Source organism: Esox lucius, chromosome 13, assembly GCF_011004845.1.
Source record: "Esox lucius isolate fEsoLuc1 chromosome 13, fEsoLuc1.pri, whole genome shotgun sequence".
NCBI classification, from domain to species: domain Eukaryota; kingdom Metazoa; phylum Chordata; class Actinopteri; order Esociformes; family Esocidae; genus Esox; species Esox lucius.
Window position 1 is genome coordinate 6,934,807 of NC_047581.1, and position 64,007 is coordinate 6,998,813.

Consider the following 64,007-nt stretch of genomic DNA (forward strand, 5'->3'; position numbering starts at 1 on the left):
CATACTTTAGTTAACCAATTATGTTAAAAAGTCATTTACGTTCTGAAATAAACCTTGCATTACACAGGACAGGACCTGTGAGATATTATTTACTATGTCAAAAAATAATTACATAGGTTGTGGTACAGATGCTTTTCAGTTAGGCCTAATTCATATCATTTAAAAAATATATATACATGCTATATTTGCCTATATGTTTTACAATTCTGGAACTATAGAATAACTTAATGATAGAACCCCAAAAAGGAACCCAGCTAACAAAACTATGTTCCAGGACGTGACTTCAAAGTTATTTTAGTCTCCACAAAGTCACGGTTTCGTACTTGTGAAACGTTGCCTGTACGTACCTATGGTGTCAGCTGACGAAAGTTACGTCCCAAGTCTGTCCAGGACGTAGAAATGTGGGGGCCTCCGAAAGGCCTAATAACGTTATTTAGTAACGTTATAAAAGTTGCCTGAACGTGCACATGATTACGTTCCCCATTGGTACTGTAAGTAACGTAATTAGGATTATTAAAAATGATGTTGCCAATTACGTTCCTCGACTTGACCTCAACGTCCCAGCTAATAAAATGACGTTCCAGGACGGGACCTCAACGTAATTTTTTTCTACACTAAGTCATGGTTACATACCTGTGGTGTCAGCTTATGAAAGTTACGTCCCAAATCTATTCAGGACGTACCTGTGGTGTCAGCTTATGAAAGTTATGTCCCAAATCTATTCAGGACGTAGAAATGTGGGGGCCTCTGAAAGGCCTAATTACGTTTTTTAGTAACGTTATGAAAGTTGTCTGAACGTGCACATGATTACGTCCCCTATTGGTACTGTAAGTAACGTTATGAGGATGACGTTTTCAGGAAGTACAAGAAACATAACTGAGACATTTGTAACATTCCTTTAAGATTTTACAAAGGTACTGAATGTCACAGCCCATTCAGGATTAGAAAAGTTACTGGTACTTCTGGTGCAATATATCCACATATATACAACAAATCAAAACTGTATAAAGGCCCTGTCTTCAGAACATTATTATTACCTGAAGATTTTTTAAGTTAATGAAACAAAAGCATCAAACATCTCAAACTCAGTCTTTATATTACAAGCCACATCTGTCTTTACATGTATCTTTACATGTTAAAATATACTTTAATTGTAGACCTAAAACAAATCTTAGAAATAAGGAGAGAAAAATGCTAAATGCTTAACATAATAAAGGGTAGTACTGCGATAATGGAAATTCTATTCCTAATCTTTTTCTCTTTTGTTGTCACAATCATCGGAGAATACAAAATATTTTGAACCAAGCACGTTATAACAAATGTCTAGAAATGGTATGAGAAAGGATGTTAAACTATAGTTAATGATTTGGAGTCCTCTGCATGTATGGTTTGTACACAATGTATTGGAACCTCCCCTGACCTCAGTGAATAAAGACTGAATCATTGAACTTGTTGGTAATGCTTGAGCAATTTATTTAAACAATACCTGAAGTATCCTACCACACTAAAGTTGGTACTGCTAAAAAAAGTCACATTTATTCAGGTGCTGGTTCTTCATCTGTGCCCTCCTTCTCAACATCTTGTCCAATCTGCTCCTGGAAACCAGAAAAAACACAAACATTTAGGGGGGGGAGTTGAGTTGTACACCGGCTTGATTATTGCGTATTGCAGTCTTCCACACTGATTCTGAATGTCTTCTGTAACTACAGAGCATGCGGCAGAACTTAACATGAAAGACCTGTTCCCCAACAATAAACGCTTCTTCATTTAGTGTCTTGGTGATAGCCTCCAGCAAGTGAATCACATGCATTTGTGTCACGCTATTGTAAGCATGAGAAATGCAATTCTTAAAAAAGACAATAATATAGGTTTCTGACCACTGCTTTAGAACATATCTTTTGATACAAGCACACAATGAGCCATTAAAAAATAATTATTGTAATTTTCAGTCATACCTTTCTCTTACTCTTCAGCCGAGCAGGTGCATGCTTGAGGGTGTCTGCAATCTTTTCATCTACCTCTAGGTAGGTGGCCTTTGGGTAGGCTTTCAGGGCAGCACCTATATTGTTCAAAATGATAATCTTATTTAAAAAGCCATGAATTGACCAACTTACATTCAATGTTACATAGTTATATGGAAATTATGGATGCAATGGTACAGTGGGCCAACTGTTCGGTGTGTATCACGGTTTGTGGGTCATGGTTTATCTAGGTCTGAATGACACGTTAGTAGTGGAAACACTTCTAACATGTAGACAACAGTGGCAAAGCAACGCTTGCAGACTACTCAAAAATAGTAAATATTAAAAAAAAGAAAGTTTATACTGCCTTGAAAATTATATGGAGTGAATTGAATCTTGGTTTGGGTGGGGATCCCGGGAAAAGAAAAGGATGAAAACCTCTAGACTAGGCAACTATTTTGAAGAACAAACAAGGTTGAGGCTAAACATCACTCAAGGTTGAGGTTCCCTCACTCTAGGAACGCCTCTATACCTTTGGCAGTGTTTCGTTGATATTCCCAAAAAACTATTCCCAAAAAACTGCCCACAACTCCTCCGTTCCAATTTTCTTCAATATTCTCCTGAATAAAATAAATTCATAAACCATTGAAAAATATAATTCCATCACATTCTCTCATAACTGTAACTGTTAACTGGTAAAACGTGCCATTCAGTATTTAAAATACTTCGTACTCAAATCCTATGAAATACCAAAATTGGCTAACTGCAAAACGTAGAACGAATAGTGTACTGCACCTCTAGTATAGCTAGCTACAATAGACTATGGGTTTGCCCCTTCGCTCGTAAATACATATTTTTTACCTGAGAGCTTGCGTTTACTGTAAATTATTTCAGGTTAAACCGCACATTTGTTTCTTGCCTGAACCTTTTGCAAATAATTAGAAACGTGAATAATTAATACAAATTACCTGACTGTGTAACACAGCTAGTTAGCTAGCTAGCTCTTCAAAAGTGTCGTACATATGTTCGCCCGCTCCAAATCTGATTTTGTTTGTGTTACTGTCGACTTTGTGTTACTGTCGCCCCCACCTCATTTCATATAGTATAAAGAGCACCATTGATTCTGACGACATGGGAAAAGAGCAAGCGATTTTTTTTTTAACAAGGGCAAATTGGTAAAACCTGTACAACTTACTTTTCATATAATCTTTCAGAACCGTTGATTGTGTTTGACTGTCTCGTTCAGACCATAGACTGTATAAATAATGGACGACGCCCTTTCGCTCTTTTCCATTGGTGAAAAATGAAGCCACCAGTGTCCTGATACGGCGCTGACATCTTGGACTTGCGTCTGCGCAGATAGCGATCTTGGGACCAGTTCTGCGCAGTAGTTATGCGCAGTAGCGAGAAGGAAGTAAAGCCGTAAAGCCGCGAAATCAACGGCCCCACCCCTGTGCCCCGCCCTCACTCTCCCTCGCAGAATGCGCATACCGTAATCAATCGCAAGTCCAAGTACAGTACAACCTTTGCTTGTTAAACCTAGACGATATATTATTGCCTAACTTACATCATGTTTAACCTTAATTTAGAATAGGCCTAATACAAAAATAATTGGTAACTTCTAGCTAACGATCACCTGCTAGCTATTAACATGGCTATTAACGAGGCTTGTTGTCTTTTAGCTAACGTTAGCTAGCCCATTACATTTATTTACTAATTAAATAGCCTATAAATTTAACTTACTTGAGCTTTGGGTCAAGACCGAAAGGACAAGATCCCAGATACAGGCGGCCGAAATGAGCTTTCTCCGCAGGGTGGCCGGGCGATCCCTTAGAGAAGGGTGAGAAGCTCGGTCACCCGGGAGGAGCTCAGAGTAGAGCCGCTGCTCCTCCACATCGAGAGGGGTCATCTGAGGTGGCTTGGGCATCTTTTTCGGATGCCTCCGGAACGCCTTCCTGGGAAGGTGTTCCGGTCCCGTCCCACCGGGAGGAGACCCCGGGGAAGACCTAGGACACGCTGGAGGGACTATGTTTCCCGGCTGGCCTGGGAACGCCTCGGTGTCCCCCCGGAAGAGCTAGAGGAAGTGTCTGGGGAGAGGGAAGTCTGGGCATCCCTGCTTAGACTGCTGCCCCCGCGGCCCAGCCCCGGATAAGCGGAAGAAGATGGTGATGGAAATTTAACTTACCGAAAAAAATTCAAAGATCGATTGGAAATGCCAGATCGGTTAGCACAATGTACTGCAGAACAACCCATTATGTCCGTGTGATATTATATAAATTATATAAATTTAGAGATTAAATGTAAAGTTCCAATCTCCTCAGTCCTCCGAAGATTCAGTGGCTCCTCGGCTCAGATAGCTGTCAATCACAGCTGTGAATCACGACGTCACACCACCGTTTTTAGAGCATTAAATAACTAACTAAAAACAAACTTATTTTAAAAACAAACTCTTGAATTTACATTAGCGTGATACAAACTACAGTAAATGACAGAAACCAGCTTCGGAAAAAATATATTTGAAGGGTAATTTAATTGTTTAGTTGGTCTCGCGTCCCTTTGAATAACATGGGGAGGGCGGGGTTTATGACCTATACTGGGACCACTCACCAGGGGGCGATCGAGACGTTTTGGCTTCACTTTTCAGGGCTTGTGCGCCACGCTTGGTTCAGACAGTGGATTTTTGAGAAGGGTCCAACTGCAGCTTGCAGCAGTCGCTCACGCCAGGCCCCCTGCTCACGCCGCGCCCGCTCACGCCGCACCCCCGCTGGCACGCAACTTCCGACTTTCAGACATGTACGGTTTGTTTACAAGACGCAGATGGACCATATTGCCATATTGAGTCATGGCGGCAACAACTCCCGGGAAGCACCTGGTAAGTTACTGATAATAGCAATATGGAGTTATTTAGCCCGTTACGGTTTGTTTAAAATTAATATTAGGCTACTACCGATAGCTATTGATTTCAGGTTGACGATTGCTTATAGTTAAAAGGGTGTTTTAAAAGTATGCTAACGTTAGCTAAAATTACCTATGTGTATGCACATGTATGCTAGCGTAGTGTGTGTGTGTGTGTGTGTTAGTTTGAGTGAGGTACTTCGCATGATATTTTTGGCTTTGGCAACCGTTTTGGCATACCATCTTTAGGTTTCGTAACATGACAACAATCAGCCCTGTTCTGGGGCTTGTTCAGTATTGAAATCCTATAGAATTCATAGTACTCCAAAAATGCAGGTACAGATTGTCCAGATTTGGCCAATAACAAAATTCACAACCAACAGGTCTGCAACAGGGTACTATGATTTGTATTTGGATTCCATAAGCATGAAAGTAAAGTCTCTTTCAAAGGCTGTTTTAAAGTTTAGCCTCGTTCAATGGCTATATAAGTTTATTTTGTTTAAGCCCTGTGGGTGGCTATTGTAACTCTTCTATTTCAATAGCATACAGTGGTATTTTGAATATAAGGGAATCGAGTAATATGAATTGTCTTCAGTTTTCTGATACTATTACAAGTATAAGGTGTGTAATTTGTATTTCTGATTGATTTTGACAGTGACTTAGCTCATCACATTGCACTGGGCCAGTGGACAACTAAATTTAGCAAAGACATTGAGGTGCATCTATCCAACAACTTATGTACCTGGATGCACATATCTATATTTCTGATTTGACCCAAAAACTTTTATATTGCTTATTTAACACTTTGCCCAATTGTTGCAGGGTTTCCCTCATCAAACTACTGTAAATTCTTGTGGCATCTTAATGTTGATGGTAAATTGCTTTGTAGTCTCTGATTAAAGGTTTTTGGTTTTTTTTTTATTATCTGAAAATGATATAACCTCACAGATCTTTGCCTTTTACACTTTACAGTGTGCACTCAGCCTGAGCACAGAGGCTCCATTTTGGTTCATTGAGGTCAGTATTGTTCTTCTCACATAGGAGCAAGTATAAGAGGAACTTAAATCCACCCTAACATGACATTGACTTTGGTTAATTGTTTACAATTTCCAGAAGTCTAACTAAGCATGATCTATAAAGTACTTTGCACTACAGTATTAACCACACATCAAAGAACTGTTTGTGGGACTATTTAACATGGCTCTATAACTTTTTGTACTCTGCTGTAATTGACATGCCAATGGTTTGCAGACAAATAGTGATTTGTGACTGAACATGAACATTACTCAACTTAAATATTCTATTTCTTTTAGAGGGACATGGCACGCATCTGAAAATGGTGGTGCATTAGTCTAATGGAACGGTTCCAGATTGACGGGTAAGACAACTCTAAATGTTACTTCCTACAATACATTGCTTCCACATTAGTTTACTTTTTTTATTATTTTACTAATATCTTACTCAAAAGCCATGGACAGAGGTTTGCATACTGGACTAATGAGGCCAGAGCATTGCTCCAAGGTTCACTGCAGCCGATATACAGGGTCCCAAAGGTCAGCATGAGGTGAACATGAGGTGAGCATGATGATGGCCGAGGACACCCAGTGGCCTTATCCTGTCTTGATTAATTCAATAAAAAAAACGTAAGGTTGTTTTATATATATAAAACAACCTTGTGTTTTTTTTATAACATAATTTTCTTTTTTTTATATAATATCATTTTCCTCAAAAGGTTTCGATTAGAAAAGGATGACAGGTGCATCATATTGGAGGTAATGTTTACTTGCTGCTTACACTGTTTACTGGCTATATTAGCCAATAAACATGGCACAACACCTCCCTTTATCCTTGCACTATTGGACTATTGGACTACCACCATGACACACACTATAGAGCACCTTATGCTTATACATCCCTTAGTACAGTCATATCAATATCAGGGCAATGCGTTATGATAGATGTTCTCACCAATAATTGTGAATTTTCATATTTCTGCTATGCTATGATTGTTGCCATTTGTACAGGCAATAGTGTAGTCAGTCAGTGTGTTGTCTTTACTATGCTTGATTTTGCCTGACCTGTATTTTACAGTTACCAACGTGTGTGCTTTCTGAAATCCTAAATGAAGTGGTACTACAGGAAGGAGATAAGGCATACTTAAGATTGGCTCTTGTGTGTACCACCTTCAGGGACACTGTGTCCACTGACTCCTTCAGGAGACGGGCACATTTTCAGTGGCTTGACAGTAAGTGTTTAAATAAAGTGTGCTGTGGTATACAATTCTTGAGTACCTCACATGTGTTTTCACTAACCTTATGGAAATGTTCACTTTTGATTGATAATTTGTTTTTCACAGGTGTCGCTACATGGAGCAGGTTTTCTGAGTCCTCAAGAAAATAATTCTACACCATGTACACCGTGGACACCTGTAGTGAATGTGGAATGCTTTTCAAAAACTGCACACCTGGTAAACATCTTAACACTGGATGGATTTGAATCTGTCATTACACTCAGTATTGATGTCATAACTACGCTTAGACCACATCCTGAGTCTAGTGGTCACTGGTCAGTATAATCATCATTCTGTTTTTTCTTTTTCTTTTACAGGATATGTTGGAACAGGACAAAGGGGTGTACTTGAAGCAGTTTACTCAGAAGACCCACATCCAGGTTACGGCGATCACTTTTGCCGCCAAATGCAATAGGTAAAAATAAGGTGTTTGTGTGTAACAAAGGGGTGTGGGGGAAAAAATAATTGAATATGTATTTGCTTCATTTATTTACTTATTTTCTCTTTCAGTGAGAACGGACACGTATACTAACTGTTGGCAGACAACCCTGAGCCAGCTGGGTGTTTTTCAAGCTGCAGGCCACGGTGACAATTTGTGGCTGGAAACTTGGGATTGGATTTTGAATTCTCCAGTGTTATTACAGACTGTTAATTAATTGTTATTGACAAAAAACAGATGTCATATGTTTAAACAACCTTTGGGTGAACTTTTTGTATAATTTTAAAAATGTTAAAACTAACATCTATTGAGAGTCTACTTTATGCTTTTTTGGTTTTAATAACGTCCTGTTCAATGTGTAATAAAATTCAAATCCTCTGAATATTGAGTCCATTTCTGAACACTGGGGAGATCGTGTGTACAACTGGTGATCCGGTTTATTGAATGCATTGCACCAATATGATTTCTACCCAGAGCTGTACATTTATCATTTGTTAATATAATAATACAGACAGTCTGACTTTTCCATACCCACAGGATTAAAGGGCCTACATCTACGTACAGATACTGATCAGCATAAAGTCCTTAGGAATCACATGTAAACTGCAGTGGAGGATTTTTCTTTCAGTGCTTTGACCCAGAGAGAGCCTTCTAGTCCTCTTGTGACCAGCCCACTATGTGACAGTACTGTCACATAGTACATAACTTACATCCACATCCACTTATTAAGATTTATTATTTATTGTCATGTGTTTTTGCTTACTTCTAAATAGTTTTGTTGTTTGCAGTTCAATACAACATTAACAATTATAAATACATTTTGTACAGCCAAAAAAAGAAGGGGGCTTTTATTTTGAAGGCAAAGAAAACAAAGAGGCGCGGTGTGAGCGGGGGCGCGGCTTGAGCGGGGGGTGCGGCGTGAGCGGGGGGCGCGGCGTGAGCGACTGGTGCAAGCTGCAGTTAGACCCTATTGGGATTTTTCAAAAGACCTTCTTCGGCGGGAACCTTTCCATCGTGCAACACTGCGCAGAATCGTTCGAGCCACGCCCACTTCTCGATCTTTCTGGATAAACTCAGGCTGCGATCCGCCAACAAATTACAAGAAGGAGAAGAAGACACGAGGTTACTCATGTGCGTTATATGGCTGCTGTTGTCCTGTTCTTACACGAAACATGGCTGATCCAAGAGAAACGATGATTGAAAAAGGTGAGAATATTGTGGAGGGTACTACAAATACGGCAACAAAATCTAAGGATTTCGCCTGGGAGGATTCGGATGTGATAATGTCGTCGGACTCCGAAGGGGGCGATATCGACTCCGAAGGGAGCGATTTCGACTTCGAAGATTTCGACTCCGGTGAAGAAGATTTATTTTTCGAAGGATTGGATCCACGAATAGATCGGTTAGTAAATTGTTTCCCCACATTATACTGAGGTAATGTATTATAGGTTATGTAGGGTGGTTTGAGGTGAAACTCCCCCGGTTGTTCACCAAACGACGACATATTTACTAAAAAAAATCTACAAATGTTTTTGAATCGTCTCAAATGAGCAGTTAATTCCACAAAAACGAACAAGAATATTCTGAAATGTAACTAAAGTTGTTTGGAATGTGCAATATCACGGTTAAAATCGTTTTTGTTAACTTAGATAAATACTGATATCTAGACTGAATTCCTTTCAATTGCACACTGTACGTAACATACCAAAATACGGAAATATTCTTAATTGGGGGAGTGAAATAAGGCCACTGGGTAGGGTCACCAGACGTGCCGGTTTTCCCGGGATTGTTCTGGTTTCGATAACATATCTGTGAAACACAAAAATGTCCCGTTTCCCCCCACAATTAATAATAATACGGTAAAGTTTCCACATCAGTGTCGGAGCCAAACGACTGCGTAGAACTGCATAGACTTGTTGCTCTGTGCCATTGTCTTCAGTAAGCAGCTCCTCTCTGAACGGTTCATCATGCGTTTTACAAAGGTTGTGCAAAATGCAGTATGCCAACACAATCGCTTGAGGAGAGACAAATCATGGTAATTCCATTTCAAAAGGCATTGCCATTGCATTTGTAGAACACTCCATTTAAAAGATAGGCATATGCAAAAATAAATGTCATTCTGCCTAATTATTTTCTCTCTATATATATTTTTCTCTATAGTCAGAAAATTCTGATTTCCCTTAATGGGGGTGTTTTTCTCCAAGTCAACCTATTTATTTTTGTATCATTTGGCTGTTTTATATACTTTTAGTTGTAAACCCAAATAATAACGTAGTAGTTATTCTCTATTTTATATTGGTTCACTGTTTGCTGTTCTAAGTTTAAGACTTGTATCTTTAAGAGGCCACCAAATACCCGCTGGCTGTAGTTTTTGTGTTTCACACTTTGGTCTGTGTGTGTGCTTCACATTTCTGGGTCACTGTGCAGACAGTTTATTCTTTTTATAAATATATAAATATCTATATTATAAAATCTCTTTATCAACTGTAATAATGTGCATCTTACAACAACAATATGTCCCTTTATTTTATTTACCACAGAGAGGAATATGTGGAAGATGAGGAAGATTTGGAGGATGATGTTTGGGAGACACCCCTCCCCAGCAAGCGCTCCTGCCCACCATTCTCTGTCATTTCCTCTGGAGGTGTGGGGACTGGGAAATCTAAGTCTCTACATAAAAGTGGGACAGGCAGTGGAACCAGACCAACTGAGAACAGATGGCATACAATCCTTGAGGAGGATGATGGGGAACCACAGCCCCTCAGGTTTAGACCAAAACGACCGAATGGCCCACAACTGGTTAATGATGCAACATACAGCCCACTACAACTATTCCAGCTTTTCTTCACCACACCTATGCTGGGGACACTTGTTGCTAACACAAACAAGTATGGTGACCAGAGGCAGCAGGAGGGGAGGAAGATGCACTGGAAACATGTCACCATGGGTGAAATGCTGATCTATGTTTCCCTAGTGATTTACATGGGACTGGTCAAGGTTTCCAGACAAGTAGACTACTGGAGCAAGTCCCCACTCTTTAGTTTTGAGTTTCCTGTTTCCGTCATGACAGAGAACCGATTTCTGGCCATCAACCGTACTCTTCACATGAGTGACCCGCAGCTGGATCGAGAGAATGATCAGAAGAAGGGGACTCCAGGGTATGATTGCCTGGCGAGAATCAAACCCATGTATCTTGACATTGTGGAGGCATGCAAGATGTATTTCCAGCCTGCTCAAAATATTTCTATTGATGAGCGAATGGTTGCCTCAAAGGCTCGAATTGGCATTAAACAATGTATGAAAAATAAACCGACGAAATGGGGCTACAAACTTTTTGTGTTAGCCGATTCAGCCACTGCTTACACATGGAACTTTTTTGTGTATGAAGGCAAGGCAATCACACCTTCTGGGAAGGGCCTAAGTTATGACTCTGTCATGCAGCTGATGGACTTCAAATTGCTTGGAACTGGGTATAAGCTCTTTGTTGACAATTCTTACACAAGTCCCATGCTTTTTGTAGATCTATTGAAAGAAAAAATAGGGGCTTGTGGCACCATTCGATCGAACGCAATCGGTTTCCCCAAGACCAAGGTAAACGACATGCCGAAGACAGCGAAGAGGGGGACCTTACGTTGGATCCGGGACGACAAGTTGCTTTTCGTCAAATGGAAGGACACTAGAGAAATAACGATGCTCACCACGCTACACAAGGCATTCAATAATGACTGTGCTTCAAAAAGGGTCAAACATGCCACTGGGGCAGTAATTTGTAAGGATGTCCCCATTCCTGTTTGTGTGAAGGACTACAATGCTAACATGGGGGGTGTTGACATATCGGATGCTCTGATAGGTTACTACCAGGTCCTACACAAGTGCATGAGGTGGTACAATACTTTCTTTTACCACTTTCTGGACATTGCTATTGTCAATTCTTTTATTCTGCATAAAGAAATGGCCAAATTGAAGGGTCAAACCCCTCTCTCCCAGTTGGACTTCCGAAAGAAGCTGGTGTTGGAAATAGCTGAATTGGGTGCCCATATGAACGGTACGACCATCTCAAAACCCCCCCCTCGAGGTAAACGCCATTATCCTGTACACTTGCCGAAAGACAAAAGGATGAACTGCAAGTATTGCACAACAGTCAGGCAGAAACCAAAGATTAAATGCCGGATGTTCTGTCCGAAATGCAAGTTCGCTTTTTGTTTCCTTGGAGAAAGGGAGTGCTTCAAGGAGTACCACGACATGCACAACCTATGGGGAGAGTGAAAGATACTCTTACACACTGGATGTAAATTGAACACTAATACCATGTTTTTAACAATCAGTAATTGAGTTGTAGCTTGTCCATGAACGATTATTATTCAGAACTCCTGTCTATATTCTGATTATTTCCTCATCATCACCCAGGTGTCTTCTTTCTAATGCTACCAGAATTTAGCATGTCCTGGCAACATAATTGCACATAGCAGTTACATTTTGGTATGTATGTTTAGGCAGAATTCTACTAATATGTACTTTCACATTCACTTTACGAATTTGGTTAGTGACACTTTCTTATTAAATGAAAACCCATGTGTCACTCCAAGAGCATCCAGTTGCAGCCCTGCAGATTGGGCTGAATTAGTCATACCTCTGCTTCATCATTTCCCAACTCACTCCTTATTGAGCGTGATTTTCAGCTCCAAAACGTAAACGAGAACACCATACATCCGCAAGTTTTACGACACAAACATGGCAAACACTATTGCATTAAATGAGTAGTTAAACGTTTTATTTTTCATTCAGTATAATAGCACACTATGTTTGAATATCTCAAATCAACCGTAATTGCTAATATTTCTCAATGAAATTGCGATTCAATATTTATTTTATCGTGCAGCCCCACTTACACAATTAAAGACAGTACATGTAAAACCTACATCTAAATTATAACAATATCATTTAGAATATATTAGCATAGCTATTACTAGTATTACTCAAATCACTAACAAACGATACCAATTTTTAGTTGTACATCGACTATGATCATATTATTTGCATAGATTTGCCAAATTTTCCCAAGCATTCAAGCTCAACACCAAATCAAACTCTAAAATGTTTTAATGTGCATTAACAAGAGATTTTCTCAATGAGACAACTTGTATAACTATAGTCCATTATCCTGCCATAAAATTGACATTCTGGGCACTGTCCAGGAAATCAGGGGTCTGTAAAATATACCTGGAGAACCCCCCTCGCATCTTGTTACTGGAGTATCCCACAGAGTCTCCACTCTCTGCAAATTAAAGTCTCCAATGGGACACTTTTTCCCTTACAGCCCGGGGCATCTTGTTGAGGTTCACTACACCTAAATCAAGAACAGAGGGAAATTGATTAGAATGAGCATGCTTATATTTACAATACTACCCAACACAACATAATACATGAAACAGGTGAAACACTACCAGCAGACAGACTACTGTCATATTTCAATCAACTGTGATCTAACATTATAATGCTGTAGCTCTTCCACCCTGAACACAAGTTTGATAAGGGAATATTTCTACATTTAAATTGTAAGAAAACATACTTTACAGTATAGTCATATGTGTTGATTGGTACCTGGAAACTTTGTTTTCTAACAGAAAATACTCTCCAGCCAGCCAAAGTGGGCCAGAGTTGTCCATGAAGACACTTTAAATAGGTTAATATATTCTAAAAACACATGACACTGACAGTTTAATTCACAAACATCCTGATTTTCTTTTCAGAATAAGGCCATTAATAGTTCACTAGGAACAATCCCATGATTAATAGTATTGTGTATATGGAGTAATTCTTGGATAATCAATGCTGTCCGGTTGTTTTAGGTGTGAAATCGCTTCTGCAATAATTTTGCTCAAAGCTAACCTAAACCTGTAACTACCTACATAATTACGTTATAAACAAGGTGTAGCTACATTACTATAGCTAGCTACTGTATATAGCTACTGTACAGTAGCAATCTTTGTGGCCAGGTTTACAAGTAGGGTTACCACCTTGAATGTGGAAAAATAAGGGACACCATTGCCAGCGGCCACAAGCCTGGGGGACACAAAAGTCGGGGGGTCTGGTGGTCCTCCCAGATGAGATTTTGAGTGTCAGAAATGTCATTTCCTGCATTTGCTGAATTTCTATGTACCAATTGTGGTTTTTATGAATCAATTTCAGTCTTCTGCTACTCTCAACATGAATGTAATGGAAATGGTCAATAAGAGACAAGAACAATTATATTAGGAATAAAAACATCAGATCATGGCCATGGGCAGGAAGTTTGATCTTTCTAAATAAACTAATTGGTATATTTGGAAGAAACAAGAACCCATCCTCCGGGAAGGATGAGTTAGCCTCGTTTTGTTTGTTGCTGCTCCTATGCTCTGGAATAGTCTCCCATCCCACATTAAGTCCCAGTCCACCATTGACAATTTTTTTATCAAATTTAAAGACCCACCTTTTTTTTCTCTTGCTTTGAGTTCAGTCTGAGGCTGTCCCTTGGTTTTTGTCAAGTCCACTCTTTACTTATGTAACGACCACTTACTGTGTTTTAATCTGTTGTTGGTTTTATTCAATTTCTCTTAACTTCTTATTGTATTACTTTGATCTGGATTGTATCATTTTAGTTGTCTTAAATGTTTTCCATTTTAGTCCTGTCCTCTATGTATAGTATGTACTGTATTATTGCATTACATTGTCTTGTTGCATTTTATGTATTATTTCTTCAATCATGTATACAGACCTGGGCATTGCCTCCCAGCAAGAATGTTTTGCACCCCAAAAATAGTTTGGGGAAGATGCTTCCTAATACTGTACTTCACTAATAACTGTTGGGAATGTAGACTAGTTCTCTTGCCTTCATCTGCAAATGCAATCGAAGATGTGCTTTACATCATTAAGCTACAAAGAATGTGTAACTACTGTAGTTAATAAAAGCTTTTGAATTTGATTGACAGCTGTATATTTTGCTAGTACAGTGGGGAGAACAAGTATTTGATACACTGCCGATTTTGCAGGTTTTCCCATTTACAAAGCAAGTAGAAGTCTGTAATTTTTTCATAGGTACTCTTCAATTGTGAGTGATGGAATCAAAAACAAAAATCCAGAAAATCATATTGTATGAGTTTTAAGTAATTAATTTGCATTTTATTACATAACATAAGTATTTGATACATCAGAAAAGCAGAACTTAATATTTGGTACAGAAACCTTTGTTTGCAATTACAGAGATCATACGTTTCCTGTAGTTCTTGACTAGGTTTGCACACACACTCCTCCATACAGACCTTCTCCAGATCCTTCAGGTTTCGGGGCTGTCGCTGGGCAATACAGACTTTCAGCTCCCTCCAAAGATTTTCTATTGGGTTCAGGTCTGGAGACTGGCTAGGCCACTCCAGGACCTTGAGATGCTTCTTACGGAACCACTCCTTAGTTGCCCTGGCTGTGTGTTTGGGGTCGTTGTCATGCTGGAAGACCCAGCCACAACCCATCTTCAATGCTCTAACTGAGGGAAGGAGGTTGTTGGCCAAGATCTCACAATACATGGCCCCATCCATCCTCCCCATAGAATGATGTTTCCACCTCCATGCTTCACGGTTGGGATGGTGATTTTGGGGTTGTACTCATCCTTCTTCCTCCAAACACGGCGAGTGGAGTTTAGACCAAAAAGCTCTATTTTTGTCTCATCAGACCACATGACCTTCTCCCTTTCCTCCTCTGGATCATCCAGATGGTCATTGGCAAACTTCAGATGGCATGGACATGCGCTGGCTTGAGCAGGGGGACCTTGTGTGCGCTGCAGGATTTTAATCCACGGCGGCGTAGTGTGTTACTAATGGTTTTCTTTGAGATTGTGGTCCCAGCTCTCTTCAGGTCATTGACCAGGTCCTGCCGTGTAGTTCTGGGCTGATCCCTCATCTTCCTCATGATCATTGATGCCCCACGAGGTGAGATCTTGCATGGAGCCCCAGACCAAGGGAGATTGACCATCATCTTGAACTTCTTCCATTTTCTAATAATTGCACCAACAGTTTTTGCCTTCACACCAAGCTGTTTGCCTATTGTCCTATAGCCCATCCCAGCCTTGTGCAGGTCTACAATTTTATCCCTGATATCCTTACACAACTCTCTTGTCTTGGCCATTGTGGAGAGGTTGGAGTCTGTTTGAGTGTGTGGACAGGTGTCTTTTATACAGGTAACGAGTTCAAACAGGTGCAGTTAATACAGGTTAGTGGAGAACCGGATGGCTTCTTAAAGAAAAACTAACAGGTCTGTGAGAGCCGGAATTCTTGCTGGTTGGTAGGTGATCAAATACTTGTCATGCAATAAAATGCAAATTAATTATTTAAAAATCATACCATGTGATTTTCTGGATTTTTGTTTTAGATTCCGTTGAAGTACCTATGATAAGACCTCTACAGGCTTTGTAAGTCGGAAAACCCGCAACATCGGCAGTGTATCAAATACTTGTTCTCCCCACTGTATATAGCTTCAGCAAGCCATGCATGAAAAAAGTATTTACTTTGCATCCCTGGTGCTGAAGTTACAATTCTATGTTGGTAAGTAGGATACATGTGCCCACCCATGGAAATCAAAAGCCCGTCCAAAACATTTGTTCTAGCGCCTGCACGTATAGCCTACCTGTCTTGAGACAGATGTTAATCCACCTGCCTTGACTGTCACTTTGGGTCAAACCCTGTTGTTTTTAAATGTGCTACATAAACTTGACTATCCACCTAGTGGGATAAAAAAGAATTGCCAGATTTCTTTAACTGTGTGTTAAAATACATTTCTCTCAAACACACAGATAGCACGCACGGAGTCTTCTGTCCTACAAGACTGGCAACTTGTGTATTTGGGTGAGCCGCACTGCTAAATGAGTCTTCGTAACTAGGTCACCGATGACGTTGAGTGACAGACAACTCGCCTGTCATTCTGATTTAATTCTTCTCTGCTATGTCTCATGCAACTCATGGTTTTATTATTTCTCATGTCAATCCAAGCTTCTGAAAACGTAGTACATGCATTAGAGTAGGGTGTGCACAAAAATACGGGACAAATCGCGTCCCGTATTGATTCTGTAAGGGGCAATGCATTTTATGCTTCAATATGGGAAGATCAACCCTATTTACAAGTGACCTATGGCATCCCTATTTACTACTGACCTGACACAGTACCTTGAAAACAAACAATGTTACTACCTAGCGATATTGACAGATAAATCTGTATGTATTTGAAAGCTAACTTTATAAATCATCTACATTTTAATTATTTTCTTACCGGTGTCATCTCCGAGGTTTCTACATAAAAATGAAATGGAAATGACCAAACGGATGTATGACTGCTGCTGGATAGCGTTTTCACATTGGCCACGCCCCTCTGCGGTTGCACATTTTCAAAATTTGAATGATCCAATGGGAGAGGTTTTCTACAAGTCGGTTTGCTTTGCTCAGTTGGTCAATACACATAAAAGTTAGTAAACAGCAAGCAATGGACGTTAGCATATATTCCACTGAGTAGCTTAACGTTTCCTTGCAATTTGTATCTTAAGTAGTGGATTGTGTCCAAACAGCAATGGAGGGTGAAGAAATTGTTCCCAACCGTAATGGAAAAGGTAAATGAAAGGTGTAACTATTTACATGGCGCTCTAGATATAGTATCCAATCAGTTAGCTGTATTTGCTAATTCGCGTTTAACTACTTTGTCGATGCAGTACGAGGCAAACTCAATAACACGTGAAATACCTCGAATTCCAGTTTTATTAGTTCATAATTAGCTATGTTATAGCATTTTAGTCGAATATTCTATGATTGTGTTAGCAAGGCATTGTTATCAGAAGGGAGTGTAGTATAGCCTAGTAGCTAGACAGTTAATTTAATGATGAGATATAGCGCCAATAATATTGCTATGGTAGTTACATATAATAGCGAACTGTACTGTAACAGTTTAACTCAGACTTGTTGTTAATCGTTTTCCAACTCCGGACATTATGTAATTTTTACTTTCAGTTCACATCCCTCTATTTTGGATAAAAACGGACTGGAAAAAAAACACTGAAATAAGGCTTCGACACTGAACACAGGGTAATGGCTTGTGGTTTCAAATATTATAACTAAACTTAACCACATGGTTGGGCTGTCTTTCCAGCGTTTCCTGTACATCACACAGACAGTTGAGTGGATCTTCACTCAAAAATAATGTATAACATAGCTATCGTTACAGTACTTACCTACTCCAAAATGAACTATAGTACCTTCGGTTTTTACTACTATACTCCCTTTATTACACTGCCCTCAGTAGGGATAAACCAGGTACCGTCCTATTGCCATAGAGGGGGAGAACGTTTTTTTAAGGTTATGTATAAAATGCAGTTGCCGGTAACATGAATGAACACACTTTCGAAAGGTCTCAGTCCTTCGGCTACGCCTTTGCCCACCGTAACCCTTTCAGTCATGAAAGGGTTGCACTCTAGTGTAGTGATTGCGATGTGAGGTTTCGTGAATATCACTTAATAATACAATAACAACCAAGTTATAGTTACTCTTGGGCTGAGTTTGGTATTTTTATTTTCCAAGAAAATAAATAAGTGTATTTCAGAAAAAATGAAACCTATTCATGTTTGAGTTACTATGTAGACTAAAAATGTGCTAACAGGAATATTTACTATCTTTGCCGATAGTAGAACCTCGGATTCAGGAGGAACAGTGTGGTTTTCGTCCGGGCCATGGAACACTGGACCAGCTCTATACCCTCTACGGGGTGTTGGAGGGTTCATGGGAGTTTGCCCAACCAGTCCACATGTGTTTTGTGGCTTTGGAGAAGGCATTCGACTGTGTCCCTCGCGGCGTCCTGTGGAGGGTGCTTTGGGAATATGGGGTCCTGGGTCCTTTGCTAAGGGCTGTCAGGTCCCTATACGACCGAAGCAGGAGCTTGGTCCGCATTGCCGGCAGTAGGTCAGACTTGTTCCCAGTGCATGTTGGACTCCGGCAGGGCTGCCCCTTGTCACCGGTTATGTTCTTAATTTTTATGGACAGAATTTCTAGGCGCAGCCAGGGGCCGGAGGGTGTCAGGTTTGGGGACCAGACGATTTCGTCTTGCCTCTTTGCGGATGATGTTGTCGTGTTGGCCCCTTCAAACCAGGACCTTCAGCATGCGCTGGGACGGTTTGCAGCCGAGTGTGAAGCGGTGGGGATGAGAATCAGTACCTCCAAATCCGAGGCCATGGTCCTCAGTCGGAAAAGGGTGGCTTGCCCACTTCAGGTTGGTGGAGAGTGCTTGCCTCAAGTGGAGGACTTTAAGTATCCAGGGGTCTTGTTCACGAGTGAGGGAAGGATGGAACGGGAGATTGACAGACGGATCGGTGCAGCTTCTGCAGTAATGCGGTCGATGTATCGGTCTGTCGTGGTGAAGAAAGAGCTGAGCCGCAAAGCGAAGCTCTCGAAGTGAAGGATCTACGTTCCTACTCTCACCTATGGTCATGAGCTTTGGGTCATGACCGAAAGGACAAGATCCCGGATACAGGCGGCCGAAATGAGCTTTCTCCGCAGGGTGGCTGGGCGATCCCTTAGGGTGAGAAGCTCGGTCACCCGGGAAGAGCTCGGAGTAGAGCCGCTGCTCCTCCACATCTAGAGGGGTCAGCTGAGGTGGCTTGGGCATCTGTTTCGGATGCCTCCGGAACGCCTTCCTGGGGCGGTGTCCACTTTGGAGTTTTGTTGTTCTGAAATACTATTTATCAACGCCGGAAGTTACCTAGCAGTATTGACGTCAATCCGCTGTTTTGAGTCTAGGTAGGAATAAGGGATTCCTTGGTTAATGAAAAGAGTTATGTTTGTGGAACTATTGAAATAGTTTGGTTTGTGGAAAAATAAGCTATAATGTTTCTGTATTTGATCATGTACAATACAGGCCAAAAGTTTGGACACCTCATTCAATGCGTTTCCTTTATTTTCAAGAGTATTTACATTGTAGATTCTCACTGAAGGAATCAAAATAATGAATGAACACGTGGAATTATGTTCTTAACAAAAAAGTGTGAAATAACTGAAAACATGTCTTATATTCTAGTTTCTTCAAAGTAGCCACCCTTTGCTCTGATTATTGCTTTGCACACTCTTGGGATTCTCTTGATGAGCTTCAAGAGGTAGTCACCTGAAATGGTTTTCCAACAGTCTTGAATGAGTTCCCAGAAATGCTTAGCACTTGTTGGCCCTTTTGCCTTCACTCTGCAGTCCAGCTCACCCCAAACCATCTCGATTGGGTTCAGGTCCGGTGACTATGGAGGCCAAGTCATCTGGCGCAGCACTCCATCACTCTCCTTCTTGGTCAAATAGCCCTTACACAGCCTGTAGATGTGTTTGGGGTCATTGTCCTGTTGAAAAATAAATGATGGTCCAACTAAACACAAACCGGATGGGATGGCATGTTGCTGCAGGATGCTGTGGTAGCCATACTGGTTCAGTATGCCTTCAATTTTGAATTAATCCCCAACAGTATCATCAGCAAAGCACCATCACACCTCCTCCTCCGTGCTTCACGGTGGGAATCAGGCATGTGGAATCCATCCGTTCACCTTTTCTGCGTCGCACAAAGACATGGCGGTTGGAACCAAAGATCTCAAATTTGGACTCATCAGACCAAAGCACAGATTTCCACTGGTCTTATGTCCATTCCTTGTGTTTCTTGGCCCAAACAAATCTCTTCTGCTTGTTGCCTCTCCTTAGCAGTGGTTTCCTAGCAGCTACTTGACCATGATTCGCGCGGTCTCCTCTTAACAGTTGTTCTAGAGATGTCTGCTGCTAGTACTCTGTGTGGCATTCAGCTGGTCTCTAATCTGAGCTGTTGTTAACCTGCGATTTCTTAGGCTGGTGACTCGGATGAAATTATCCTCAGCAGCAGAGGTGACTCTTGGTCTTCCTTTCCTGGGGCGGTCCTCATGTGAGACAGTTTTGTTGTAGTGCCTGATGTTTTTTGCAACTGCACTTGCGAAAACTTTGAATGTGTCCCCAATTTTCCTGACTGACTGACCTTCATTTGTTAAAGTAATGATGGCCACTCATTTCTCTTTACTTAGCTGATTGGTTTTTGCCATAATATGAATTCTAACTGTTGTCGAATAGGGCTGTCGCCTGTGTATCAACCTGACTTCTGCACAACAGAACTGATGGTCCCAACCCCATTAATAAGGGAAAAAAAGTCCACTAATTTACCCTGACAAGGCACACCTGTGAAGTGAAAACCATTTCAGGTGACTACCTCATGAAGCTCATTGAGAGAACACCAAGGGTTGGCAGCACCATCAAAAAAGCAAAGGGTGGCTACTTTGAGGAATCTAAAATATAAGACTTTTTCAATTATTTCAAAGTTTTTTGTTAAATATGTAATTCCATATGTGTTCATTCATAGTTTTGATGCCTTCAGTGAGAATCTACAATGTAAATAGTAATGAAAATAAAGAAAACGCATTGAATGAGGTGTCCAAACTTTTGGCTTGTACTGTATGATATTAGCTAGCTAATGTGAGAAAGTAGCTGTGTAAATAAATGTGCATTGATCATGTTCATAAATCCCACCAGGTACACCATTAGCCTCATACCCCTTTACATCTGTCACTTCTTTGTTTGTGTCCCTGTAATTGAACTATGGACACATTATACAGCTCTGGAAATCCGGACATCTTTGTTTTTCCTCCGTGTTCGGTTGTATGGTAGGAACTTTTCTCAGGGATACCATGGACAGGAGGAAAATACATCTTTTCACCTTTACTTCTTTCATCAGCAGAATTGCGCAAGCAGAAGTTAACAGAGTACTTGGCAGCCAAAGGAAGACTGAAACTCCCTAACCCAAAGTAAGATATTGGGCTGTATTGTCCAGCAGAATGAAGTAACTAACATTTATCTGTACATACATTTCTTTTCAACACACATTTTTTTTTCAACAATATTTTAGACCCTATCTTCGAAATAACATTAAAGCAGAGACCGCAACCGTGACTAATATGAAGGCTGATGTAAGTAATCCTCCCTTCTCTCTCCTTTACACTAACTGAAGTTGGCTCATAAGTTGGCTTCATTAATTATATTGAACACACTTTAACAACTTTTCAACAAAAAAGAAACTTGTTTTATTTTTGCAGCTGGCAAATGGGAAAGAGAACTCTGCAACAGGCAAGGAGAACCGGGGTCCAAACAACTTTAAGACAAAAGGGCAATCTGCAATGGTTCACTCTACATCAACCAAAGCTGTTGTCAAAAGAAACCTCTGCAGTACAACAAACAAACAGGGCTCCACCACTAGCAGCACTCTCCATCCCCTCAGTGATGCATTGATTACAGCCCGCCTCAATGCTCTCAAAAGTACATCAAAGATGTTAGTCAGGGGTCACCCTGCCAGCCTGACAACAGTTCCAGCCAGACCTAACTCCAATGTCTCCATCAGAATGTGCTCAGGCCCCAACAGCCAGACCAGATTACATCCCAACCCAACGGTAAAAAACAATTATTCACGTCCTGTAAGTAGCTTAGGGCCCAGTGCGGCCGTCCCCCGTCCCAGTGCGGCCGTCCCCCGTCCCAGTGCGGCCGTCCCCCGTCCCAGTGCGGCCGTCCCCCGTCCCAGTGCGGCCGTCCCCCGGCCCAGTGCGGCCGTCCCCCGGCCCAGTGCGGCCGGCCCCCGGCCCAGTGCGGCCGGCCCACTCCCAAAAACTGTGGCCAAAGCCAAGGTTGGCCGGGATGCACCTAGAATTACACAGCCCAGATCTGCCATCTCAGCCCCCACAACCTTTTTCTGTAACAAAGGGCGCTCAAACGCTGCCCTCCCAATCCCAGCAGTCACCCAGAAGCTAGTTGGTACTCAACAGAAAACAAATCCTTTCACTGCTGTGTGTAAACCTAACCAGAGGACAGGTGCCTTGTCTGTGGAGGATGAGCCGAAGAGGAGCACGTTTCTGAGCAGGACATATTCTAAAACTCTTCCAAGGACAACCGGTAAAATGGCAGGACTGAAGCAACCTGTCTCCAGACCTAAACCATCCAGCCAAGATCTAACCAGTCCTGGATCCAAGACTGCAGTTATGAAACCGGTGGATGAAGGAAAACTGCCTCTGATGAAAAAATCCAAGGTCCTGGTTCGTGAAGTTGTGCCTGCGAAGAGGGCTCCACCACAGCACAAGGCTGGGGCTATAACTGCAGGAGCGCCTGCTGCCTGGACACGAAAGCCTGTCCATCGAGCCTCCGAAGGACTAGCGGGGAGCCAATGGCAGGTCAAGGCTTTGAGTAGGGCCATGCATGAGGCCGTGGCTAAGATGGGATGGAACTGCAGCGGAGAGGATAACAGAGAGGCGACGAGTGACGGTAACACTTCTACACCGTTGGGTTGGTCTAACAACAGGATAGTGAACGGCGCTTGGATCCCTCAGACAATGCCGCACGTCACCACAGAGTCCAGCCACGAAGAGGCGGAGATGGGCTGGGAGGCTGGTGTTGGCCTGAAGACGCCCAGAGATCAGGCCAGGGTCATCCCCCAGACGGAAGGCAGGAAAAAGATGACTGCTGCACAAGAGGAAAGGATGTGAGTGTTTGTTTTGTTGTTCTTTTTCCCAGAGTTTGGTTTTGTCAAACAAGCTCTAGTGTAATTTTTTAGACAACCTTGGGAAAATGTATAGTGGTTAGTTTGATTATCTGTCAAGAAATGGACAGGTTGCTTCCTGGAGTCCAGTGTAGCTGTTTAAGATATGGGCTCCTCCCACATGGGCTTTGTGCCCTGGCTTGGCCTGTTCCCTTCCTCTGTTTACCTTCAACATGCCTGTTTCGTAGACTGTGCTCCCTACCATCCTGTCATGAAAATACTCAAATAAAACTAAAACATTGATGGTTTGTAACTTCAAGTTACAAATAGACAGGTAGTAACTGGCGTAACATGCTTTGCTTAGATCAGTGGTTGTTGCTGATTGTGATGCTTACTAGTTCAGTGGCAGTATTTTCTAGTAAGCCATTAACTTCTCAATGTGTTAACTGGGATCAAGTGTACCTTTGTGCATTTTAGTCATTTTGCAGATTACCTTATCCGGAGTGAATGAATGAATGAATCATGCATGTTAATTATGTTGTACTTCACAAACAGATTTTGAAATTTAAGAGCGATTTAATTTCTAGCAATTAATTTTTATGCATTGAAGTGATGAATCAGAATTTTTTTTGCCTCTGAATTTAACACTTCAAATACCACTTTTTCAATGTTCACAAATTCAGAATCAAAATTTCAAGTTTCAAAAAATTCTAATAATATACAGCTCTGGAAAAAATTAAGAGACCACTCTTAAATCAGCATCTCTACCTGTATGGGAGCCATTCCATTCCAGTGTCTTGTTAAATTACAACACAGGCACTCATTTTACCTAATGAGGTACTGATTAGGTGATTACCTGAACCAAATCTAATTTAACGAGTGTTGAAGTCTCACACTTCCCCGAGTTGGTTTGTTGGAAAGGAGAATAAAACACCAGGAGTCAGGTCAATTACCGTATCGTATGTCCATTTATTACAGAAGCTTCTGGAGACACGTGTCGCCGCACAATGTCTAAGGATCAACAGTCAAAACATCATTTTTATACTTCTACTACGCCCAAAAGATAGAGTCGTTAAATTCACAAAGCAAGTATGCTATTGGTCCTGGTCCAGTTCTATTCCTTATAAGGATAAATGCAAACATCTTCTTGTCCCCTCCTGGTCTGGCCTGTCAGACTATGTGTGTGTGTCTCTAACCTGTGTCCTGTTTCTCAAAAGACAGACATACTAAATCTTTCTCTCCCCGGCAACCGCTTGAACAGGGTTTCCTATTCTCCTACTTGCTCCTTCAGTTTCAGCTCATATTACAAACATTTAATATTTTGTTTCATTGGTTACAACAGCTTATAACAGTTCACTAACTTATACAATCAATACATCTACATTGGTTACAACAGCTTACAACAGTTCACTAACTCATACAATCACTACATCTACATGAGGAAAAGTATAATAACCACTGCTGTGGTCATCACCCTTCTCTTCCAATGGGACCAAAAACTTTGCAAGTAATACCTCAAAGGTAATTTGAATAAGAAAAGAAAAGCTTTGAGTGAGGAAAAGAAGGGTTCAATTCAGGCTTTACTAGCAGAGGGTTGCACTGAGCATTACGTTGCTTCCATCCTGAAAATTTCAAAGATGGCAATTCATAAGAACAAGGTCAGGCAACAGACATTGAGGGTGAAAACGACTATCTATTGACCATCAACTAATTCAAAAGTCACTCAACAACCGTAGGATGACATCAATTGAGCTACAAATAGAATGGCAAACAGCAGCTGGGGTGAAGTACATGGCGAGGACGGTTTGAAATTGGTTCCTAAGGGCAGGGCTGAAGTCGTGCTAAACTAGATAAAAGCCCTTCTTCAATGAGAAGCAAAGAAGAGCCCATTTGGTTGCGGATCAGTGATTATCTGGGGATGCTTCAGCAAGCCTGGAATCAGGCAGATTTGCCTTTGTGAAGGATGCATGAATGAGACAAACCAACATGGAGAAACTGAAATATTGATTGACTTCTCAGCTATTCATATCAAAAATAATTTAGAAAATTTCTCTTACCAAACTTGAGATATTGCAACCACAGTAACCATAGCAACAAGATTTTAAGCAATACTTCCCAAACTACTGCCGTTTACCCAACTTAAATAAATCAAGCTACTTCAACCAGAGTAACCATAGTAACAGGATTTTTCCATGTTTTCAAAAACAACTGCAATCTAAAGTACTTTCTGAACCAGATACACCAACATGGATTTACTTAAATGTACCTATACTCTCACCTGTTCAAATCAGGAAAAAACTTGAAAATATCTCTTACCAATAATTTGAATATTTCTAAAACAGCTGCCTGTTTCACCCACTTTCCCAGCAAGATAGACAAAAGTACACATTTTCAATATTCCTCTACTTCCCAGCTATTAAAATCAGAACCAATTACAAAAATCACTTTTACCAAAATCGAGATATTACAACCGCACTAACCATAGCAATTAGTTTATAGCCTTATTTCCCAAACAAATGCTATTTAACACACTTTCCCAGTTAGACAAACACAATTCATGAATATTTCATATTCATCTACTTCAGATATTCCAATCAGGAAAAAATTACAAAGATGTCTCATAACAAGCTTGAGATATTGCAACCGCAGTAACCAGAGCAACATGATGTTTAGCAATACTTCCCAAAAATCGGCTGTGAAAACCCCTTTCCCAGCAAGATAGACAAAGTAAAAATGTTCTCTATTCCGCTACTTCTCAGCCATTTAAATCTGAAAAAATTACAAAAACATTGATTACCAAACTAGAGGTATTACGACCTCATTAGTCATAGCAACAAGTTAAGTAATATTTCCCAAACAGCAGCTGTTTAACCCACTTTCCCAACAAGATAGACAGACAGTATGGGAATTTCATATATACCTCTACTTCTCAGCTATTTAAGTCTGAAAAGATGACAAATATATCTCTAACTAAACTTGAGATAATACAACTGGAGTAACCATACCAACAGGATTTCTTTGGTACTTTTACACATATGGATATCATCTTTCAAAGCAGATATATTACAAGCGATTTATAAAATGTATAAGCGAAATATTATAAATCAGCTTTCAAAGCATTAAAGCAAGCCCCAGTAGATGCTCTGGAAGCGTCGACCAGACAGCAGCAGTGTGAACAGAACATAGCCTTGGTGGCTGTGATCTTTGATGTTCCGTGCTTTCCTCAGGCATCATGTATCATAGATGCCTTGCGCGGAGTGGAGATGGTAGCCGATGATGCGCTCTGCAGACTTTACCATTCTTTGAAGGGACTTGCGGTCTGCAGCGTAGCAGCTGCCTACCAGGCAGTAATGCAGCCTGAGAGGGTGCACCTGTAGAAGTTGGTGAGAGTTCTTGCAGGCATGACGCATTTCTTGTCTCCTCAGGACGTATGGTCATTTTTGGGCAGTTTTCACTGCCAATGTCTCTTGTCTGGACCAGGTGAGGTTATCCTTGATGAACACACTGAGAAACTTGAATTCGGAGACTCTCCGCTTCAGCTCCATCAATGTGTATGGGGGCGTGACCCCGCTGCTGCCACTTCCTGAAGTCCATGATCATCTCTTTAGTCTTACAGATGTTGAGAGAGAGGTTGTTGTCCTGGCATCCTGTTGCCAGTTTCCTTACCTCTTCTCTGTAAGCGCTCTCATCATTGTTGATTTGACCCAGGATGGTAGTGAGGTTACCCATTCTCACCCCCTGGGGTTGGCCCGTCCAGAAGTCCAGGATCCAATTGCAGAGGGAGGTGTTAAGACCCAGGGTCCTGAGCTTAGGAACACGCTTAGTGGGCACAATGGTGTTGAATGTAGAGTTGTAGTCCACAAACAGCATCCTCAAGTATGTATTGCCTTTTTCCAGGTTGGAGAAGGCAGTGTGTGTCACCAGGGCGATGGCATCATCCATAGATCTGTTGGGGCTGTAAGCAAATTGAAACGGGTCCAAGGTGTCAGGAAGGGTGGCGCAGATGTGAATTCTGACCAGCGGCTCAAAGCACTTCATGATGGTGGAAGTCAGTGCTACAGGGCGGTAGTCATTCAGGCAGGTGATGGAAGGTTTCTTCGGTACAGGGACGATGGTGGTCTGTTTGAAGCAGGTGGGGACTACAGACAGGAACAGGGAGAGGTTGATATGGTGGTGAAAACCTTCCCTAGTTGGTCAGCGCACCCCCTGAGGACACGGCCTGGAATGCTATCTGGTTGCCTCAAACCGTGTATTGAAGGTATTGAACTTGTCAGGGAGCGAGGCGGTGGGACAAGCGTCATTGCTAGTGATCGACCGATATTGATTTTTTTATAACCGATACCGATTATTTGCATGTTTATGTACCCGATAACCGATATGCAGAACCGATATTTATTTACTGTTATACTTCTGTTTTTGACAATTATTACAACACAAATGAGCTGAACAAACCATTTTATTTATAACAATAACTCCCTCCTTGCATACAAAAAAACCTTTATATTTATACACAAATAAATAGAGGGGTCTGAGTCCAAAAAAATAAAAGTGCACTGCTACTAAGTGTCTTTGTTTTAAAATAAAAGCTTTGTTGAGGTAAAAAAAAAAAAAACAGGTAAAAAAATTAAAAAAATAAAGCACAAAAATGAAGTGTAACTTAATACTCCCAGTTAAGCAGAACTAGGTTGTAGTGTAGAAAACAGAGTCTTTCAGCATTCTGCCCTGTAAGCCTGCTTCGTTTGTTTTCATAAATGGCTCCCACTTCACTGAAGACTCGTTCACTGGGCACCGAAGACGGTGGGGGGCAAAGGAACTTTCTTGACAGACGAGCAAGAATGGGGAACCTTTTCTCATTTTGTTTCCACCATTCAAGTGGCTTGCCCATCCTCCTATCAATCACTGATTCTGAAAGGTACTGCTGAAGCTCTCTTTCAAGGCTAGACCCACCAACTTCAGAACTAGTAGCACCAAGCAGAGTATCATACATCTCATCAATCAGTTTCTTCTGGGTTTCTTCTGTACGGGGCCTTTTTGAAACTGTGCTGGAATCATCTGACTGTGTTCCTTCACGTTGTGCGTTGTTGTCTTGCTCTAAGGTTTCTGTCTCCTCCTCAAGCCAAACTTTTGCATTCAACAGTGTGGTGTCCGATGAAAAGGCATGTGCCTTGTACCTTGGATCCATAAGACAGGCAAGGACTGCACATTTCACCTCCTCCACTTTTGCAAACCGTCGGGTGAGACTCTCCAGCATCTCCTGTCTCATTGTTTTAATCCCATGAGAGGAGGGACCTTGACTGCTAAGCAACATCTTCAGAACTTTGACAGATGGAATGATGCATGATGCTGAACTCTCATAGTGGCTCATCGCAAGAGTGACCTCTTCCACTGGAGAAAGGGTCTCAATAAGATTGCTGACAATACTCCACTGATCAGCACTCAGGCTAGTGAACCCACTATGCTCACTGGCATATATGTTCAGAGCTCTTCTCTGCTCTTGCATCCTGACCAGCATGTGCAGGGTGGAATTCCATCGGGTCGGGACAGCCTGAATGATGTCATGTGCAGGTAGCCCAAGATCCTGCTGGATCACTGCTAAACGCTGTTTAGCTAGTACTGAATGATTAAAATGTATAGCACAGCTTTTCAGCACTGACAGGATATTTTGGACAGCTCTTTGTGAGTTGAGGCCGTCATTGACAACTAGCTGTAATATGTGGGCACTGCAGCTCATGTCAGGCAGTTCAGCAATTCTCATACCTTTTAACAATGTTAGCACCACTGTCCCTGAGAACAAGAACCACTCTATCTTTGTCAATGTCCCATTCTTCCAGCATGCCCAAAAACATCTCGCTAATGTACTCTCCAGTGTGTTATACCATCATTGCTTTTGTGTTTAGAATTACTTGTCTGCGAATCCACTGATCATCAATGAAATGGCATGTCAAGCTCATTAGGGATTCAGTTGTACCGGACCAGCAGTCTGTAGTAAAAGCCAAGTTATAACCTGCGTTATCAGGCTTAAGCAGTGCTTTAACCTTCTCAACGATACTGTTGTGAATACTGGGGAACATCTCTGTGCGATAGAACTTCTCACTCTTCAGAGTATATCTTGGTTCTGCAGTTGCCATGACTCTCTGGAAGCCTTTATTTTGAACCATGGTGAAAGGCTGATTGTCTGTAGCTATCATTTCTGTAATCATCCTGTCCAGTGTTTTTGAGCGGACATCAGTAGTCTTCCACTTTGTCTGCTTTTCAAACATCATAGGAAGAGATGCTTGAATGTGGCTGGATGTCTTTGCCTCTTCAGCATCTCTTTTTTTTCTTTGCCTCTTCAAAGATAGTTGAGTGATGTATCTTTAAGTGGTTCCACATGTTGGAGGTATTTTTTGTTGTTGTAGATTTTGACCCCATGCTTACATTCATTTGGCATTCTTTGCAAACTGCTACTCCTGTCATTGGCTGAGTGAAGTAAGTCCATACCTCACTTTGATTTTTCCTCCTTTCAGTCATCTTAAAAAAAGTGCTGAAAGTTAGCAGTTTTTCATGTTAAATTAAATCTTCAAGTTACAATAAAAAATATATTACATTATATAATTTATATCTAAATTATACATATGATGTATAAGCATTATCAGCAACAATGTTAACAATAGGCAAAATAAATGTTAAAAGTCTGTTTTAAAATGGAGAAAATAAATGACAGGGGAGTTATATCACCTTTGCAGAAATGTATTTTTTTTAAAACAGTTTTAGAAAGTTTATATGCCATTTAATAGGTTTAAGAGTGAGGAATAATTCACTGGGTAATTTTAATTTAATTCATTGAATAATATTAGCTGGAATATATAACATTGTCAGGAAAGTAACAAACAAAACAGCATACATGATTGCATTTTCTCAACCTACTCAACCGCGATCGCGTGTTGAGTTAATAAATAATTTCCACAGAGCTGCATTTATTTAGATTTGTATTAACTAAATAATGGTTATGTAGTAAATCAAATGAGTATATAATTTAGGGGGTTTACGAGATAATCTTGTCAAAAATGTCATGCAGTGGCCGTGCTTGAGGCTTCCTAATCATCAACCCATTCAAGTGCTGAGCAATATGAACGAACTTTTTTTTCCGAGACTATATATAAAGTTAAACAGCACTTGTCAGTTGGCATTTTATGATCCACATTCAATCTAACGTTATATCATGAAATGCCAACTGACAAAGTGCTGTTTGACTATAACTTGATCAACCGTGATCGCGCATGGAGATAATAAATAATTAATTTCCACAAAGCGGTAGGCTATATTTTTATGTGTATTAGCGAAATAATTATGTAGTAAATGATAATATAATCTAGGGTGTTTAAACAAGAATCTTGTCAAAAGTTTAATTCAGTGGCCGTGCTTAAGCCTCCTGATCATCCGTTAGTTGCTATGCAATGTGAACAAACTTTTTCTTCTAGACTAATGGTGAGCAAATACTACAGATAGAGAATTAAATTCAGCGCTTTTATTTTCAACATGCACTCATTCATGTCTGTTTTATTTAATTCATGTAAAGTTACGTTTTTATTGGGGCAGGACATGACGAATTACACTACATGACTCAATGAGTTCGTCTCAATTGTTTAGAAACAAGCTGCATAAATTAACTATATCAGGAATTTGTCTCAGATCTCATTTGTGCATGTCTTATTATGTTAAATAAAGTTGATTAATTAAAGCAAACCAAGTAGAACATATACTTTACCTGTGCACTGAGTTGTTGTTGACTGATCTCCTCAGACGCCCGGGCTGCAATGACGGAAATCTCGAAACGGCCACAAGATGGCGCCGTTAATCGGCGAAACCGATATTACAAAACCGATTCCCGATTATGGAAAAATGCTTAAATATCGGGAAAGATATCGGTAAACAGATACATTGGTCGATCACTAGTCATTGCTATTTCTCCCTTTGTATTCTGTGATGTCGCAGTCCTCCCCCACATGCCTCAGGGGTCAGAGCTGTGGTAATTTGACTCCAACCTATGCCTGTATTCACTTTTTTCATCCCTGATGCAATAGCGGATTGCAGTATCTCATCAGAGATCTGCATAGGACACCAGTACGTTTGCCCCACTTTTTGGTCAGAATTGGTAAACAGTTCGGCGGCAGAACAAAAGAATTGCAGCAGTTGCTCCAGGGAGTAGTGTAATAGTCTGTGTTCAATGATGAACCAATATCCAAAAGTGCTTGTTGGTCATACTGTATGAGCGAAAGTGCAGCATAATAAAAAATTAAAACTAGTAGGCAAAAAAACTCCATAGTAAATGTGGAGCCTTACTCTCTGGCGCACCGGAAGCTAGGGAGAGGAGGCTCTCAGATCATATAGTAAAATATTAGGCTATAGTAGAGAGTGCAGAAATAAATAACATTAGAACATAGGCCCCAGACGATATGGCTTTGGTTGCTAAACAAAAGTTACGTCGCTCATTTTGACTTTCTGCCTAAAAGAGAATGAGGAGCCTACACAGCTTAACAGATTAAGCAAAATGAAGCAAAGCGCCTTCCCTACCCTAAAGGCTTCACTTGATAACTAACATTTATTACATTCCTATTCTCAGTGTCAATCATCATTCAGAAATGGTGAATCCAGACAATGCATTATAGTACAATAGTAAACAGTTTTTCCACCTGTTTTATTATTTGTTTGTGGTTAATCTCTGGGAAAACAAACCTATGCAGGACATAACACTGTAGTGGTGTGTGTCCCTGCTGTTTTTCAGCCACACAGGCCTGTCATTCCAAATAAACCATCTGCAACCGCCAGACTATATGCAGAGTGGATGTAATCATTGGGACTAGGGATTGAAGAGTCAACCAGCACATCACTACCAAGCAGGTAGCTGTGCTCCTTTGCCTGCACCACATCAGCATCCAGACCTCAAACGGTCCCGTGTCTACCACGCTTCTTCCTCCATTAGCACACTCACACTTTTCTCTCACTAAAGGCCAATGAGCCGATGTAAGATGAGAATGACACCCACTCCTTTGTGCATTATGTAGTAGCGCTCATGTTGTATCAGTAGCTTATACAAAACATGTTTTGGTAAACCGAATACTATTCAAGCAGTAATGCATACTATTCCGATAATAAAGTAATGACCAATGCACAGCCCTACTTTTAGGGTAGACCCCAATGTGGTAGTTATTATGAGGCTGTTTTATTATTATTATTATTATTAGAAATAAAACAATTAAGCCAATGCTTCTCCATAGACATTCTAGCTAGCGGCTATGGCTCCTCAGTGAACCATGGGGAGGACCGTTGGAATGATACTAGATGTGACTTTACAGAGGATGTAAGTGTCCCTCAACGTGCTGTTCTACTGGTCAACCATCTCATCAGCTGCAGACGTAACAGTCAGCTAGGAGGGTACGCTGTACTGACATACACCTGGAAGACAGATGTGTCAAAGGACTTGATGTTTCTGAATGTAATTGCCCGCTCCGGGTGGAGTTCATGTGCATGATTAGATAGACATTGTCAGAGCCGTGTGGTCAGACCCACCTTGCTCATGTACATCCAGGTTTGAAGAACCGATTTCTCCAGTGATGGTCATGTTAAGTGTATGTCCCAGATTGTGTGTTGGCCTACTGTACCAGGTTTAGACAGTCAAGCAGGTTCAGGAAGTCTGTGACAGAGCAACATCAGCGTGAATGTTGAATCAGCGTGAATATTGCAGACAAAAGTAATCAGCACAGAAAACTTATCAGTAGCATCTCAGAAATGGTTTTTCAGGAAAAAATGCACATTAAATATTGAGGTTGCACATCAACTGCCACTAGCATTTTCCACTTAAAATACCCAATAGTTACCCTCACATATCAGTTAACATTAAAAACCGGTCTCTGGCTGAGTGTCAGGACGGATACTGAGCCTACTGCCATACATATTTTTTTTGTCGTTTATAAAAATGATGTTTGCTATTGTATTAGTGTGCATTGTACATTGTAGTGTGCATTTGCTGCTCATGTGAACATGGACAACAGGGCAGATTTAACACAAAAATAGTTGGGCAGATACTGTAGAAAGTATATAACAGCGGGCGGTCCGGTAGAGCGCGGAGTAGTGCTGGGTACCACCTTTTACTATTTTTGAGCCAGGAAAACCCCTGCATGAGATATACTGTAGTTAAAGCGATTGCAACATTGTCAAACATCTGTTTTTCCTTTCTACTCAGGACCTGATTAAATGCAGAATTTGTTGGACCATAATTTTGAAACAAAAAAACTATTTTGTGTGACTCTAGACAGAAGCTTCAAGAATGGCGTGAGAGAAAAGGCATTTCTTATAAACGTCCCCCCATGCCAGTAAGGCCCTTTCGGACCCGGCGAACTGTGGCCCTACCTCAGCCTTACTGGGCCACTATGGAGGATGAGGACGTGGAGGCCAAGTCCCTTGTTGGTGCAGTAGACCAGTGCCTGGCTGATTGCATCAAACTGCTGGATGAGGTATGGCAGAGGATTTGGTTAAATGAAACCATATGAGTTATTTAAAATATGCCTAAGTGTGGTTTTCTGTTCTGTTCCTAAGAGATTATTAATCCCCATATGTCTAGGTAGGGTTACAAAGCCATTTCCAAGCATTCATTAGGGTGCTTTTATTCTTGGAAATGGGGAAGGAGTAGGAAGTTGTCCAAAAAATAAATGTGCATTCTTGTTATTCTTTCACTGACTGTTTATCTACGACTGTGTATCAGTCTTTGATGGTTTCCAATGTTCCACACTGTAGGGCTGCCCGTCCACCCAGGTGCAGGAGATGCTGTCCAGTGTTCCCATGGCTAAAAAGTTCTCCAAGTACTGGATCTGCCTGGCCCACCTGATGGAGCGCCAGGGCGACCTGGATGTGCTGCCTCTCTTTGAAGAGGCAGTACGTGTAGTTCTAGAGGTGACTCCTCCCACTCCCCTGTCTGTTCTGCTCATTTAGCCTTTTTTTCCCTTTAGAGTAATTGTTTTGCCAAAATGGTTTCCAGAAAGTTTTCGTCTGTCATTTATGTGCTGATATGTGTCCCAAGTCATCAAAACTACTTGCTTTCAAACTTAAAATGTCCTGGCTAACTGACATGAGAATGACTGTATGTATAGATTATGCACACAAACAACATACAGGACTCCAAACAAAAAATCAATTAAGGGGCCATTGGCTCCTATAGGGGAAAAAACAGGCGCCAGATAATTTTTTTAAGAGCCACATAACAATGCACTTTTATTCACCTTGTTGTGTGCATGTCTCTCCTCTTCCGACTTATGAACTATATACAGTCAAATAAAAAAATAAATTATGCAGAATCTGAGCCAGTGTCAATGCCACTGACCATGATTATGTCCATATCACTTGGCCACTGAGTGTAGTTTGGCCGTCTCCTCTTCTTTTTTGCAGGAAGCCAGCATTTGACACATGGTTCAGGATCAAACTGTTCAAGTGATGGGCCTTCAGTGCTGATCCTGATCAAATCTTCCAAGGTTGACACATGGAGTGAATTGCGTACTTTAGATTTGATCCTGTTTTGAGCTGAAAAACCACGTTCACATTGAGCAGCCGAAATTGGCAGGACAAGCATTATCTCAACTAGATGCAAAACATTCTGGAAATCTGTGCAGTAGGGCTCTTTTGTTAGTAGGACTTCCCACAAGCTGCAATAGGATTTATGTTGTGTATTAATTGTATCTTCATTTTTCATTAACCACTATCCTGGATTTAATACATACAAAATGTATATAGCAGACGAATAAATAATCACAACATAAGGCTACCGCGCATGAACTGGAGATTATATCATCATGAACCGAGGCGTAGCCTACTCGCCAAACAGGCCTGAAAAATGTCAAATATATCTATTATCTACAGAAAGCTGTTTCTAAACAGAACTATCCAAAAAAAAAATGTGTGTGTGTGTATATATATATATATATATCCTAATCCGTAGGAAATGTACATTTCTCTCTTGCGCGTTCACTAGCCTATTGCAAAGATCGCAAGTCAGTAGGCTATCGTCAACCTAATCTTTGCAGCCGAAAGAAAACACTTGTTTATTAATAAACAATTAAAATGTCTCATTGCAAACCATAGACAAAAGCATATAAGAGGCGCATAACAGACCGGAAATTGCAGGCGTGGCTCAAAATGGCTGTTATTTAAAATAGAGCATATTTTAAACTAACCGGTTAATGAGGCTTGGCGGTCGGTCAAGAACATTTTTAGTTTTCACCATAGTGGAAGGGGGCCAGACTATGTACAAATGAATGACGTTAACAAAACAAATGAAGCGATAGGCTACTTGTTATAAAACATGCACGTAGGATGCAAATTTTACAATCCAAGGGAGTACATTTGTATTGTCGCCAATGGTGACCTTGGCAGAAATTTCACTCGCAGATAAATATATTTGGTCGCAAATGCGACCATTTTCATCGCAGTTGGGAGCCCTGACATAATATACATTAATCCCAGAACTGACAACTCAACCCCCCCAAACAATTTTATTAGTCAAGCAGACGAAATTATAGTGTCTGTTCGAGGCAAGTGTCTGATTAGCAGCTTGATATGTTTAGCTGATCACTTAATGGGTCTTAAAGTTGAGAGGTTTGCAGCACTCTTGAGACACTGACAGTTGCTCTTCTGTACTGGTCATCATTTGATATGCAGATATTCAGGCTAGTAAGATTGTGCAATATGAATCAAAATTCATTTCACTATATTTTTCACTTTCCCGACAAGAACAGTATAGTATCACAAGACACATCCTCAAGTTATACATTTTATTAGCCCCTTCAATAAATATGGTAATTATTTATACCTTTTATTGTAGATGGAGGGGTTATGTAGGTTTGTTTAAATGTGTTGGTGTTGAGTTGTTAGGTGTATAAACGTAAATCTAACAGAACATTGCAGTTATGTCATCTTTCATACTGCAGGGCGATAATTCCATTCTACTTTTTCACTGTTTTTCAAACAGGTTCTGTGACTATGTTTATTCAGATTTAGTTTCCTTTTGATTTGACATTTTACTTTCAAAGCGTGTCAATTTAAAATAGAAATATTCAGTCAATTTTTCTGTTCACTGCAGGGTCTACGTTAGTTGGCAAATGCTGGCTTTTCTTCGATATCAGATGTACAATATCTCCATTATTGTTCCTCCCCAGACCCTATATCGTGTAACAAATAATTTGGTTTCCTCATGATGTTCGCCAACTACAAAGAAACAAAGCCGACTTCATGGCCATAGCTCCACCACCTGGTTTCGTTGGTGCTATAGATGGGACACATAATTGCGCACATTTATTTATGAGCTGGCCAATATGTAAGTGGCTGTAAATTAGCTGAACATATCTTGACTCGTAAGTATATCAAGTATCATCATTTTTAATCAGTGACACTTAATCTACATTTTTATTTGAGTATGTTTATTTCACATCCTTCTGCAGTATTGCTGTGGTTAATTAACTGACAGAGACCCCTCCTCGATCAGCTGATCACTGTGGGCATAGTATGTAAGCTTGTTTGTGGAACACAACATCATCCATAGTAACAGGGTCAACCCCACCCTTTCTTTTATCTTAAGACATCTCCCCTGTCCTTAGTAAAAGCTAGGAACTTTTAGTGCTACCATTAGGAGTCCTCCTATTGGTAGGATAAAATGTTTGTGAATACGGCCCCAGGATTAGTAGAAATTTTATTGGACTTGGGAGAGATTAGTCAGGATTGAGTCATTCGATGAGATTAATTTCCCTGATATGGCAGAATGTCAAACCGCTATTTGCATTCATGCCGGTTTACCGCCCACCCGTACGCCTAGTCACGACAATTCACTAAAGATTTCCAATGGAATATGCAGTATCGGTATCTTAGCCAGAACACAACAAGGCTATATGATGGATAATTTTAACTTTATTTTACAATAGATCTCTCTTTTTTTGGTGGCCCAGTCTTAGAATGCAAAGCTGAAAATATTTACTTTGGCAGACTGGTTGTACTGTTCATGAAATACAAACAGCTTTTTATGTCTTCCCCTGCATTTTCAAGTTGCCCAGTTTCTTCAAATCAATTTATTTATTGGAGTAGTAATTCTTATGTAATTATTGTTTTTATTTTTAATTATTGTTCATATATATTTTAAGGTAAGAGTATTCATGAACAAAATCCCCTATAGTCCAGATAAATAACTTGACAATCTCCATAACTATCATCTTCCTCACCTCCTTCCCCCTTTCTTTCTCCTCTTTCCTACTAATTTTCTCTCCCTCCCTTCTGTCTCTTATACTGTTGCAACTGGGATTTTAATGAGCAATTTTTATTGAAAGTGATTGAATTTAAATTATGATCTTTGATGTGCTTGTATTTTTTTATGACAGAAATATGTCAAAATCAGCAAACAGATTTTTAATTGACTCATTTTGGAGAGACATTATTCAGCTTTTTCTTACAGCAAATAGGGGCCTCCACATATGTCATTAAAATGGTGTGTGTTCCTGGGCCTAACCAGGCTGTTTAGAAACCCAGGACTCCCTACAGGGATGACAGGTCTTGTTGCTTTGGCTTGTATGCGTGTAATTATCAGTGGCCCTACAAACAGTATGAGTTTCCAATTACCAATTATTCAAGTAATTGAAGATAAATGAGGAATGATATCGTAATCTATATTTCAAAGTAATACAATTTATTCCAATCAAGTAATGAAGTTATAACACCAAACATAGTTACATTCCAGCAATATTCAGGGCCCTCACAAATCATATCCATCTACTAACAGATTCAAGAACACTAATCAGAGGTTGTAAGTCTCTGATTCACTAAATCTAATTATTTAGAAACTGAACTGAACCCAATGAAACACTAAAAACAGCAAACTGGTCTTGAGCACAATTGGAAAAACACATACATTTTATACTTGTCAGCAGACAAATCTGAATACTTCCTTGTCCCGCCCTGTCCTATTTCTCTCCCTTCGTATTGGTTACACGTGCTAAGACTGTTTTAATGTGACACCTGGGGTTGCCCTGTTTCTGACCTTTTTCTACAAGAACAAGTATATTTAATTTGTATCACCCTTAACCACAGCTCTATTATTCTAGACAGTTAATCAGACAGTTCATCTGGTCATTTCTACTCTTAGTAACGTTTTGCTCAAAGCCAGCGAATAATAGGAAACAACATCAGCATTTACTAAATGTCAGTTCTTGCAAAAGCCTTCTGTATGGGTGATATTAAGCTCCTCGCAAAGTTATTTAAAGGTTAGTCATGTAAGCACAATTCTCTAGTAATGTTGATAAACGCATACTATTACAATTTTATCCAACATTCCCCCCTGTGTATAATTTATCATTATTCAACATGAATCCCCTTAAACTGTTTTCACTATTACATCACTTCTGGTTAGGATTTTCAATGCATTGATCATTCTTTTTAAGAATCGTGGTCATCATAGGGCCTTGATAACTGAAACATTTGGTCAGAAACAGACGTGCCTGTCCAATTTCCTGGCAGGATAGGTCTTAATTTCTTTCCTCCGCACAGCCACCAAACATCTGCTGGAGCCTGATGATGCCTATAAAAATGGAAGACACAATGTCTGAGAGGTTAGTCATGGTTTTTCCAAAGGTAACATTGATAGTCATGGAACACATCTCCAGATTACCTACTTTACGTCCAGAGGTTAGGTATCTGATAAAACAGAAGTATCTAACTTTAACTTCGAATGGTGGGGGTCTAAATACAGATGTTACGGGTGGATATACATAATGCAAGTCGACACAACGACCCTAGTTCCTATTTATTTTTTTCGCTCTGATATAACAATATCATGCAAGCTACTCCATTCGTAGTTATTGGTATCCATTGGAAACGGTATAGTCCCCAATTGAGGTTTTCCCAAGCCACATGCACGGCATTCTTCCTCGACAACAGTTCAGGCAGTATATTGTATCCAGTCTAACCAAAAATGTGTGTCCTGATGTCCTGTTTCTATCGTTTCATGAAGGTCCGTAAGCTCTTACTTTTACAACTTAATTTGTCTGTTCCTCATCGATTAATCCTGTCTCTGGTGACACTGTAATAGGAGTTCTCATAGTCCCTGGACCTGAGGATGGTTCTGGCCCCTTTACTACAACAATCCTAATATTTACCTGGGGATCTCTTCTTGTAGCATCTACTCTCATTACAAGTGTCCTATTGACAATCTTCTGAGGATCTTTTATTGTAATGTAAATGGGATTACACTGATTTTGATCGCATTGGTTGGGTAAAAACCCCTCTGACGATCGAATATCGCTTTTTCAATGTTTTCAAACTAAGTCCAACCTTGTGGAACAGTGGTCCACCCTACTCGTCCCCAATCTTTACATCTTGGTGGTGCACTAACGTCTATTAGACATAGATATTTATGAGCAGATGCATATTGCAGAACCTCTAAACCATTACACTCGATTATTTCACAGAAATCTATTTTAAATGTAGAATCTTTCTCACTCTTGTACGAATAGTGACTTCCTTCCCAGGTTGTCTGAGCTGCCACAGTAAAAAAGTTACGCAGAGAATGTAGGCAAACATTGTCAGAGACAACTATGTACTCAGGGATCTGTTGTTTTCTTCACCAGGTTTGAGACAATTGTTCACTATAAGAACAACTCCCTTTGTAGCCCAGTCTTTCTCCTTTGTACGATATGTCTCCTTAAGTAGTCTGTCCATTCTCCCTTTCTTAGTTCTACCTTTTTACAGTGGGTTATGTGTACTCTCGTAGCTCTCTCTTTGATTCTTACAGCGAAAGGAGTTGTTAACAGCACCTGATATGGTCCCTCCCACATTGGTGCACTCGGTGGTATTGAATCGTGTGGTCACTGTCTTGCAGAGCTGCAACTTTGGAGACAAGATCTTTTTTAGTTAGTAAATCTCTCATATATTCTGCAAGTGTCCCCTCTGTGTCATTTGTATCATTTCTAAAAGGTGTTAGGGATGGTATTATATAAGGTCTTCCATACATCATTTCAAATGGTTATACTCCTCTCGATCTTGCAGTAATATGTAAGGCTAGGATTACCAATGGAGGACATTGTACCCAATTCCTTCTCGTTTCTACTCTTTATTGTTCAATTTGTTCTTTCAATTAATCCCGCTGATTGAGGGTGGTAGGAACAATGAGTTTTGAGTGCTATTTTCAAATGCTCTGCTAATTTTGTTATGACCTTATTTACAAAATGTGCCCCATTATCCAAATAAATTCTTTATGGGATTCCGTATCTGGTAATAACTTCACACAAGGCTGTAGCAACACAAATTGCGTCTGAGTTTCTCGTTGGGAATACTTCAACCCATTTGTTGAAAGTGTAAATTTCTGTTAAGCACCATTTATTTCCCTCACATAAGGATAATTCTATAAAATCTATTTCTATATTCTGAAAAGGGTATTCTGAGGTTGGACATTTTCCCAATTCTTGTTTTATTCGCCTCTGGGGGTTATGTTTTGTGCAGACTTCACATGTAGCACACAATTTTTTTAGGTAGGTTATCAGCCCATTTGCGGTGAACACCTTGTTCACCATATCATACATGGCCGGTTGTTTCACCTGCATTTTAATGAGCGATAAGTATTCGACCCCTCTGCAAAACATGACTTAGTACTTGGTGGCAAAACTCTTGTTGGCAATCACAGAAGTCAGACGTTTCTTGTAGTTGGCCACCAGGTTTGCACACATCTCAGGAGGGATTTTTCCCCACTCCTCTTTGTAGATCTTCTCCAAGTCATCAAGGTTTCAAAGCTGACGTTTGGCAACTCGAACCTTCAGCTCCCTCCACAGATTTTCCATGGGATTAATGTCTGGAGACTGGCTAGGCCACTCCAGGACCTTAATGTGCTTCTTCTTGAGCCACTCCTTTGTAGCCTTGGCTGTGTGTTTTGGGTCATTGTCATTCTGGAATACCCATCCATGACCCATTTTCAATGACCTGGCTGAGGTGGTTATCACCCAAGATATGACGGTACATGGGCCCCGTCCATCGTCCCTTTGATTCAGGGAAGTTGTCCTGTCCCCTTAGCAGAAAAACACCCCCAAAGCATAATGTTTCCACCTCCATGTTTGACGATGGGGATGGTGTTCTTGGGGTCATAGGCAGCATTCCTCCTCCTCCAAACATGGCGAGTTGAGTTGATGCCAAACATTTTGCTTTCATCTGACCACAACACTTTCACCCAGTTCTCCTCTGAATCATTCAGATGTTCATTGGCAAACTTCAGACGGGCCTGTACATGTGCCTTCTTGAGCAGGGGGACCTTGCTTGCGCTGCAGGATTTCAGACCTTCATGGCGTAGTGTGTTACCAATTGTTTTCTTGGTGACTATGTTCCCAGCTGCATTGAAATTGACAAGATCCTCCCATGTAGTTCTGGGCTGATTCCTCACCGTTCTCATGATCATTGCAACTCCACGAGGTGAGATCTTGCATGGAGCCCCAGACCGAGGGAGATAAACAGTTATTTAATGTGTTTCTTCCATTTGCGAATAATCGCACCAACTGTTGTCACCTCACCAAGTTGCTTACCAATGGTCTACACAAGCCCATTCCAGCCTTGTGTAGGTCTACAATCTTGTCAGCTCTTTGCTCTTGGAACATGGTGGAGAGTTTGGAATCTGATTGCTACTGTGGACAGGTCTTTTATACAGGTAACGAACTGAGATTAGGAGCACTCCCTTTAAGATTGAGAGGGGATCAAATACTTATTTCACTGATTAAAATGCAAATTAATTTATAACACACTGGATTTTTTTGTTATTCTGTCTCACTGTTTTAAAGCTACCATTGAAATTATATTCTGATCATTTATGTCAGTGGGCAAATGTACAAAAGCAAGGCATACATTTTTTTTCCTCAATGTACAGTACAGGCCAAAAGTTTGGACACCTTCTTATTCAATGCGTTTCCTTTATTTTCATGACAATTTACATTGTAGATTCTCACTGAAGGCATCAAAACTATGAATGAACACGTGGAATTATGTTCTTAACAAAAAAGTGTGAAATAATTGAAAACATGTCATATTCTAGTTTCTTCAAAGTAGCCACCCTTTGCTCTGATTACTGCTTTGCACACTCTTGGCATTCTCTTGATGAGCTTCAAGAAGTAGTCACCTGAAATGGTTTTCCAACAGTCTTGAAGGAGTTCCCAGAAATGCTTAGCACTTGTTGGCCCTTTTCCCTTCACACTGCGGTCCAGCTCACCCCAAACCATCTCGATTTGGTTCAGGTCCGGTGACTGTGGAGGCCAAGTCATCTGGCGCAGCACTCCATCACTCTCCTTCTTGGTCAAATAGCCCTTACACAGCCTGGAGATGTGTTCGGGGTCATTGTCCTGTTGAAAAATAAATGATGGTCCAACTAAACGCAAACCGGATGGGATGGCATGTCGCTGCAGGATGCTGTGGTAGCCATGCTGGTTCAGTATGCCTTCAATTTTGAATAAATCCCCAACAGTGTCACCAGCAAAGCACCCCCACACCATCACACCTCCTCCTCCATGCTTCACGGTGGGAACCAGGCATGTAAAATCCATCCGTTCACCTTTTCTGCGTCGCACAAAGACCCGGCAGTTGGAACTAAAGATCTCAAATTTGGACTCAGCAAAGTTGAGAAGTTTTGCAAAAGACCATAAGGACTGGACCGTAGATAAATGGAGTAAGGTCATCTTCTCTGACGAGTCAAATTTTCATTTGGTCATCTAATGGTTAGACAGAGACCTGGAGAGGCCTACAAGCCACAGTGTCTCACACCCACTTTGAAATTTGGTGGAGAACAGGGGATGATCTGGGGATGCAGGATGCATGAATCAAACCAAATACACGGTTATCCTGGAAGAACACCTGCTTCCTTCCCCAACTCTGAGAATTGGGTTTTCCAGCAGAACAATGCTCCATGCCACACAGCCAGGTCAATCAAGGTGTGGATGGAGGACCACCATCAAGACCCTGTCATGGCCAGCCTAATCTCCAGACCTGAACCCCATTGAAAACCTCTTGAATTTTATCAAGAGGGAGATGGATGGTCACAAGCCATCAAACAAAGCCGAGCTACTTGAATTTTTGTGCAAGACGCATGAAAGCTGTGATTAATAATCAGGGTTATTCCACCAAATATTGATTTCTGACCTCTTCCTAAGTTAAAACATTATTTATTTTGTTGTTAAAATGTATATGAATTTGTTTTCTTTGTGTTGTTTGATGTGTGAAAACAATGCATCTTATTTTCTACAAATACTCTAACAATATTTGTATTTAGAAATTGGGGGTAATGTTGTCAGTAGTTTATAGAATAAAACAAAACTGTTCATTTTACTCAAACACATACCAATGAATAGTAAAACCAGAGAAACTGAATTTTGCTGTGGTCTCTTAATTATTTCCAGAGCTGTATGTTCAGCGCTCCTTGAATTTTTTTTTTTTATCCTAATATGGCCCTTGACAAAATGTCCAACCCATGCACTAGGCATAGATTAGGACCATATTCTAGTTTTAGGTTTTAAAATTGTAGTCATGTTTTTATATTGAATCTACGTGGAATAACATTACGGATTTATTGAGGGACTGTGGTGGGGTTTTGTGTGGTTTCGGTGGAGGTACAATTTCACTTAAAGCTGTCGAAACTAATTTATTTTGTCTCTACATTTTCTCCTTCAGCCAGTGGATGAGCTACGGACTGTTGTGTTTGAAATGCTGAAAAAGAAGGAAGAGCGACAAGGTAATGATGAAGTAAATGATCGTATCAACACTTTTTAACAATGCTTCCATTTTAGTTATTCTCATAATTCCTCATTTTGTTGATTTCACAAGTGGATGCCCATTTCAAAAAATATTTTTTGTAATTTCGCTGACCCTTATCAATTTATGTTGAGGATGTGTAGTTAGAGTTTAAGCATCTTCCTCAAGGGCACAACTGATTTGGATCTAAAATACATTTGTGACCCCATGTCAAATCCTGCTCCCGGATTACCCTAGGGATTCCGCAGAGGGTTGCGCAAATGGCTGGCATTGTCCTGTGTTATAGAATTTAGTTACCTTGCCTCATATTAAGAAACTCTTTATGGAGGCTTCGGGAACTGTGAGCCTAAGGTAAAATAACCTGATTTAGTGAGTAGCTTGGTTAAAAACTGGAACAGTATTGGATAAGCTTCGAGGGACACATCTCTGAATTGAATTTTGGGCCTCATATTACTGAAAAGAAATCCGATATGGGATTGCGCAAGTAATGCAGCATTTTGGATGGAGACAACCAATTAAAATAATTTTTATTTAAGAAGGAAGTAATAACAATCTCTTTCAGTAATCAGGAAAATTTGGGACACCTGTATGAATTATTAGCTTTATTATCAACTTTCAAGGCAAAATTTGCTTCCAAAACAGCTGTAGGTTTTTAACCCATTACTTATTCCCTGAAAATGACATTCCTTTTTTGTAACTCTGAAATGTACATTATTTTTCCGTTATTGTTAACAATAACTGGACTTGAACTGCTTACATTTCAATCAAAACTGGAAAAATTGGTGATCTAAAAAGTTTGACCAGTAGTGTATATGAGAGACTGGTTACCAGCTGAAGGTGGCCCAACCATTAATTGAGTTTAAAGGGAGCACTCACTTCCTAACTGGAGGATTTTGTGTGTTGCATTGCTTTTTTATTGTTATACTTTCAGAAATGAATGTCTAATTTACTGTTGTTCCTTATTTGAATAAAAAAAATATTTCTAAATATGCAAAATAATATTTTCATGAATTTAATTTGGGTCAAGCAATGCATTCAGTTTTTTACAAGTTAGTACAAATGTTTTGTTTCTTTATTGAACACACAAGCAGTCAGAAAAATATAAGAACTGTTCCAAAATACACATTTTTGTCTGTAATTACTAAAGGTTTGCCTTTTAGTTTGTCATTTAGCATGCACTTCCTATCCAAAGCAACATACAGAGCATGCATATGTCTGTGTTTACTGAATTTGTTATTCCTGCTGCTTCTAGGTCTGACTCCCGTAGTATCGGAGGAAGAAGAGCATATATTGCCACCGGCTTCCAGACCAGAGCCTGCGGCTACACCAAAAGCCGTCAAAGCCCTGATTTGTGGTGAGAGAGGAGGATCCTCTGTGGTCAAGTACAAGATCACTACCACACCCGGGTAAGTTTCTTATCGAATGACAAAATCTTGACTAATCTTCTTATGATCATGTGACAGTCATTTTCAAGGGGAACAAAGGGAATTAAATTGTTTTAATCATTTTAAGAATACCTGACGCATATTTCCAGTTCAAGACAGATCAAACAAAACCGAGACTGTAGTAACGCTCTTATTGATAACAGGGAGGCAGCTAGAGAATGTCCTCTGTTAAAATCAATCACCAGGCCGGTCTGAATAGGTTACATATATAGTGCACTTGGTTTAACCAAAGCTGCGCTGACAACCTATCCCCTTTAAAGTGTGCACTACTTTTGACTCTACCCACAGCCATCACCATGTGTGCTTGTTCTATATTGTAACCTGTTCTTTCCCAACCGCAGTGGCTTCAGGAGCCAGCAGAGGGAGCAGGGGGTCACCCGCAGAGTAGACGGACACAAGCTCAGGTTTTTCACGCCTGTTCGTCGCTCTGTGAGGATTGAGGGGACCACTCTCCACTACCCTGCCTCCCTCCAGGAACATGATGTCTGCGTGGCCTCTTTCAATGATCTGATGGCCCAGGAGGAGAGAACCTTGGAAACAGAGCGCGAGGGTGACCAAGAGGGGCGAGGGAGTGCAGTGCCTGCCCCGAACGACCACCTGTATGTGTACAGAGAGAACGAGGCACTGAGAGACCAGGTCAGTATCCAGCTGGTCTATGCCGAAGAAGACTAAAGGGCTTTGACTTTATACTCTATCCAATTGGTGCCCACATTAAAAGAAATGCTAAATTGTTTTCTGTTAAACAGTCTTGTTGTCCAATCCTGTTTTGTAAATGTAGTTCATGGGAATATGAACTAGATATAGAGGAATCCACTTCAGGCCATCTATGATTACCTAAAGAATGGGTTTATGAATCAAAACTTATTTTGTACAGAATCCCGCAGGATTAACTGTGTGTGTGTGTGTGTGTGTGTGTGTGTGTGTGTGTGTGTGTGTGTGTGTGTGTGTGTGTGTGTGTGTGTGTGTGTGTGTGTGTGTGTGTGTGTGTGTGTGTGTGTGTGTGTGTGTGTGTGTGTGTGTGTGTGTGTGTGTGTGTGTGTGTGTGAACAGGGTACAATTGTCTGAAGTTGACATTAGATTTTAAGTTTTGGGGTTTCTTTTTTGTGATATTGACATCTGCTTATGGTATATAAGACCCATAAATGTACATATTTATGTAAATTAAACATTGAACTCTGGTCTTTTGAGTGTGTTCAGTTTTTTTTGTAAATGGTATTAAAGAGCCAGTTCAGAAAATATTGTTCCCAGGGCAGTGAAGGGGCAATGTCCCCGCAGAGGATGTGAGAATGGTAGAAAGCTGAGGGAGGAAAGGGGCGAGAAAGGAATAATTCCAACCCTCTAATGACATTTTACATGGCTAAGCAAGGGAGAGTGATGATCCGAATTAGCTCACTTGCTACAGTGTTCTTTAAATTTCAGCTGAACTATGTGGAGGAAAACGGAAGGGCTATTTTCTAATATTCTGAAGGGGTATGTAGTACTTATAGGAGTGCTTACAATTCAAACCCCAAACCACTGGCATTGCAAGTGCCAACTGATTCCAAATGAACAATACCGGACTGGTAGAAATTTCCTGTTAGCCATATTAACGTAAATTAAACAATGGATTTTGGTCCTTGGAATGTATTGGTTTTATAACTTGAAACATTTATAATTTTTACATTACAATAGTCTTATTTAGGTGAACAATACATGGTCAGATTAGCACTGGAGATTACTTATTTTTATTGTGCTAACAATACATTGTACGGTATACATCAGACTGCCACATCCCGGAACTTTGGCTCACAACACGTTCCGGTCCCTTTTTGAGGGACAACAAATCACACTCGCCATAGACATTAATGTAAAATAGCAGTAAAAAACAACACTAATAGAGAACCATCAGAATTACATTAGTTTATAAATTACCCAAAATACACTCACCTATTAGGAACACCTGTTCAATTTCTCATTAATGCAATTATCTAATCAACCAATCACATGGAAGTTGCTGCAATGCATTTAGGGGTGTGGTCCTGGTCAAGACAATCTCCTGAACTCCAAACTGAATGTCAGAATGGGAAATGTGAGAAAGCATGTCTTTTTCCTGATATACTTTTGTTAGAGGACACAATACAGAGTACTGCTTTGTAAATATGTGCCATTTTCTTTCCTTGCTTGGAAACTGGAATAGTTGGATATGTGGTGTTCATTATCCCACACATCCCCCAATGGTTTGTTCATACATTCCTGTATGGGTCCAAGGAACAGAGGGAGGGTGGAACATACATTGCACTTATATGATTGGAAGACAGCCAGTGTGCTATAGGTTTGTCTAGTATATATAGGCTGTTAAAGACAAATTTGGAGAAGCACAGAGACATCTGGAAAGACCACGAAGAGAGAGATCGGAAGAAGGCAGCACATCTAAGAAAGACATGTACTATATTTTGTGAATAAACAACAAGGAACGCTTCTCCCCCTGACTTGGGTCCTTTATTATTCTACAAAAGAGCCATAAGCCAACAGTTGGTGCCGAGACCCGGATAGGTTGGGTTCTGAGATCATATTCATCAAACATCCATCATTGCTCAAGAGGAGAAGATTGCTGACGGTGCACACCCATTTGGGAGTTGGTTTCCTCGTCCTCTGACAGTGGTTGGTGAGTCAGAATCTACACCTTTTAAAGAACCAACTGTCCGGTTATATGTTGTGATAGTACATGCAATTGAGTGATATGTATCCAAGTACACTATCTGTAGTGTGAAATCTTCCCTGTTGTGATGGGAAGTGCTTACTAGACTGAGTACTAAGTGACATGGGTAAAGTCCGAATATAGGCCACTGTTTAGTGCAAAGCTTCGTTATTCATCTAGGAGTCCTTGTTATTTGGATAGCAGGTTGACACGTGTGTAGTAATTGCAATAATAATCTTGTACAAGTAAGGTGAAGAAAAGAAATGACGTCTTTAATTGAAAAAACTACATTAGAAAAAAAGGGGACTGCAGCCCCGACTAATATTACAATTGAGGAAATCACTAAATCATTAGCTGATGACATAAAAAAAGCCTGAAATTAGATGAGTGTCTCCAAGAGATATTGAAAAAATATGCCATTGTTCCAGGAAAAGATAATTTATGGAATCTTTCTGATATACAGAAAACATGGGGAAAAGTTCAGAGAATGTCTGATGGATTACAAAAAACACGCTGGTCGTTGATTGTATTATCAGAGATTAGGAAAAGGAATGATACATTTAAAGATAACCATGAAAAAGCTGTGAGAAAGGAGAAAGAAAATGTTAGGGCGTTGGCTGAACAGAAGCAGAAAAAGGAGGAGGAACTGAACAAGCTGAAGGGAGAGAGAGTGGACAAAGTGGCTCCTCCCTCAGTTAAAATAACCCCCTCCTCATTGTACCCACAAGCTGAAATGAAAAAAGCAGCCAACGCATCAGGTATCTGGGATCCGACATGGAGTGACCTCCCTGGTTGGGACTCTTTAGACTCAGATGATGATTCTAATGATGACGAAATAAATGTCAGACCTCTGAAGTCCAAGTTAGTGAGACCAGTCAAAGGGGGAAAGAAGGTTTTAATGACCTATCATAACCCTGCTGAACCAAAACAACTTGATGAATGGTCTAAACATTTAAAACATCCCCGTAAGGTGGGAATGAAGACATGGGATGCTATTAAACGCTACAAGACAATCTACAATTTGCATCCCATGGATGGAGTGCAACTCCTCGGGTTTGTTTTGACAAACCGTGAATCCATTCTGTTACAAGAAAAGGTTGTTACTGCATTAGGTGAGGACGGCCAAGATAACAGAAGTGGATGGAAGGCAGTACAGGCATATGTCAAAGACTTGACCAATGTCACCACAAATTGGGGAGAGATAACCAGATGTGTTCAAAAGCCAAAGGAATCATTCTTAGATTTTGAAGAACGATTTAGGGCTGTTGTGATCAGACACAGTGGTTTACCTGGAGTGGAGGATGATGATGCGCTCACTGACATAAAAAATGGCACTATTCTTCATCAATTGATGCAATCCATACATGAAGATCTGAGAAAAACATATGTTGCTACTACTAAAAACTGGGATAAAGCTACATATGGAGAAACAGCTGATGCTTTAGCAAGACTGGATAGAGACATGAATCAACACAATGTCACTAGGCCACCTGTCATCAGATTGATGCAGGTAGAAAACGCATCTAAAGCAATTCAAAACCGACCAAGTAAGATACAAGGGGCGTGTTACTACTGTGGAATCCCTGGCCACAGGGAACAGGATTGTTATAAGAAGAACAAAAGGGCCAAGACCAGGTCAAACAGAAACCAAGGTACTTGGAAAAAGGACAACAATCCTAATGACACAATGCTAATATAAACATTTAAAGAACTCTCTCATGAGCAACAGCAAAGGTTGCTGGAAGCGGTGGAGGGAAACTAACAGACCCCCTCTTACAGCCCATCTCTGCTGGAGTACACATGAAGTCTGATGGGATATATGTGAATATGCTGGTAAACAACTACCCAATTGATTTTTAGTGGACACAGGAGCTGAAGTTACTGTGATGCCCACATCCTATGTAAAACACATACATCCTATGTACAACGGCAAGAAAATGAGAGCTACGGGTGTGGGAGGGGGGAAAACAGACATGCAACAAACTGAACCATTATCATTTTCTATTGGTCCAATGACGATTGATGCTGAGATATGGGTTGGTCCGTTTGATCAGCCTATCTTGGGCCTTGATGTTATCATGAAACTGGACTCCACATTGGACATCAATGAAGGGAAGGTGACATGGCGAATCAGAAAGGTTGAAACAACAAATTTGAAAGACCACCCTATATGGACCACCAAAAAGAATGAGTGTGGTAAATTGGATATGGACCCTGTACGCCTTATAGGTGAAGCACCGCCTTGCACAAAACAATACCCTATCAGTAAAGAAGCCATGGCTGCAACTAAGGTAGTTATTGGAGATTTACATAACATGTGTGTTGTGGAAAAGACACATTCTGCATCGAATTGCCCGGTCTGGCCGGTGAAAAAACCAACAGGTGCATGGCGTGTGACTGTAGACTACAGGAACGCAAATGAAACCATTTCCAAACTCACCCCACTGGTGGCAGACACATCTACTATTTTCACCTCACTGTCACCTGAACACTCTGTTTTTTCTGTGATTGACATGGCTAATGGCTTTTGGTCAGTACCATTACATCCTGATGTCAGACTGTGGCTTGCCTTTACTGTAGACGGTCAGCAGTATCAAGGGACACGCCTACCACAGGGTCTACACAATAGCCCCTCCATATACCATCAGGCGTTGCGGAAGCATCTACAAGACTTGCCTCCAATGTCCTCAGTTGTCATACAATATGTAGACAACATCCTATTGGCATCTGAAGATGAGATGACACATGCACGGGACCTCCGAACACTGCTGGACCATCTACATGCAAAAGGTCAGCCCTGACAAAGCACAAATCATGCCGCCACAGGTCACCTATCTAGGGCAGCTAGTCTCACAGGGGAAGCGGGAGATGACTCAAAGTCGCACTGCGGCCATCCAAGCTGCAAAGGAACCCACTACCATTAAAGATGTACATTCTTCATGGGCCTGTGTAACTACAACAGATGTTGGGTGGATTTGTTTGCTGAAATAGCTCAACCCCTCAATGATCTCCTGAAGAGCAGATTAGCAAAGATGCATCAAGAAGGGATAGCATGGCCTGACGCGCTGCCTACCGTCTTATGCAGTATAAGAGCTACACACAGTGGCCCTCATTTATCAAAAGTGCGTACACCAAATTTCCAGCGTACACCCAAAACCACGGTGACTTTGAGATTTATCAATATGGACGTTGGCGTACGGCACTCTCAAATCCTACGCCAGCTCAGGAGGTGGTGTACGCACGTTTTGAGTTAGTGCGGAAATGCGCAGGAAAAAAAATTCTAACGTACTGACAAACCAAAAGATATGATATATTATGACCCACTGTAAAAAAAAAAAAAACATAATTACAAACTTCAGTGTTTATTTTTGTGCAACATGGACTTCAAAGTTTAATTTGTGTGACTTTCCAAAGCATTTGATTTTTATGTATTCCTTCAGATGCGAGCCTGTGTGCTTTACATGACGTTTCAGGGTTAGGCCCGGCAGTTGCGCACGGACTGGGTTCCGTAATAAAAGGCTTTTAATGACCAAAATATAATTCAGACTGACAAAATAATAAAAATGACATTCTTCTTCTTTTAAATAATAATAGAAATAATAATAATAACGACATTCTTCTTCTAAATAACAATAAACGTCATTAATAATAAATATAATGAAATAATAAGACGAGTATTACAAATTGTCATGCAATTATTAATGTGAATGAATGGTACTCCACATCACATCATCTTTTATTCCGCTTTTTAAACTGCAAAATGAAACAATTTTATTTATTTCTACCTCCCTGGTGATCGTCTCAATCTCCACGTCAGAGAAGTTTCTCTTTTTTGCCGTCTTCCGTGTGTCCATGGCGTAAAATGAGGGCGTGGGGGAAGCGGAGACTTGAATATATAGGGGCGTGTTATTCTAATGACGATCGTTTTCAGCTGCGGCATTTATCAAGGGCAGGTATTGCGTACACCTGGATTTTAAAGGTACGCACAGATTCATAAATCAGGCGGTGAGAGTAGTGTAAGCAAAATCTTACACCAACATATACGCCCGTTTCAACGCAAGAATGATAAATGAGGGCCAATAAGACTACAAGGTTAAGTCCGTTTGAGGTTGTCACAGGCAGGCCTATGTCACAACCAGGCACGCTAGACCTGAGAAAAGCAGAAATACACATACACAGTGATACTATGCTTAATTACTGTATGCAACTGTCAGAATCAGTAGCAGAGGCAGACAAACAGGTCAAGGAAGCGTGGGGAACAACCCCCGAGGGGGGAGATGATGTAGTGCCAGGACAATGGGTAATGATAAACACCTTACAGAGACATTAGGAGCAAAGTGGGAAGGCCCTTACCAAGTTTTACTTGTCACTAGATCAGCAGTGAAGGTACAGGGTAAACCAAGGTGGATACATGTTACCCATCTCGGGTGAAGATGCATAGAAAGGGATCAGAATTTGATACATTTTTATGCAACCACTGCAACCGTCATTTAGCAAAATTGAGGCTGATTATCTACCTTTTTCATAGAAACACCCATACTCTCACTTTCTCTCTTTGTTCTTTTTGCAGGTTATGCAGATTATCTACCTGACCCTACGACAACACGAGCTGTATCCTGGTCTTTCCTGACTCTACACAGATAAAGTGACATATGGGATCAGCATCAAGACCATCCTAATTGACCAACGGACAGGAAGAAGAATTCTTCACAATTGTTATGTGCCAAATAGAACCATTGTGATTGATATTTGTGTTGGATTAAGTACTAGTTAGGAATTAGTTAGCCACTAGGGAAGTAGATTCTTACACTACTGAGGTAAATAGATCACGATGTTCATGTTAATTTTCTTTGTGTTTCCTGGTGGTACAGTGTGGTGGTGCTCTAGTCCCAAACATTGATGCACATAGACACGAGGATGGTCATCATGGTATTAATACATTTTTGTCCCTTTCCCTACAATTTGCCAGGACGATTAACCAGAGTAGTTGTTGGATTTACCCATACACCGTTCACTGCTAACGGAGGTATTCCCTTAGGAGTCATTCCATTCAATCAGTCTGAGATGTTAGGGATCTGGAGAGACCTCAGTTGGTTCAAATTTTCTAGATGCAATAATTGGGGTGTTAATGACAGCTACTTGCACTCTCGCGGACCAAATTCTTCTGACCCCTGCTGGAGGGAACCTAAACGATCTGGATGCATTTCCATCCAGGATCATGTAACATCTTTAGGTGTTCCTGTGAAATCATGGCGTCATAGTTATATGCCAGCCTTTGATAGAAACAGCCCTGATTTCTGGCATCGTCCTCCACATATAGTAGTTACTAATCCACCTAGGGGATGGTTGTGTATACAGCGAGAACAATCCAAAAGCCTAATGGACCAATATTCGAATGCTTTTGTCTTTGTAGGCCGAAGTTTTTGCAACCAAACAGAGGATCTCTCTATATGTGATGGTACTCCTATCCCTGAGTGTTTGATGTATGCCAATATAATATACTCATTTCATTTGTGGCCCCAATGCCTATCCATGGCTCCCACCTTTATGGCAAGGATCATGTTATTTGGGTTATGTCATTCCACATGTGAGACTGAGTACAGAGTCTCCCTTTAAAACACGACATACACAAGCTATTACAGAAACTGAAAGGTTTTTTGCTATTGCATTCCCTTCCTATGGCACAGCCATGTTGGCAAGAGAAGTTATTAGTATGGCTAGCTCTTTGGAGGCTTTAGCTAACATGACCTCTGAAAGTCTGAAAATGCAGTCAGCTGAAATGGTTGCCCTTCGTACTGTTGCAATGCAAAATAGACTTGCTCTTGATTACATATTGTCAGCTCAGGGGGGAACCTGTGCAGTTATTGGGACTGAGTGTTGTACCTAGATACCTGATAACTCTGAAGAACTGACTGATTTGGCTGGTAAGATCCGTGAGGAAGGTGCTAAATACAATAATTACAATCCTGATGATTTAGGTTTTTCTACATGGTTGTCATCTATTTTTGGTAAATTGGGAGGTTCTCTGCTGACCATGATTATGCCAGTGGTGGTTGTAGTGTTGGTCTTTTTTATCTTAATAACACTTGGCAAGTGTGCTGTCGACAGGTGTCGGTCACTCAAAGTAAGGCGCATGCTCCCACGGGACCTACACTAGTACAGGACGTGCCCGTATCAGCTTCAGTGTGCCCAAGGTGGCTGTGATACCTGTGCTGACCAACGACGTTCTCCCTCACAGGATTGTGTTGTAAAGGAAAAGAGTACCATCACTCCCACCTTCTATCTCTTATTTTAATATGCATATATAGGTAACCACAAGTGTACCTCTTACGTCATTAGGATGTGAGATGAATTAGCTCGCTTTATTATTTGTATTATTAGTAAACTGTTTTTCTTCTCTTATTATTACATGAGTAGTGTTCTTATTCTTTACAGACTTGTTGTTATGACATGTAAATGTAGTGCTTTAATGTCATAGGGGGGAATTGTGAGAAAGCATATCTTTTTCCTGATATACTTTTGTTAGAGGACACAACACAGAGTACTGCTTTGCAAATATGTGCCATTTTCTTTCCTTGCTTGGGAACTGCACAAAGGTCAATAGTTGGACATGTGGTGTTCATTATCCCACACATCCCCCTATGGTTTGTTCATACATTCCTGTATGGGTCCAAGGAACAGAGGGAGGGTGGAACATACATTGCACTTATATGATTGGAAGACAGCCAGTGTGCTATAGGTTTGTCTAGTATATATAGGCTGTTAAAGACAGACATTTGGAGAAGCACAGAGACATCTGGAAAGACCACGAAGAGAGAGATCGGAAGAAGGCAGAACATCTGCCTAACATGTACTATATTTTGTGAATAAACAACAAGGAACGCTTCTCCCCCTGACTTGGGTCCTTTATTATTCTACAAAAGAGCCATAAGCCAACAGAAAGAAAGATGATTTAAGCAATTTTAGGCGTGGCGTGGTTTTTGGTGCCAGACGGGCCGGTCTGAGTATTTCACAATCTGCTCAGTTACTGGGATTTTCACGCACAACCATTTCTAGGGTTTACAAAGAATGGTGTGAAAAGGGAAAAACATCCAGTATGCTGCAGTCCTGTGGGCGAAAATGCCTTGATGCTAGAGGTCAGAAGAGAATGGGCCGACTGATTCAAGCTGATAGAAGAGCAACTTTGACTGAAATAACCACTTGTTACAACCGAGGTATGCAACAAAGCATTTGTGAAGCCACAACACACACAACCTTGAGGCGGATGGGCTACAACAGCAGAAGACCCCACCGGGTACCACTCATCTCCACTACAAATAGGAAAAAGAGGCTACAATTTGCACCAGCTCACCAAAATTGGACAGTTGAAAACTGGAAGAATGTTGCCTGGTCTGATGAGTCTCGATTTCTGTTGAGACATTCAGATGGTAGAGTCAGAATTTGGCTTAAACAGAATGAGAACATGGATCCATCATGCCTTGTTACCACTGTGCAGGCTGGTGGTGGTGGTGTAATGGTGTGGGGGATGTTTTCTTGGCACACTTTAGGCCCCTTAGTGCCAATTGGGCATTGTTTAAATGCCACGGCCTACCTGAGCATTGTTTCTGACCATGTCCATCCCTTTATGACCACCATGTACCCATCCTCTAATGGCTACTTCCAGCAGGATAATGCACCATGTCACAAAGCTCGAATCATTTCAAATTGGTTTCTTGAACATGACAATGAGTTCACTGTACTGAAATGGCCCCCACAGTCACCAGATCTCAACCCAATAGAGCATCTTTGGGATGTGGTGGAACGGGAGCTTCATGCCCTGGATGTGCTCCCACAAATCTCCATCAACTGCAAGATGCTATCCTATCAATATGGGCCAACATTTCTAAAGAATGCATTCAGCACCTTGTTGAATCAATGCCACGTAGAATTAAGGCAGTTCTGAAGGCGAAAGGGGGTCAAACACAGTATTAGTATGGTGTTCCTAATAATCCTTTAGGTGAGTGTATATTATATCAAGTCAATATGTCCACTATGCCTGCCATAGAACACACAACATACATAGAAAATATGAATTTGGTCCTTCGTAAATCATAGTGTCTCAGCATCAAACTAGTGCCATAACCCCACTCTACGGCCAGAGGTGTCCTTCCTACCCTATTGAGTCTCCAGGAAAGCAAATTACCAGTGAAATAGTTTACTTTTCACTCCTGCTCTACAAATAGTATACAAGCTAGCAATAGCAACGTGCTCTGACAACTGACCTAGCTAACTACGTTTGCCCAGTAGGTGTTTAACACTGATCAGTCTGCAACTAATAAATTGAGTAGGTGACACTAACAGCAGTACAGCATGGCGAATGTAACCGAGGTAAAGTTGGTTTCATAATCGATATTGGATATTCCATGGATATTCCATGGATATTCGAAACCCGAGGCCAGAGTTGAATACTACAAGGCAGGATTTTGGGTAAGCGAGCTAACTTCAGGTTGAACCCTGGGTTGTCAGTGTCACGACGGTGGTTAACTGCAATGGTGTCGTTAGCCCTGGGCGTGATCTCACCATTTTTAGAACATCCTGTAGCTCAGTTCGTGGATTGTGAGTAAAGCAAGAATATTTAGAAGCCCACAAAACCTGTTGGCATTCTCTGAGTATTTTTATGAAAGATTTAGATTCTCAGCGGAGGGATGTATGTATCTTTGTCAGCTTCTTGAGCCATATGTTGCCAGTGCGTCACATCGTCGTGCGCTTACAGTTCCACAGACTGTGCATGGCGTAGCGTTTTATACACATGTTGTGGGTGATGCGGAGAACCTAAGCAAAAATATGGTCTTCTGCGCCAATTGCAACGTGGTTCTTGCTCCAATAGAGCTAATTGATTAACTTGTTCCCAGGCCATTTGCTCACGCAGTCTATTAAATAGGGCTTTTATGAAATAGCAGGTAGACAATATCTTACGCTAACTACTTCATCTATAAATAATATAGACCATATAACGTTAACTATTGTATATTAAATGCAGCATATCCATTTCATAGGGTTCCCCAAAGTGATTGGTACCATAGCTTACACCCATATTCAGATGACAGCATCTCTGAGTAAGAATGTAGGTGATTTTGTTATTCGAAAGCCATTCCATAGCATCAACGTTCAGGTAAAGGAAAAATATGGATAGTCATTGTTTGGCCATATTGGTACACTGCAAACATAGACACCTCAAAAGCACATTGATGTTTAACTTTTTCACTTGCTTATATATATATATATACTATATCATTATTATTTTTTTGCTCCCAAGACCACTTAACACTGCCAGGGTTGCAACCGAAAGAATACAGCAAAAATTGTCTTACACACCATAATAATTTATCTAATCAGAACATTAATTTAATGGAGGGCACAATAGTAATTATAGTCAGATCTTAATGAGGCAGTGATTTGTAACTTACTCATTTACACAGTCTGCAATTGTTTTGCGAGCTTTCCTTACTGCTTTTGGCAGCAGTAACTGTTGGTTTTATTTATATAGAAGAAAACGATCAGTTTGGAGAAATACGAAGTGTGTGTGTGTATATATATATATATATATATATATATATATATATATATATATATACACACGCTGCCATATATATATATATATATATATATATATATATATATATATATATATATATATATATATATATATATAACGAACTATGCGGCACACGTAGACCTGTCCATGTTAGCGATTGGTCATATGGTGCAAACACTGATCCTTTTATGTGAATGCAATTGTTACTAGATTGGGAAAACCTGGGTTGAATTAACAAATTGATAACCCATGTCGTGACACCGCTTATGCAGGATTGCGATTGTTAGGCTTAGTGAAGCCAGCTAATGAAAATAAATCCTGGGCATGTTGAACTTTCTTCGTAGTATAGGCCTCTGGTCTTGTTTTCCCGGACTCAGCCACACCACCAATGCCTCAAAGTTATTAATTCAATAGCTTTTTAACCATGGCTTAGAACCCTCAAAACACTTTTAAAAGCACAGCCTTCCAAAGGCTGTGCAACATGTAGGTGTCCTCTCTGAACAATGTGAAAGTGGTTTGAGGTTTCTAAACCATTCAACAAAAAAGCTATTGCATTTTTCAAATTTCCAACTGTTTATATAAGATATTCTAAACCAAAAGCTGTGCAACATGTAGGTGTCCTCTCTGAACAATTTGAAAGTGTTTTGGGTCCTCTAAGTCAAAAAGGCAATTGAATTTTCCAAGATTCTTGTTTATAAAAAAATCAATACTTATTTTTTGCAAAAACCAACAGTGCAACATGTGGGTGTGCTCTCCGAACAATCTTAAAGTGGTTTGAGGTTTCGAAGTCAATCAACAAAAAAGCTATTGAATTTTGCAGTTGTTTATAAGTAAAAAAATCAACAACAAAAAAATGCCTAAACCAACTTCACCTTGGCGGTTGCTTAAGTTCGCTATCGCCAGCAGATTCAGAATATGTAGCCTACTTGCTGTCTTTCTGTCTGGTTTTTTGGTTGAGGTATTGACGACCAAATTCCGAATGTTGAACATAACGCTAACTTCACTGCAGTCTCTCCACTATGGTCTGAATATCAAATCCAAGTTCCCTTGAGCAGTGAAGGAAACTTTGCTCTGCGACGGGTGCAGTCTTTCAGATGAGAGATAGAATGGCTGTCCTTACTGACTAAAGATACCATATTAGAATAGTGGTGTTAGCCCTGGTAATGGCCTTAGAAAGTTTCACACATACGGAAATAAGATGAGAAATTACTCAAACTGCATCTCAGGGGTCTCGTTGGTTTCAGAAATAGCAACATCAAACTGGTATCACACGGACTGCCTACTGATTAGTGCCCAAAAATTATAATACCTATGTTCTAATGGAAACTGAATAATGATTGGGATATGAGTTTCTTATTATATTGCAATGTTTAATAAACCGGAACGTTTCCTATAATTTGGGTAACGTCAGCAGGTAAGCCTATGTGTTATGCTACCCGTTTGCATGTTGCTATTTCCAAGACTGAAACAAACGATAGCCCTGAGAGTAATTTCTAATCTAATGTCCGGATGTGTGAAACTTCATAAGGCTTTTGAATTATACATTGTTATTAAAACGAAATAATGACGAATATTTAGCCTATCAGTCATCTATGTAAGAGATTATGGAAATGGTATATATGGTAAAAACCTTATCCTTAACCCTTGTGCGCCCCTCAAATGTACTACCCTTTGGACACCTTCGTGGACAAAAATGTACACGTACAATAAACTGACCTAAAATATTTATACATTAATATTTTTTCCAGCTTTTTTTTCATAAATCTCTTAAACAACTTGAAACCTGCTCAAAACAACCAAACATTCAATAATTTTCAGGATTTTAACCCTTTAAATGCCAGCTTGATTGTTTGAATTACCTCATTATTTATTACAAAAAATAATTAAAAACATTATATTTTCCATATAATGAATAGTAGGGGCATGGGGCTTTGGTGGTGATTAGAGTCTTCGATATGTCAAAGATTTGCAACAAAATTGATTTGATTGCATTAGTATATTTTATGTAGTGCCAGATACTCCCTCTGGACACCTTCGTGGACAAAAATGTCCCATTGACTTCCATTAAAAACAATTTTTTTTATCTCACTGCCATTAGAGTATAAAACCATGCGTTCTGTAATGTAAGCATTTCATTTTGATGAAATTTTGACTGTATTCCATCACACGCACATGCGCGCGCACACACACGCGCGCGCACACACACGTGCACACTAAAACTCTTCTACCAGATTCAACCATTTTACCATTGTAGGCCAATGGAAGAAATTATTGTGTGGGTGTGTGTTTGCGTGTGGTGGAATACAGTAAAAAATTTAAATATCACTACTTTTCTTCAAAATGGAATGCTTACATTAGCTACATATTGCATGGTTTTATACTCTAATGGCAGTGAGATAAAAAAATTTAATTTAATGGAAGTCAATGGGACATTATTGTCCACGAAGGTGTCAAGAGGGTGCAAAATTAATAAACGGAGTATGAAAGACATGAAAGAGTTAAAGACATTGGATTTCAAAAGATGTAACAAAAAATAAGAGTTCTGCCAAAAAATCATGCCCCTAGCTGCAACACAGACAAAATGATCCCCCAAAAAATGTTCTTGTAAATACGTAACCAATTGGGCTGTTCTCCATAAACCTGGTCTTGCTTGAACAGTCAGCGAGTATTCATAACGACGGAGGCACACGAAGTGTTTACGTCCATCTTTCCGGACCTGTTCCACTGGACTCCATACGAGCGCTATACACATCCTTGATTTTTGTGCGGTTGGTGTGCATTATAGATTACCGTCATGCTGGCAACATTAGAGATTCCGTAGCAACAATAAGACTTCCGGTTTTCGGATTTTGCCTTCAAAATAGAAGTCCGCTGTAAAACGCGATTTTAATTATATTAAATGTATCTAATTTGACACTTTGCTTAGTGTATATTGTAAAAATGTACTCTAGGAAATGTTCAGGAGACTCTATAGAATTATTATATGCAAAGAAATCAAGGGGTACTATGTATTTGCAATTGTTGCTGGCATTTTACTCCACCCATCCTAGATTCTATTGGCCACAATGTAACTCAATGGATATGAAATATATATTGGCCTATAAAAAAAAAACTGTTCTATACGCCGCGGTGAATGTATTGTAGGAAATGTTCAGGAGACTCTATAGAATGATTATATGCAAAGAAATCAAGGGGCACTCTGTATTTGCAATTGTTGCTGGTGTTTTACTCCACCCATTCCATTGGCCACAATGCAACTCAATGGATATGAAATACATATTGGCCTATAAAAAAAAAACTGTATGGGCTACAAGACCATCACCAAGCAGCTTGGTGTGGAAGGTGACAACAGTTGGTGCGATTATTCGCAAATGGAAGAAACACAAAAGAACTGTCAATCTCCCTCGGTCTGGGGCTCCATGCAAGATCTCACCTCGTGGAGTTGCAATGATCAGGAGAACAGTGAGGAATCAGCCCAGAACTACACGGGAGGATCTTGTCAATGATCTCAAGGCAGCTGGGACCATAGTCACCAAGAAAACAATTGGTAACACACTACGCCGTGTAGAACTGAAATCCTGCAGCGACCCCAAGGTCCCCCTGCTCAAGAAAGCATATGTACAAGCCTGTCTGAAGTGTGCCATTGAACATCTGAATGATTCAGAGGAGAACTGGGTGAAAGTGTTGTGGTCAGATGAGACCAAAATCGAGCTCTTTGGCATCAACTCAACTTGCCGTGTTTGGAGGAGGAGGAATGTTGTGGTCAGATGAGACCAAAATCGAGCTCTTTGGCATCAACTCAACTTGCCGTGTTTGGAGGAGGAGGAATGTTGCCTATGACCCCAAAACACCATCCACATCATCAAACATGGAGGTGGAAACCTTATGTTTTGGGGGTGTTTTTCTGCTAAGGGAACAGGATAACTTCACCGCATCAAAGGGACGATGGATGGGGCCATGTACCGTCAAATCATCGGTGAGAACCTCCTTCTCTCAGCCAGGGCATTGAAAATGGGTTTTGGCTGGGTATTCCAGCCTGACAATTACCCAAAACACATGGCCAAGGCAACAAAGGAGTGGCTCAAGAAAAAGCACATTAAGGTCCTGGAGTGACCTAGTCAGTCTCCAGACCTTAATCCCATAGAAAATCTGTGAAAGGAGCTGAAGGTTTGAGTTGCCAAATGTCAGCCTCGAAACCTTAATGACTTGGAGAAGATCTGCAAAGAGGAGTTTGAACCCCAGCACAACGAGGTCTAGTTGAATCGATTACCTGTAAACAAAGTGTCCTTGATCAGGGTAGCCATAATTGGCATCTCAAAATCATTGCTCAAATGAATCTTTTTAGCCACTGCTCATAGGGCCTGGAAGGCCCTGGACGTCTCCGATCCGTAAGTCACATCCAGATCCCATGCTTGGGTTTCATACTCCAGGGCCAGCAGTTCTTGGTAATTGCCTGGGAGATGGATGGGCTGGCTTCAAGGTTGTTACCAGGAATGATCAGACATACTATGACTGGGACGAGGCCTCTGGGTAACACCTCCCCACGAACATCTGCCATCCGATGTGAAACTCTTGCTCCAGGAGTGGACATGAAGCCAAAAGCCATGGTAGATCGACCAGTGGAATCAATCTGATTTGGCATGGGGACAATGTTATCCACTAAGGCACGGAGATGAGAATTACCAATGACCAGGACAAATTAAAAGGAAAGAAAGTTAGAGATTTATCCCAATAATTACATTTTTTAAAAATATAAATATAATTATTTGAAAATATGTGCATCCTAAAACCTTCAAAGTAAATTCTGAATGTGGGCTGTTAGGTTTTATCTAAATACAACTTATATGGGGCATTACAACTCCAAACTTACATCAAACAACATGCAATATAAAAGATGATGTACTAAATCATAACAGGATAGGGTACACAGTACATATAGTTAATCAAACCAGTTACTCAACCTTTTACCCAAGTTGATCTCCTTCCGTCTTGGCTGTCTTAGAGTTTATGATGCTTAGGATGGGCATTGTATTACGAATGTGGCCAATTCTTTGCGGTCATGACATTCCTGTCATGACTGAAAAGTCAATATTATTTCCGTCTGTCTAGAACGAGAACATTTGCTTGGAGACAAATATACTACAGGACTGCAAAATGTTGGTCCTGGAAGGGCAAAACACTTTTCTGTTTTGTTTCTTAGAGGAAGTTAGCACTCAGACCAACTCAACTGTACTCAGATGGTATCCCCGGTCAAAATAAGTCAGTAATGTGAGAATGAAGACCTTGGTTTTGGCCCTACGCGACCAACATTCAGGGCAGACATATGCTATAAATGTGTTAACATAGAGATGTCCATGGTGCTTTAAAGACCTCTCTGGGAATATTGCTATGAATACTTTTTAAGAGTTTTATTGTAAATAATCTAAATAAGCCAATAAGGAGAAGCTGTGTGTATTGATTTTCTGTCTCTACATTTGGCTATAAAAATCCTTCAATCAATCAGAATTTTGCTCTGGCAAATAAAATTAACAACATATGCATACCAACATGAATCAAACAACAAAACCAACAAACTGAGAAGAAACTGCCAACTTGATGAAGAAACAAAGCCTCTTAAAAAAAATTAACAGTGATTCAGAACAAATGTAAGCTGATCCAAGCAGAGTCCAAACAAAGACAGCAGGCTAATGGCCAGTTAATATAAGTAATTGACAACTACATTAGATCATTGGCTGAATTGTTAAGTAATCACCAAGTGGTGATAATCACCTCCATTAACAAAAGGAATAATGGATCTAAAGGCTATTCAGCTATTTGGAATGTGGCCAATGGAATGGGTGGAATAAAATACCAGCAACAATTGCAAATACAGAGTGCCCCTTGATTTCTTTGCATATAATCATTCTATAGAGTCTCCTGAACATTTCCTACAATACATTCACTGCGGCGTGTAGAATAGTTTTTTTTTTAAAGGCCAATATGTATTTCATATCCATTGAGTTGCATTGTGGCCAATAGGATCTAGGATGGGTGGAGTAAAATGCCAGCAACAATTGCAAATACAGAGTGCCCCTTGATTTCTTTGCATATAATTACTCTATCCACCTTCCTTGACATTTCCTACAATACATTCACCGCGGCGTGTAGAATAGTTTTTTTTTTATAGGCCAATATGTATTTCATATCCATTGAGTTGCATTGTGGAAAAAGAGGGTGTGGAAATATTGTGTTGCTAGATGTAGCACACTGTTCCCCATGATTAGACAGGTTTGTCTTACTCTACACATTCTCCTGGACATTTCCTACACTGCTTTCTCTGTGGAATATTCAATAGTTTATTAGTTATGAGGCAATATGTATTCCATATTCTGTCAT

At 40.5% G+C, this 64,007-nt stretch overlaps 2 protein-coding genes and 2 long non-coding RNA genes across 7 annotated transcripts; 3 read left to right on the forward strand and 1 right to left on the reverse strand.

Annotated features, from left to right (window-relative positions):
• Positions 1-1,522: 1,522 nt before the first annotated feature.
• LOC114840673 lies at positions 1,523-7,239 on the reverse strand. Its single transcript, XR_003782791.2, has 3 exons — positions 7,169-7,239; positions 1,956-2,059; positions 1,523-1,595 (listed from the first exon to the last, which is right to left on the reverse strand). It is a non-coding gene; the product is annotated as an uncharacterized LOC114840673 (long non-coding RNA).
• LOC117595424 lies at positions 4,694-7,967 on the forward strand. Of its 4 annotated transcripts, none has more exons than XR_004576699.1 (9): positions 4,694-4,833; positions 5,829-5,873; positions 6,170-6,234; positions 6,325-6,431; positions 6,589-6,628; positions 6,948-7,101; positions 7,213-7,323; positions 7,464-7,561; positions 7,657-7,967. It is a non-coding gene; the product is annotated as an uncharacterized LOC117595424 (long non-coding RNA). The 4 variants fall into 4 exon arrangements; XR_004576697.1 differs by lacking the exon at positions 4,694-4,833 and adding an exon at positions 5,619-5,729; XR_004576698.1 differs by lacking the exon at positions 5,829-5,873.
• A 674-nt stretch (positions 7,968-8,641) lies between these two features.
• On the forward strand, positions 8,642-14,546 carry LOC105009302 (piggyBac transposable element-derived protein 4-like). Its single transcript, XM_010868720.4, has 2 exons — positions 8,642-8,987; positions 10,126-14,546. The coding sequence occupies exons 1-2, from the start codon at positions 8,758-8,760 to the stop codon at positions 11,849-11,851; spliced, it is 1,956 nt and encodes a 651-aa protein (XP_010867022.2). The 5' UTR covers positions 8,642-8,757; the 3' UTR covers positions 11,852-14,546.
• A 2,494-nt stretch (positions 14,547-17,040) lies between these two features.
• ckap2l (cytoskeleton associated protein 2-like) lies at positions 17,041-46,124 on the forward strand. Its single transcript, XM_029124691.2, has 9 exons — positions 17,041-17,210; positions 21,371-21,440; positions 21,542-21,602; positions 21,729-23,158; positions 33,447-33,648; positions 33,929-34,084; positions 43,856-43,916; positions 45,189-45,342; positions 45,723-46,124. The coding sequence occupies exons 1-9, from the start codon at positions 17,171-17,173 to the stop codon at positions 46,051-46,053; spliced, it is 2,505 nt and encodes an 834-aa protein (XP_028980524.2). The 5' UTR covers positions 17,041-17,170; the 3' UTR covers positions 46,054-46,124.
• The last annotated feature ends 17,883 nt before the right edge of the window (positions 46,125-64,007 follow it).

What these genes read in the sequence shown, in the direction of transcription:
- LOC105009302 (XM_010868720.4), top strand. Translation starts at nt 8,758, where the DNA reads ATGGCTGATCCAAGAGAAACGATGATTGAAAAAGGTGAGAATATTGTG. An exon ending in TTGGATCCACGAATAGATCG is followed by an intron (nt 8,988 to 10,125) that starts GTTAGTAAATTG and finishes TATTTACCACAG; the next exon opens with AGAGGAATATGTGGAAGATG.
- ckap2l (XM_029124691.2), top strand. Translation starts at nt 17,171, where the DNA reads ATGGAGGGTGAAGAAATTGTTCCCAACCGTAATGGAAAAG. An exon ending in CTGAAACTCCCTAACCCAAA is followed by an intron (nt 21,441 to 21,541) that starts GTAAGATATTGG and finishes ACAATATTTTAG; the next exon opens with ACCCTATCTTCGAAATAACA. An exon ending in AAAGAAGGAAGAGCGACAAG is followed by an intron (nt 43,917 to 45,188) that starts GTAATGATGAAG and finishes TGCTGCTTCTAG; the next exon opens with GTCTGACTCCCGTAGTATCG.